Source organism: Salvia splendens, chromosome 13 (genome assembly GCF_004379255.2).
Source record: "Salvia splendens isolate huo1 chromosome 13, SspV2, whole genome shotgun sequence".
NCBI lineage: Eukaryota > Viridiplantae > Streptophyta > Magnoliopsida > Lamiales > Lamiaceae > Salvia > Salvia splendens.
Window position 1 is genome coordinate 13,284,604 of NC_056044.1, and position 72,089 is coordinate 13,356,692.

General features: G+C 38.1%; 3 long non-coding RNA genes across 4 annotated transcripts; all 3 read left to right on the forward strand.

The window, feature by feature from the left end:
* The first annotated feature begins 30,397 nt into the window (after nt 1-30,397).
* LOC121761687 lies at nt 30,398-32,441 on the forward strand. Of its 2 annotated transcripts, XR_006042071.1 has the most exons (4): nt 30,398-30,496; nt 30,680-30,821; nt 31,030-31,082; nt 32,093-32,441. It is a non-coding gene; the product is annotated as an uncharacterized LOC121761687 (long non-coding RNA). The 2 variants fall into 2 exon arrangements; XR_006042070.1 differs by having other exon boundaries at nt 30,404-30,821.
* An 11,060-nt stretch (nt 32,442-43,501) lies between these two features.
* Nucleotides 43,502-45,518, forward strand: LOC121761027. Its single transcript, XR_006041898.1, has 2 exons — nt 43,502-45,131; nt 45,219-45,518. It is a non-coding gene; the product is annotated as an uncharacterized LOC121761027 (long non-coding RNA).
* A 7,573-nt stretch (nt 45,519-53,091) lies between these two features.
* Nucleotides 53,092-54,725, forward strand: LOC121762707. Its single transcript, XR_006042275.1, has 2 exons — nt 53,092-54,332; nt 54,420-54,725. It is a non-coding gene; the product is annotated as an uncharacterized LOC121762707 (long non-coding RNA).
* The last annotated feature ends 17,364 nt before the right edge of the window (nt 54,726-72,089 follow it).

The window sequence follows — 72,089 nt, forward strand, 5'->3', positions numbered from 1 at the left end:
AGGGAAATGACCGGTGTCCTTAGGATGTCACTTGATCAGACCGACGATTTAGATTTATGTTGCTTGATCAAGCAGACTACCCAAGAATACGCAGTCGCTCCCTATACCTTCTTACTGGATAAGATTGGGCAGGGTTAGTGGAATCTCTTCCACTATTCCCGCTTTGGTCTTGTCTCTATAGGGATCAACCCTATTACCCTTCACCGTGAAAGAGAACGAATTGCGGGGGTCTCCTTTGTGCATGTTTGACTCCTGTGTGTGTGTTGCCATGGTGGTATGAGGGTCAGCCCATTCCGAATTCTGCTTCCTTGATATCAGTTTGATTTGACACTGGGATGGTGGCTCTTTTTGTTCTCCGAAGGGCTCTTCCTTTCTCGAGGAGGGAAAGGTCACTGTTTTTCCTCCGAGGATGGATACCTTGTAGGTGCGGGATTCTCCTTCGACTCTCTTCTTAACTGGCCAGCTTGGTCAGGTGGTTTTTCGACTCCTTGAGTGATCTCTTCTGTCTTGGCTGGTCTTGTTGGCTTACAGAAGTCCATAATTGCTCTTTCAATGGCCTGATCATCCAAGTTCCCAGTTATTGTTGCTTCGAACCAGTCAGTTGCTTCCTTTTTAAATTTTTCGTCATCAGTGAAATCGGAGGACTTATTGAAGAGTTCCTTTTACAGACACTTTCACTCCAAAGATCTGACAGTATCCACCGATTGTATGCTTTCGCCATCCTGCGGCTTCCTTGCAGCTTCATTAATATCGACTGTAAGTCATTCTCCATTACACTCCAGATTTATCGTCCCATGGCGGACATCGATGAATGTGCTGGCGGTGGATAGGAAAGGTCTTCCCAAGAGGATTTCAATGGACTCCTCCGCTCCTGGCTCGGTCATTTTTATGACAAAGAAGTCGGCGAGGTACATAAATTTGTTCACCTTGACGATTTCATTTTCCAGAATTCCTTCGGGGTAAATGCAGGACCCATTTGCCAGTTGTATCACCATATCGGTTTCAAAAAGTTTTGTCTTCCCCAGCTTTTCATACATAGAATAGGGCATAACATTGATGGAAGCCCCTAGGTCGCTTATTGTTTGCTTCATTAGAACGTCACTGATGGAAATTGGGAGCGTAAATACCCCTGGGTCTGTCTTTTTGGGCGGAAGGTGACTAGGTTGGACCAAACCGGTCACACTTTCTGCTTCGACCATACTCCCCTTCTCAGTGTCTTGTTCACGGATGCTAGACTCTCCTTCTTTTATGACTTGATCAAGGGTGCTGGACTCAAAGCTTCCGTTATGACTGAGTCTCGGTGCTGGAAAACTCGCAGATGAGCTTTGATAAGCTGTTTAAGATTTCAGAGAGACTGTATTGACATTCTCTCGCCCCGCAGGTGGCTGCACTGTGGCCAGAAGTTTTCCTTCATTCCCTCTCAGCTCGCCCAGTGACATGGCGACCTGAGATAATTGCTTCGCAAGCATATCTAGTGTAGCGCCCTTTGTTCCTTCTGAGCTTCTTGTATTTCTCGCATTGCATCTTAGAGATGATGCGGGATCATCACATCTCCTGGACTTTCATTTTGTTGCTTGTTATATCTTTGATTAAAACGACCTCCTCCATGGCCTTGCTGGTAGTAGCCGGAAGGGCCTTACTGCTCTGGTTGGAAGTGATTCTGCTGGTTTCCTCTTTAGTACAGTGGGACATAGTTCACCATTTGATTATTTGGTTGTCTTCCCTGGTTGCTAAACTGAGGGACTTGGTGCTGGTACCCCCACTCTCCTTCCTGTTGTCGGCTTGACCAAATAGGCTGTCCTCCACTTGACTAGTTCCCTTGAGGTCCACTTGACCATCTTGCCTGACCTCCATGCATTTTGCAGTGTTTGGCCTCTCCTGGATCCGAGCAGGCCAGTTGGGCTGCCCTTCGGTGAGTTGTAAGGACTGCGTCGAGGGTGGTTGGCTTTGATTTTGATTAGTCCACCTAAACGTCACCACGGTTCGGGAACCGGCGGTTCACGATTCGGAACCGCCGGTTCCGGTTCGAAAAAAAATGGAACCGGAACCGAACCGGCCAAGGATCGGTGGTTCCGGTTCCGGAACCGTGAACCGCGGAACCGCCTAGGTTTGCCCGGTTCCGAGCCGGTTCATCCGGTTCGGTGGTTTTTTTTTTTTTTTGCATTTTAAATTTGTAATTCAAGTAAAATATGTAGATATATTTGCATAAATAAAATTAGAATAAAGCGATGTTCAAATGCAATTTTATTGATACAAATTACAACTTTAAAATTACAAATTACAACTTTAAAATTACAAATTACAACTTAAAATTTACAAATTACAACTTTAAATTACAAATTACAACTTTAAAATTGCAAACTACAAACAACTTTAAAATTACAAATTATAACTTAAAATTTACAAATTACAACTTAAAATTAAAAATTACAACTTATTACTTAACATTACAAATTACAACTTTAAAATTACAAATTACACCAATTACAAATCGAAAAATTTAAATACAAGTTACTTACAACAATTACAAATTGAAAATACAAGTTACAACAATTACAAATTGAAAAAATTAAATACAAGTTACAACAATTACAAGTTACAACAATTACAAATTTACAACTTGCAAGTGTTGACAAAAAAGACTTAGAAGATCATTAAAAGATATTCCTCATTTGATAAGTATCTTATTGGTGAAAAAGTGGGTATCTTTGGGGCAGATGGTACGGGAACACAAATTTATTTATGGAATCTGGATGAATGAGGATCAGATTATAGTTTAAAATGGGAAGCTGGGTTCACTGGCGGGAGTTCGTTTCATCGTCGGACTCAGATGAATATACCACCCTGATGGCCTGATGAAACGAACTCCCGCCAGTGAACCCAGCTTCCCATTTTAAACTATAATCTGATCCCCATTCATCCAGATTCCATATATAAATTTGTGTTCTAGTACCATCTGCCCCAAAGATACCCACTTTTTTCACCAATAAGATACTTATCAAATGGAGAATAGAGAAATTGAGATTGAGAGAGAAATTCTTATTAACACAGTTACACAAGAATGGGGTGAGTAGAAATGAAGAGGATTGGGGGGTATTTATAGGGGAAAATTGTGATTTAAAATTTTTTTTTTGAAAAACACGGCGGAAACCGTTGGTTTAGGCGTCCGTTTGAATTTTCAAATTTTGGAAAAAACGGCGGGAACCGCCGGTTTGCCGCCGGAACCGCCGATTTTGCCGCCGGAACCAGCGGTTTTGCCGGTGGAAACCGGCGGTTTCCGCCCATGGTTTCGGTCAAATCCGGCGGCCGCGGGCCCGGTTTCGGAAAAGGCTAGGAGTAGGCCTGAAATTGTGCTGGGAACCGCCGAACCGGCGGTTCCGGCAAAACCGGCGGTTCCGAACCGCCGGTTACGGTTAGCGAAAAATTGGAACCGGAACCGGCCCGGCCGAACCGGCGGTTCCGGTGCCGGTTCGAACCGCCGCCGACGGTTCTGGTTCCGGTTCGGAACCGCCGGTGACGGTTCCGGGCCGGTTCGTCCGCTTCGGTTCGGATTGGGGACCTCTAAGTCCACCTAAGGTTTGGATGGTCCCTCCGTGGAGCATCTCTCTGTTTCCCCTGGATTCAGTTGCCATTTGCGTTCCAATGGCCTACGACATTCACTTGGGCTTGCGGATCTACCTCAGGGGGAATTCACAGTAATAATAATGATGTTCTTCTGGTGGGGACGGTTGCGGCACATACTGTGTCTCCTTTGGTGCAGGTGGTGGTGGCGGTCTTGCATTCTCTACTGCCTCCAGCAGCTTCTTCTCCATTTGCTCAAATCGAGCCTCCAACTTTTCATCATTGTGTGTCTTTGCTGCGTGCACTACCCCTCTTCTATATTGGCCTCGAGATGTCACATACGACCGCTTAGCCTCGATCAGCCTCTCCAGTATATTTTTGGCTTGGCTAAATGGGGGTTTCGAGAAATCCCCTTGAGCTGCGAGGTTGAGGTCGTTCTTGCTGTCCACTGTAAGTCCGCCATAGAAGATCGAGTAGATCTCCCGCTCCCCCACCGTAAGCAGCCCTTGGAATCTGTCCCAGTATTGACCGAGGGGCTCATCGTACTCCTATCTGGCTTCGGTAATCTCCCGTTTGAGGGCACTCGTCTTTGATGCTGGAAAGAAGCGGTCTAGGAATATCATGCGGAACTCGGCCCACGTCCTGATGGATCCTTCTGGCAGTCTTGACAGCCAAACACCCGCATCACCCTTCAAAACGAAGGGAATAGCTTTGAGCCTGTAATCTTCAGATGTGGATCCAGTCGGCACGGGCTGAATGTCACAGTATCGGCAGAACTCCTCTAGGAAGGCGTATGGACATTCCTTTGAAAGACCGTAGAAGTGGGACAAAACGGCCACTACTCCTGATTTGATCGCGATGGTCTGCATCCCAGGAGTAGCGGCAATGGCATGTGTGGGCTCCTTCTCATCATGAGCGTGCAGAGAGCCGATTCCAGAGTCGTCAGCGACAAGGGCCATCTCTGCTTCTATTCGTTCTGGTGGTGGTGGTAGTGTGTTCTGTTCAGCGGTTGCTACTGCTTCTAATGCAGCTCTGAAATGGGTGGTGACAACGCCGGCTTCCTAGAGAACTGAACTAAGCTAAACTAGACGAAAAGTAAAGGATCTGATCCCTTCTTGTGATGACACATCCTCTATTTATAAGCTCTAGTCGCCCTCCAGCTGGATAACGATCTTGACAGGGAATATTCACTCACGCTGAGGATGAGCGACTCATTGATTGCTATGTGCTTTTTCTTCTAGAATGTCGACGCTTTTGAGTTACAGATTCATGACTCAGCTCCGTCCTTGCGTCTCATATGCCAGCACGTGTCCCCTTCTAGAACGTTGTCCTTGATAACAGAATGGTGCGCCACATGCAGCTCATTTCCTCAGGTGCCCTTCTTCTGGAAGCCAATGGTCCCTGTCTAACTGGTTGATTACTCCCCTTGATCAACTCCCCTGATTTATTGGCCTTTTCTACCGATTGTACTTGCTTGATCAGTTTGGCTTCGTCGCCTTGGTCAAGCGGCATTTCTGCATAATTAACACTTGTTTTGCGTGATAAACCAATCAAGTAGTACACATTTTACCCATAAACCGATGCATGAAATAGGTCTTATCAGTCATAAATGTAAGTATCATAATAATGAAATTTTATTGCATGAGTCCAAGAAATCGGAATATAGATCTTATATATAGCGATACTTGATAAACCAAAGCCGAGTCACCACTTTCGTGTGAAAAAGAAAAATGAAAGTGGCTTATTACTTGCAAAACGTGAGTCAATCAATGGTCTTAATAAACGACAGGATACTATTGTTGAGGAGGTTCGATAAATGTACGAGGAATGGGATTATCCTGAAGGTCATAAATACAAGCAACTTTAGAATTTGAAGGTTTATGACCAGAGCTTTCAAGGTCAAAACATTACTCTTTATGAATGATGAGTTAGAGGACTGCAGGTAATAAACTGCAAGTGAGTTGTAACTTGCATAGAAAAGGAAATACTGACGTGCTGCTTGCAAAATTGCGAGTCAATCTGAAGTCTGAACAAACGAGGGGTACTGCCATTTAGGAGAATTCTTAAAAGGAAATTTATGGGAATCCAAGTAAGTACTGTTGATCATGATCATCAGTTCTAGTTATGTGACACTCCCTTGTTTGTTCTTGTGGAGCTTGGACATGATAAATGCGTTCTAGGAAACCATATATTCCAAGATGGGATTCCTCATGCTGTTGAAACTAATAACTGCAGTTGAAGGTCATACTTTCATATTGTTCTCGATAATTTAGAATGTTGATTCTCGTAAAATGTTGCATTCTCCATCATGCTTCACAGCGTGCTATAAGGATTGCTTCTGGGTAGCGTATCCACTTTTGACATGTTACGCAAGATTAGATCACTTAATTAGATCGTGGGTACGATCTCTTTTTGTGAAGGGATACATCTCCCTAATAGGATTGAGGGTACACTCATTCGGTCATGACCTAGTTTTCATCAAGACATTGGGAACTTAATTATTTAAACGCTCAAGAGACACCCATGTGTCGTAGGTAGTTTTCTTGACCCTCGTGTGATCGTCATCATTTAAGATTAGATGAGTTCATTCATAAGGCTCAGTCTTGTACATTTGTTATTGTTCCAAAAATATCATAAATCGTGTTATCGTCAAGACATAAGGTAGAAGAAAAGATGTGGGGTCCACTTTCACACTCATTTATCTGTATTCTCCATTTTAAAAAAAAAGTAGCGGTGTCACAACCACAACTCCCTAGTACTAGTGAGCGTAGCTATTTCGCAACTAAATTAAACTCATCAATCATAAACTCACCACAAAGGAATAATTATATATTTAGTCACATATAGTCAGGGGATCTAAGGAAGAATTTGGATATGGCCTCCCCCAATTAGTTTTTTACTAATTAAATTGAACCCACAATTTATTATAAGCTTATATTGGAATATTACAAGCAGACACTACAGAAGTAATATTGCACTTCCCATCCAAATCCGAAATTACAAGTATTCCGGGTTTCCATTTATTGCCATTAACTTCTCGTGCTTAAGATAGAAACGTCCATTAATTAATTAATGTCTGCTATGGACTTAATTAATTAACATATTGCTAACTCCAAGAGTGGATTTAGCAAGAAACACTTATTTATTATTCATATAGTAATCAAACTTCAACTATCTAGGTTCCGAATAATAAAACCTTGCTTCGAGCTCCTCTTGTGAACGTTATTAAACGAGACTCCCCTCGCGCACGATTCAATGTAATAGCAATCCTAGCACCGCAAGATATAAATCACCACCACCCAATATACCAGGATTCTTGGGTTACGAAAAACCCGCACCTTTTGGTAAGTCAAAATAGTGCATAATCAATATCGTATGCTCAATGCTAACGTACATTGATTAAGAAATTAATTATCAAGACCTCGTCTTTCAGTAGATAGCATAAAGACTCATCTTTCCGTTAGATCCAATTCAGTGTTATACCACACCAATGTCATCTTATTTCAGTAAGGCTTAGAAATATGAGGACTGGCATTGCAACCTTTCACGATAGGTAGTCTAAGCCTATCTAGGTTGTGAAATTCTTTTTTTTCTTTATTCAGAACTGACCGTGTTACCTTATAGTGGACAATGCCCACAACCGGTCTACTAAAACAAAGACTTTGACTTTGTTATGTTGCTTATACATTTAAATATGCAAAAACATCCATTAAATGTAAAACATAACAACATTATGACAAAAATAATCTGTTTTATTCCATTGGAAAATAAAATATATAGTTTTACAGTATTCAATCACTCGAAAGGTGATTTCTAGTATTCAAACTCTAATAGCTCTCTTGTCTCACGTAGTCGACACCTTCGCCAACCTCATGTGGCCTGATCAAGGCAATCCCACTTTCAGGTTTAGTCCTTTTTGGTTTAATTTATTAATATTACCATCTTGATGACCATTTTTAGTACATGTGGATCTTTTTAAAAGGTTTATGCTGCTAACTTTTGATGAATTGACTATTGAGATTCATATGATAGTTTCTCTTATGATACTTATGTACTAGAGTTCCTTTTTACACTAATTTTTTATGAATATTGTTTGTGTTTATTTGCAAACATCAATTGGGGTGCATCTTATTTTAAGTTTTCATCTAACATTAAATGTTGACTAAAAGAATTGTGCATTAAGACACATTATTTCCTTCTTGATTGTACTATTGTAACATCAAAGATATACAATTATACTATGACAAACTGTTTGAATTGGACAAGATTGTGATGCGGATGGTGGTGGAGAGTCTTGGACTAGAAAAATACATAGATGAACACATCAACTCCAGGGGATACTTCTGTCCTTTCCAAAAGTAAGAGGTGCCTCGAACGCCTTACGCAACGCTTGGATTATTTTCCCATACAGATAAGAACATCTTGTCCACATTGCATTAGCTCAATCATGTTAACGGTTTGCAGATTCTTACCAAAGATGGCAAAAATTGGATCCCTGCAGATCCAACATCACTCGATTCATTCGTTGTCATGGTCGCGAGCTCTTTCCATGTATATTATTACCATCCTCATTTACAAAAAAATAATCTTATTTTTCCATTTTTTTACAACGTACTCAATATATGTATTTCCTTCACTTCACTAATTTCTCATTAAAATACGTGTCATCTACTGCTAAGACTATTTTTTCATGAATGGAGATCATTATTTTTAATAATTTTTTGGCCTTTTCATTTGTCATCTACTGCAATACGTATTTTACTTCGCTGATACACGGCATTTACAGGCATGGACAAACGGACGAGTGCATGCTCCAATCTGCAGGGTGGTGGTGAGTGGAGATGCTTGATACACTATTGGATTGTTTTCGGTTTCGAAAGAAGGGTGCGTGATTAAGACTCCGGAAGAGTTGGTGAATGAAGGTCACCCTTTCCTCTACAAGCCTTTAGATTACTATAAGTTCTTTGATTTTACCACCACAGATGCTGGTAGAGCTTCCCCGGATCCTCTCATCGAATATTGTGGAGCCTAAATACCATGATTGTCAACTTATATGTCTGCTTTTTTGGGTGTTTAATTTCTTGTTAATTACTGCTATAATTATAGAAGCTTCTGATGCTTCAAATAAATGTGATAGATAAGCTCATTTCTAGGTTTTGTTTGTTGGTTCGTAATCGTGAAAGAAGAGTCGAACAACATATTAGATAGATAGTACTCCATCCGTTCCTTGTTCATAGAGGCATATATTTTTGGCATGGAGTTTAAGAATAGTGTGTTAAATGGATGGTGAAAAAAGTAAGAGAAAGTAAAGTAAGAGAGATGAAGAGAGAATAAAGTAAAAAGGAGAATTATTTTTTTGCCAAAAATAGAAATGACTGAATTAACATGGAACTTCCCAAAATATAAAAATGACTGTATTAACATGGAACGGATGGAGTATATATTTGGACTTTGTATTCATTCATAATGTTGAAATACATCCTCTTACTCTCCAACTCTCTATCCTCTAAAAATTTAATTTTAACATTATTTAGTTTTTTAATATTTTGTAAATATAAATATGAAAAGGTTCTTTGCTTCAAAAAAGAAGTAGCTTGTTACAACAGAAAGAGTAATATACTTCATATTTTAATATTTTATTTAGTTTTAGAAGAATCACAATTAATTTGAAAAACCTCCGCCTGTGTGTATAACTCTATTTGTACATTTAAACTAGTATCACACCCATATATGGATACATGGATTAAGATATTTTTTAACATTGATATATATGACACAATAAATTAATTAAATGAAATTAGAAACATAATAGAAATGAAATAATTAATCATGATACAATTTAATCACAAATTATAATGTTCCAATATTGATGCCACAATCAGTGGAATCACAACACCGCCATTTAAACTGCAAAATTCTACATTGGACCACATGAGATAAAAATTACACGGGCACAAGCAAGTTGAACCCAAGATCTATACAATATATTTATTTAATTGGAAAATCAGCTGATTAGTTATCCACCCTCTAATATAGCAAGCAATGACACCACCGTTCAAATTATAGATGTTTCTATAGCTTGATATAGAAATGATAAAGAAGAAAATAATATAATTAATAAACCAATGGAATTCTGTCTAGTAGTATTGATTGCTGCAATACTCCAATTAGATCCTTATATTTGGTCACAGATCGAGAAATGTTTTCTGGAGGGGCGGAATTTCTTTACCTTATGTGCGTCTGTTGATATCTTCTCTAACTCTACCTGCTACCTTCAAATCTGAATACGACCCAAACCCTTTAATGATACGATGTAATATGGATTGACACGACACGAGAATGACCTGAACCCAATATTACACAATTAAACCTAATTTTAAACTTGATTTACATGATAAAAATCTATTTTCCAAGATTTAATTCTGACCAAGTTTATTATTGAATCTGCATACCCAAACTTAATAAAAACTTCAGCCCAACTCATAACCTGTATAGTCCAGCCCAAATACCTGCTAAATATAAATGCCCCAAGACTTAGTTGAAACTATTAGAAGTAAGTAAAAATCCAATCCAATGAATTCAAATGAAGCATGTATTAAATTATTTCAAAACCTACTGGAAGTAAGAAAAACATATTGTTGTTTCAAGGTACTACGTACTAGAATGATGTAATAAACCTACTACATTGAAGTAAAATGTGTTTGTAATGAAGAGCGAAATAATTTACATATTAGCAAATCTCATAAAAAAAACTACTCAATTAGGTACATCTAATGGCCCTAATTTGGTCTATAAGTCGGTCTTTAAAATTAGTTCGTCATTGATATCAATTCAACAGTACTGTATTAGAGCCAAACCCATATTTATGTGTATAATTAATTACATAGAAAAAATTCATCTGGAGTTACTTTATGCCCACTAAATTATAACCAAAAGTCCAAAACCATTAACAACATGTAAACATTTTTGGGTTGGTGTTTGTTTTTTATACCTAGAGGCTAGAGCCCTGGTATAGACGTTTTTACTTTTTAGCTTCTCATTACATTGGGTGTTAGTTTGTGTGTGTTTTTTCTTGTGGTTTGAGGGTTGTTTCCCTTCGCTTGCCTGACTTGAGCATTTTTCTTTTTATCAAAAATAAAATACACTTAAAAACAACTATTGAAATTTGACCAATATCTTATTTTAATGCAAATAAAATGCCAACCATCACATTACATCCTTTTAGGAGTTGTCAATTTGCGGTGCATGCCCAGACCATTCTAGACCCAGGCCCTTGACTACAGTTGACTAGATTGGGGTGCATTATCTTTCCATAAATTTAGACTCAATTTAGCAAGCTAGGTTGGATAGTCATAAATTAAATTATTATTTTATCAATTTTTTTAAATGTTTTTTTGAATGTTTTTTTTTGTTAAATTGTAGTACTCCAAATTAAAAATTATTTTATTTGAGAATTAAATTATATATGTTCCTATAATTTTATAATCTTAATTGTATTTCATATATATTTATTAGATGATTTTTGAATCACGTTAAATATTACTCCCTTCCTCCCATAAGAATAGACACTTTTGGGATGACATGGGTTGATGCGAAATTGGTAAAATATGAGAGAAATTGAGAGAGAAAGTGATTGGAGTATTAGTGGAGAATGAACTCCACTTCATTAGAGAAAGAAGTCACAAACTATAGAAATTGACTATTTATATGAGACAGATGAAACATTAAATATGTAGATTCAAATTTAACTTTCTATAATTATTTAAATAATAAAATCAATTGCAAAGAGATTTTGAAAAATATATAAATAATTTGAGTGAATTTAGCCGAAAAAAGATTAAAATTAAAGTACAAATAATTAAAATAGTGGTAGTAGTATAGAGTTAGTTGTTGTGGGTCATAATTGAGCCTGTATTGGATTAGATTAGGTTAGTTCGGTCTTTACTATGTTAACAAGTATTCATACTTACCCATCCCTACTAGATGAGCTTTTTAATGAATAATTAAACCGCCAATTGTTTGGTTTCCAAGATTATATAATACCAAGTTATAACCTAGGATTGAGTTGTGAGATTATTTTGGTCGTAGGGGTTAGCTACGACTAATTATCTCTTGATCCATCTAGGATTGAGTTGTGGGATAGAATCTCATGAACAAATTTAATCTTGGATACAATCTTGCAAACCGAAAAGGGCATAACTGAAGGGGTTGGCAGCAGAAGCGTGCGAAAAATTACCGATCACATGAATTTGATCTATTTAGCAGATTATTCAGACAAATTCTATTCGTGCAATTATCACATGTATCATGCTCATAACTTGAATTAAAATCATGCTTTAGAATATAAAATCCCTAAAACATGCATACTGCGGAGTTAGCCAAATTACTTCGTTGATTCGACCAAGAATCGAAGATGGCTTGCATCTTCTCCACGTGAAGATCTCGTGTACTCAACCTCGGATCTTCTGACTGGTGTCCCGGACTATACGCTGATATTTGTGTGGGCAAATCTCACCAACGTATTAGGACTCGAATAATGGAAGACAGAAACTACTCACGGAGGGAGCACAAATTCCAAACTCTCTATCTCTAGAGGGGGACGAAAATTTTGATAGAATAAAAGTGTGTTTTCTGTCTCCTTTATTCTCCTATTTATATAAGTCACATATTGGTCCCAGTCAAGGATCTAAGGAAGAATTTGGATCAGGCCTCACCCAATTAGCTTTTTACTAATTAAATTAAACCCATAATTTAATATAAGCTTATATTGGAATATTACAAGCAACCACTACAGAAGTAATATTGCACTGCCTTTCCAAATCCGAAATTACAAGTATCCGGGTTTCCTTTATTTGCGTTCAATTTATTTCTCGTGCTTAAGATAGAAACATCCATTAATTAATTATTGTGTGCTATGGACTTAATTAATTAACATATTTTATTCTCCAATAGTGGACTTAGCAATAAACTCTAGTTTATTATTCATAGAGTAATTAAACTCCAACTATCTAGGTTCCGAATAATAAAATCTTGTTTCGAGCTCCTCTTGTGGATGTTATCAACCGAGACTCTCCTCGCGCACGTTTCAACATAATAGCAATCCTAGTACCTCTAGATAATGATCACCACTACCCAATATACCTGGATCGTTGGGTTACGAAAAACCCGCACATTTGGTAAGTCAAAGTAGTGGATACTCAATATCGTATGCTCAATGCTAACGTGCATTGATTAAGAAATTAATTATCAAGACCTCGTCTTTTAGTAGATAGCATAAAGACTCGTCTTGCTGTTAGACCCATTCAGTGCTATACCACACCAACGTAATCTTATTTCAATAAGGCTTAGAAATAATCGGACTGACATTGCAACCTTTAGCGATAGATAGTCTGGGCCTATCTAGGTTGTGAAATTCTTATTTTTCTTTGTTTAGAACTGACCGTGTTACTTTAAATTGGATGACGCCCACAACCGGTCTACTAAAACAAAGACTTAGACTTTGTTACGTTTGCTTATACATTTAAATATGCAATAAACAGCCATTAAATGTAAAACATAACAACGTTATGACAAAAATAATCTGTTGCATTTATTGGAAAATAACCATTAGAGTTTTACAGTATGCAATCACTCGAAAGGTGATTTCTAGTATACAAAACCCTGACAATCTTCCACTTATACTCAAAACAGCTTTCGAGTATACAAAATTGTAGTGTACACGTCTAAATTTCTCCCACTTATACTGAAAGCGAGTTGAGGTCTTAAATGAGTCGAACTCCCATCCCTTCAACATTGCACTCGAACGGTTTCACCGCCAAAGCCTTTGTAAAAGGATCTGCCAGGTTGTTCTCTGACGCAATCTTGACCACTTGTATGTCTCCTCTCTGCACTATATCTCTAATGATATGATACTTCCGCTCTATGTGTTTTCTCGCTTTGTGAGCTCTTGGTTCTTTCGAGTTTGCCACAACACCAGAATTGTCACAATAAATGGTGATGCTCTTGGGCAGATTCGAAACCACACCTAAATCCATAAGGAAGTTCTTGAATCATGCTGCCTCTTTTGCAGCCTCCGAAGCGGCCACATACTCGGCTTCCATAGTTGAGTCTGTGATGCATTTCTGCTTCACACTCTTCCAAATTACGGCTCCACCTCCTAAGGTGAACACATATCCTGAAGTAGATTTTCTCGAGTCCTGATCAGCTTGAAAGTCTGAGTCAGTATATCCAAAAGGACAGAGCTCGGCTGCATTGTAAACTAGAGCATAGTCCTTAGTCCGTTTAAGGTACTTGAGTATGTTCTTTACAGCAGTCCAATGTCCTTGGCCCGGATTCGACTGATATCTTGCTACCATGCCAACAGCAAAGCAAATATCAGGTCTAGTACAAAGCATAGCATACATAAGACTTTCAACTGCCGAAGCATATGGAATCCTTCTCATTGCTTGTATCTCAGACGGCGTTTTAGGGCACATCTCTTAAGATAAATGGATGCCATGTCTAAAAGGTAAGAAATCATTCTTGGCGTCATGCATGCTAAAACGACTAAGTACTGTGTCGATGTAAGGTTCTTGAGATAAGCATAACATCTTCTTTTCTCGATTCCTAAGAACCTTGATCCCGAGGATGTGTCCCGCGTCTCCTATATCCTTCATCTCGAACTGGTTCGACAACCAAGTTCGTACTGATGACAACATCTTTTTATTGTTTCCAATTAGAAGAATGTCATCTACATGTAAAACTAAGAACACCACATTCCCTTTATCAACTTTCGTATACACGCAGCTTTCACTTGGGCACTTTTCGAATCCAAACTTGCGAACAGTTTGATCGAAACACTGGTTCCATGACCTAGATGCTTGCTTAAGGCCATAAATGGCCTTCTTAAGATTCCGAACCATGTGTTCCTTGCCCTTTATGGCATAACCTTCGGGTTGTTCCATGTAGATGGTCTCCTCAAGACCGCCATTTAGAAACGCAGTCTTAACGTCCATCTACCATACATCCCAATCCATATAAGCTGCAATAGAAAATAGTGTCCGGATTGATTTGAGCATGGCCACTGGGGAGAAGGTCTCGTCATAATCGACACCTTCCTTTTGGGTATACCCCTTGGCCACTAGTCTTGCCTTCAAGACTTTAACTCGTCCATCGGGTCCACGTTTACCTTTATATATCCACTTCTCCCAATGGCAGTACAACCTTCGGGTAGGACGGAAAAATCGTAGACGTCTTTATCTATCATTGATTGTAGTTCCGAATCCATTGCTTGTACCCATTCGCAATGATCGACATCTTCCTGCGCTTGCGCAAAGTTCAGGGATCTAACACATCGCTGTCTGAGGAGTGATTCATAGATTCTCCCAAACCAATGTATCTTTCGGGCTTATGTGAGACCCTCCCACTATGGTGCGGCACTATAATAGTTTGAGTAGAAATTGAAGTTTCAGGAATTGTTTATACACTTGGTACTTGTTCTTGGTTAATGGAAATTGTGACAGAAGTTAGCTCATCAAGAGCCACTTCACTGCTGGGTTTATGATTCATTACATAGTCTTCCTCTAAGAATGTCGCGTGAGTACTCACAATGACTTTCTTGTCTCGGAGACTAAAGAATTCATATGCTCCCGTTCCTCTAGGGTACCCTATAAACAAACATACCTCCGTCCTTCATCCTAGCTTAGTTGGATCCTTTTCCAATACATGAGCCAGGCAACCCCAAATCTTGAGATGTGCTAGATTGGGCTTACGCCCAGTCGACAACTCATAAGGAGTAGTAGGTACGAATTTTGATGGTAAATTGTCTAAAATGTGACTTGCAGAAAGCAAGGCATGTCCCCAAAACGAAATAGGCAGACGTGCATAACTCATCATCGATTGAACCATGTTTAACAAGGTCCTGTTCCTTATTTCAGTCACGCCGTTCTGCTGGGGCGTGCCCGACGCAGTCAGTTGGGACTCAATTCCCGACTCCGATAGGTAGTCCAAAAATTCGGCACTGAGGTATTCGCCTCCACGATCAGATCGTAGGCATTTGATATTCTTTCCATGATACTTCTCCACAAGAGTCTTAAAGTTTTTAAACTTGTCAAAAGACTCTGACTTGTGACGCATCAAATAGACATATCCAATTTTCGATAAGTCATCAATAAATGTGATGAAGTATCGAAAACCACCTCTTGCCTCAGTAGACATTGGTCCACATACATCAGAATGAACGAGCTCAAGTACTTCCTTAGCCCTATTGCCCTTAGCCTTAAAAGGCCTCTTGGTCATCTTGCCTTCTAAGCATGACTCACACTTATGAAAATGTTCCTCCTCTAGATCTTTGATAAGATCTTGTTGAACAAGAGAATGGATCTTCCTTTCATTGGCATGACCAAGTCTAAGGTGCCATAAGTACGTTTCGTTCATTGAACTTGAAGGTTCCTTTCGTTTCTTTGAAATTTTCGATGTTGTAATGAGTTCTGATTTGCGATTATTAAAGTGTGTAGAAGTGATTGTGTACAGATTGTTTTCCATGATACTGTTAGGGTTTGTATACTAGAAATCACCTTTCGAGTGATTGAATACTGTAAAACTCTAATTGTTATTTTCCAATAAATGCAAACAGATTATTTTTGTCATAATGTTGTTATGTTTTACATTTAATGGATGTTTATTGCATATTTGAATGTATAAGCGAACATAACAAAAGTCTAAGTCTTTGTTCTAGTAGACCAGTTGTGGACTGCGCCCAATTTAAGGTACGCGGTCAGTTCTGAACAAAGAAAAATATGAATTTCACAACCTAGATAGGCCTAGACTACCTATCGTGAAAGGTTGCAATGTCAGTCCGATTATTTCTAAGCCTTATTGAAATATGATGACGTTGGTGTGGTATAGCACTGAATGGATCTAACAGCAAGACGAGTCTTTATGCTATCTACTGAAAGACGAGGTCTTAATAATTAATTTCTTAATCAATGTACGTTAGCATTGAGCATACGATATTGAGTATCTACTACTTTGACTTACCAAAGGTGCGGGTTTTTCGTCACCCAACGATCCAGGTATATTGGGTAGTGGTAATCACTATCTAACGGTGCTAGGATTGCTATTATGTTGAATCGTGCGCGAGGAGAGTCTCGTTTGATAACATCCACAAGAGGAGCTCGAAACAAGGTTTTATTATTCGGAACCTAGCTAGTTGGAGTTTGATTACTCTATGAATAATAAATAAGAGTTTCTTGCTAAGTCCACTCTTTGAGAATAAAATATGTTAATTAATTAAGTCCATAGTAGACATTAATTAATTAATGGATGTTTCTATCTTAAGCACGGGAAATAAATCAATAAAATAAAAGGAAACCTGGAATACTTGTAATTTCGGATTTGGAAAGGCAGTGCAATATTACTTCTGTAGTGGCTGCTTGTAATATTCCAATATAAGCTTATATTAAATTGCGGGTTCAATTTAATTAGTAAAAAGCTAATTGGGTGAGGCCAAGTCCAAATTCTTCCTTAGATCCCTGACTGGGCCCAATATGTGACTTATTATAAATAGGAGAATAAAGGAGACAGAAAATACACTTTTTTTTCTCACAAAATTTTCAGCCCCTCCTCAAGAGAGAGAATTTTCAAAAATTGCCTTCTTCCGTGAGCTAAGTTCTGTCTTCATTATTCGAGTCCTAGTACGTTGGTGAGATTTGCCCATACAAATATCAGCGTATAGTCCGGGACACCAGTTAGAAGATCCGAGGTCTTGTATTGAAGATCTTCACGTGGAGACGGAGCAAGCCATCTTCGATTCTTGATTGAATCAACGAGGTAAACTGGCTAATTCCGTAGTAAGCATGCTTTAGGATTTAAATTGTTCTAAAACATGTTTTAATTCAAGTTATGTGCATGATACATGTGATAATTTACGCGAATAGATTTTGTCTAAATAATCTGCTAAATAGATCAAATCATGTGATCCGTTAGAAATCGCACGCTTCCGCTTCCAACCCCTTCAGATACCACGACAGATATAAGAACCATCTTTCTTAATAACGCAGTTGTCATTAAAAGAAATCGAATATCCATCAAAAACCAATTTAGAAACTGAAATTAAATTTCTTCTAAAAGAAGGTATCAACAAAACATTCTTCAAAATCAAAATTCTATCACTACTAAAACGCAAATAAATGTCTCCCACTGCAACGGCTGCCACTTTGGTAGCGTCGCCCAGCTGGACTTCGATCTCACGATCATGTAGCCGTCTTGTCACCTGCATTAAGTCAGGATCAAAACAAATATGATCAGTGGCTCCTGTGTCAATAACCCAAGTGCAAATTGATGTCGAAGTCAAACAAGACTCGACTACTAGAGCTTGGTGCATACTTGTAGCCTTGCCCCGTTTAGGACAGTCTGGCTTCCAATGCCCCTTTTCTCCACAATTGAAACACTTCCCCGTAGGCTTCTTGTTAGCCATGTTCTTCTTCTTTCCCTTAGCTATCTTGGCTGGTCCTGAGTATGGTGCCTGCCTTTTTCCTTTGCTAGGCTTTAAACCAGAGGAACGAGGCGCCGAAATCATCATGGCCGCCTTAGCCTGGACCATAAGGTCCTCTGCCGACTAAAGTTCAGTCAACAGTTCTGCCAAGGTGTAATTCCTTTTGTTCATCTCGAAGTTGAGCTTGAACTGTTGGAAGCTAGGGGGAAGACTTTGAAGGATGATAGTCACCTGGGACTCGGGATCGATTGTCCCTCCCAAGACCTCAATTTGGTTGAGGTGGCCCATCATCTCGAGGACGTGGTCCCTCACAGATGAGCCTTCCTTCATTGTCTTCGACATGATACTCCGAAAGGCTTGAGACTTAGCCGTTCGATTCTGAGTACCAAAAATATTTTTGAGATTCTGCATAATCTCGGAGGTTGTTTCCATGGTTGAATGCTGATGCTTGAGTACTGAAGACATAGAAGCCAACATTTAGCACTTAGCTATCTCATTCGCCTTATGCCACTGTCTGTGTGCATCTCTGACTCATACCACAACGTTAGCCGGTGGCACTGGAGGTCGTGGGGTGGTGAGCACAAAGATGTACTCATCTGCTGTGAGAACTATGTCCAAATTTTGTTTCCATTCTATGTAATTTTGGCCCTCGAGTTTGTTTTCTTTGAGAATTGCAGAAAGAGGATTGAACGACATATTGACGATTTGATTTGCACTGCAAAACAGAGTATTTTACTATTGTCATAAACTTATGTAAGAAGTTTGATTAGATTAACCATAAAACTTTTCAAAATCTTACAACTGTAAAATTAAAATTTTGTACCCTCCAGAGGAAGTCAATACGCATTAAAATCTTACATTTTTACTGGTCACAACACCGACGAATAGTCCAAAGACCACAGAGTGGCATGGCCGCCTAATGTTGCCTAAGCAAGACCATCTCTTTAGCATTACAGAGTCTCATTTCTACAAAACACTCTCATAACAATGCTCATGTGCTGCTAACAAGATCAAGCTACCTCATAAATCATGTGTAAGCTTCTGAATCTCGTAGTTTCTTAGGATTATTGTCCCCACAGAGCAGGTGGCGATAATATTGGAAACTATATTCTAGTTCATACTATTTATATTTGAGAAGTCCGCCCTCATGAACTTGCTATTTTCTTAGGATTATTGTCCCCACAGAGCAGGTGGCAATAATATTAGAAAAAGGCTTCATAAATTGCAGACCAATTGATGAAGACCATATACAAACGTTTGAGTTCGTAATTATAGCTTAGATATTTGGGTTATGGTTTTTCTTTAATTATCCTTAGCCTTAGGGAAGAGAAAGGCTTGATTAAATTCAGTTGGTATTTAATTTGCTGGATAATTAAATCTTTAGTTTAATTTTGTTATTTTCCTTTAGGAAACTGTTATTCTAGAATTTAATTCTTATTCATGTCTACTATAAGGTATATCTAAAATTAAAAAATTATTTAATCCTTAATAAGACATGAAAAATAAATTCAAATTATTTACTTGTTCAAGATTAGGAAGAGATATTTTTATTATTTGATGTATTCATACATATCTATCCTTATTAGGATCTTAGATATATAAATATTAGGAAACTATTAAATTATTCTTATCCATATCATCTAGGAATCAAAATAATATTATTTATTTCCATAGATATAGAAACTAATAAAAATACTCCTCAAATCTAGATAAATATTAGGAAACTATTAAATTATTCACATCCATATCATCTAGGAATCAAAATAATATTATTTATTTCCATAGATATAGAAAATAATAAAAAAGTTCCTAAAATCTAGGCAAATCTTCCAAAAAGATTTTATTTCCATTAAATAATAATATTTCAATGATATCTTTTAATAAAATAAATAAATAATCATTAAAATAATCTTTCATCGTTATCGCATCGTATGAGGTTCGCACGAACGATGAACGACGAAAATCCGACGAGTTCGTCGTCGGACCACGACGCATGAAGCGTCTCGGACGTCGGCGCACATTCGAACCAGCACCTGGACGCGTCATCTCGGCCAGCAGCTCGCGTCGTCGCGCGCTGCTCTCGGCACTACGTCGCGCCACTACTGCTCGTCTGGTGCCACAATCCTCGGCCAGCCGTCTCGATGGGTGGCGTGAGCTCTCGGCCAGCGACGTGCTCGGTGGCGCGTTCGCTCTCGGCCAGCTCGGACCATCCGTCTCGGCCGTCTCGCCCCCAGCGTCTCCCACTGCCCGAGCCAGCGGCACGCATACAGGCGCGACACTCTCGGCCAGGCATCTCGTCGGGTTGCGCTAGACCTTCTGCCTAGGGTTCGGTCTGGTGTCTCGGCGCCTCGGCACATTCTCGGTCGAACTGCCGCGCCATGCCTTCCACCGTGTCGACCTTGACTCGGTTGCGTCTGGGTCATGCGGTCTCGGCCTGCTGCGCGCACGAGCCCTATCTCGCCTGCGCGTCGCCCCCGTGATCGCGAGTCCCCGGCTCCCACTGTCTCAACATCCCTACCTCGATCTCACGTGGTACTTTCGAGCAATTCAAGTTCTTTGATTCGATAGTCCTTGAGTTGAACATGCATAAAAAAATAAACAAAACACAAGAACATTCTTCACAATCAAATTGGACATGCATACATGAATTTCGCGAAATTTAAATCTAAATAATCAGAGCCAAAGACTGACTCTGATACCAATTGAAGGGGTTGGCAGCGGAAGCGTGCGTAAAATTACCGATCACATGAATTTGATCTATTTAGTAGATTATTTTGACAAATTCTCTTCGCTCAATTATCACATGTATCATGCTCATAACTAGAATTAAAATCATGCTTTAGAATATAAAATCTCTAAAACATGCATACTGCGGAGTTAGCCAAATTACCTCGTTGATTCGACCAAGAATCGAAGATGTCTTGCGTCTTCTCCACGTGAAGATCTCGTGTACTCAACCTCGGATCTTCTGACTGGTGTCCCGGACTATACGCTGATATTTGTGTGGGCAAATCTCACCAACGTACTAGGACTCGAATAATGGAAGACAGAAACTGCTCACCGAGGGAGCACAAATTTCGAACTCTCTCTCTCTAGAGGGGGACGAAAATTTTGATAGAATAAAAGTGTGTTTTCTGTCTCCTTTATTCTCCTATTTATATAAGTCACATATTGGGCCCAGTCAGGGATCTAAGGAAGAATTTGGATCTGGCCTCACCCAATTAGCTTTTTACTAATTAAATTGAACCCATAATTTAATATAAGCTTATATTGGAATATTACAAGCAGCCACTACAGAAGTAATATTGCACTGCCTTTCCAAATCCGAAATTTTAAGTATTCCGGGTTTCCTTTATTTGCGTTTAATTTATTTCCCGTGCTTAAGATAGAAACATACATTAATTAATTATTGTCTGCTATGGACTTAATTAATTAACATATTTTATTCTCTAAGAGTGGACTTAGCAAGAAACTCTTATTTATTATTCATAGAGTAGTTAAACTCCAACTAGCTAGGTTCCGAATAATAAAACCTTGTTTCGAGCTCCTCTTGTGGATGTTATCAAACGAGACTCTCATCGCGCACGTTTCAACATAATAGCAATCCTAGCACCTCTAGATAATGATCACCACTACCCAATATACCTGGATCGTTGGGTTACGAAAAACCCACACCTTTAGTAAGTCAAAGTAGTGGATACTCAATATCGTATGCTCAATGCTAACGTACATTGATTAAGAAATTAATTATCAAGACCTCGTCTTTCAGTAGATAGCATAAAGACTCGTCTTGCTGTTAGATCCATTCAGTGCTATACTACACCAACGTCATCTTATTTCAATAAGGCTTAGAAATAATCGGACTGACATTGCAACCTTTAGCGATAGATAGTCTAGGCCTATCTAGGTTGTGAAATTCTTATTTTTCTTTGTTTAGAACTGACCGTGTTACCTTAAATTGGACGACGCCCACAACCGGTCTACTAAAACAAAGACTTAGACTTTGTTACGTTTGCTTATACATTTAAATATGCAATAAACAACCATTAAATGTAAAACATAACAACATTATGACAAAAATAATCTGTTGCATTTATTGGAAATAACCATTAGAGTTTTACAGTATGCAATCACTCGAAAGGTGATTTCTAGTATACAAAACCCTAACAATAACCACAACCAAGATATATAAATAGCCCTATAAAATGGAAATTATACCATAACCACAACCTAGATCATTTGAGTTTTCCTACAAGAAGAGAGCTACCTAGGTTTTTATTCATAAAAATGAGTAGTGTAAGCATGAAGCTCTCTTTGATTGACTTGAGCAACCTAGGAGAAAATGATTTTCCAAGGTGGGAATCAACCAAAATCCAAATTCGAGAAGCCCTTCAAGAATATGGGTGTTTTGAAGCTACATTCAATAACATTATTCCTCTTGAGTTGAGGAAATCAGTTGGTGATGATATTCGACAATTTTTCAATCTCCCTTTAGCCGTCAAACTACTTAACAAACATCACAAAGCTTACCATAGCTATGTTGGCCAAAACAATTTTGCTACACCTGCGGAAAGGTCGGGCTTCGTAGGCGCCTTCTCGTCTCATATAGTCGACACCTTCGCCAACCTCATGTGGCCTGATCAAGGCAATACCACTTTCAGGTTTAATCCCCTTTTTGTACTAGTTTAATCTCTTTCAAGTTTAATTTATTAATACTACCATCTTGATGACCATTTTTAATACATGTGGATCTACTAAAAAGATTAATGTTGCTAACTTTTGATTAATTGACCATTGAGATTTATATAATAGTTTCTCTTACGATATTTATGTACTAGTGTTCTACATAGTTTCTTTTTTACATTAATTTTTGTTGAATATTATTTGTGTTTATTTGCAAACATCAATTGGGGTGCATTGTATTTCAAGCTTTCATCTAACATTACTATAAAAATTGTGTATTAAGACAAATTATTTCCTTTTTGTTTGTACTATTGTAATAGTAAAGATATACAGTTATACTGTGAGAAACTGTCTGAACTGGACAAGATGGTGAGGAGGATGGTGGTGGAGAATCTTGGACTGGAAAAATACATAGACGAACACTTCAACTCCTTGGATTACGTCTGTTGTTTCCAGAAGTACGAGGCGCCTCGAACGCCTCACTCAACGCTTGAATTAATTTCCCATAAAGACAAGAACATCTTGTCCACATTGCATTAGCTCAATCATGTTAACGGTTTGAAGATTCTTACCAAAGATGGCAAAAGTTAGATCCCTGCAGATCCAACATCACTCAATTCATTCGTTGTCATAGTCGGGAACTGTCTCCATGTATGTTACTACTATCCTTGTTCACAAAATATGACGTACTCAAAACATGTAATTCATTCATTTCACTAATTTCTCATTAAAATGCGCGTCATCTACTGTTGAGACTATTTTTTCATGAATGGAGATCATAATTTTATTTTATAATTTTTTGGCCTTTTCATTTGTAATGAATCTCGTATTTTACTTCACCGATACGCACCATTTACAGGCATGAACAAACGGGCGACTGCATGCTGCAAGCCACAGGGTGGTGGTGAGCGGGGATGAAGCTCGATACTCTATCCGATTGTTTTCAGCTCCGAAGGAAGGGGGCGTGATTAAGACTCAGGAAGAGTTGGTGGATGAAGGTCACCCTTTGCTCTACAAGCCTTTTGATTACTATAAGTTTGTTGATTTTACTAGCACAGATGCTGGTAGGGCTTCACCGGATCCTCTCAAGGAATATTGTGGAGCCTAAATTCCATGATTATCAACTTATATATCTGCTTGTTTGGGTGTTTAATTTCTTGTTAATTTACTGCTATAATAATAGAAGCTTCTGATGCTTCAAATAAATGTGATAGATAACCTCATTTTCGGGTTTTCATTGTTGGTTCTTTCCCGGATCGAGAAATAAGAGTCGAACCGCATATTAGATAGATAGTATATATTTTAAGTTTGTATTCAATTATAATGTTGAAATACATCCTCTTACTCTCCAACTCTCTGTCCTCTAAAAAATTATTTTTAACATTATTTAGTTTTTGATATTTTGTAAAAATAAATATGAAAAGGTTATTTGCTTCAAAATAAACAAAATAGCTTGACACAACAGAGTAATATACTTCATATTTAATATTTCATTTATTTTTAAAAGAATCACAATTAATTTGTAAAACCTCCTATATAAAACTCTATTTTTACTTTTAAACTAGTTTCACACCCACATATATGGATACATGGACTAAGATAATTTTTAACATTGATATATATGCCACAATAAATTAATTAAATGAAATTAGAAACATAATAAACATGAAACAATTAATCATGAAACAGTTTTATCACAAATTATAATGTTCCAATATTGATGCCACAATCAGTGTAATCAAAATACTACCATTTAAGCTGCAAAATTCTACATTGGACCACATGAAAATAATATATTTTTATTTAATTGAAAAATTAGTTGATTAGTTATACACCCACTAATATAGCAAGCAATAACACCACCGTTTCTATGATAAAGAAGGAAATTTTAAAATTAATAAACCATTGGAATTAAGTTTATAGTTATATTTCTGTCTAGTAGTAATGGTTGCTGCAATACTCCAATTAGATCCTTAAATTTGGTCACGGATCGAGAAATGTTTTCTGGAGGGGCGGAATTTCTTTACCTTATGTACGTCTGTTGATATTTTCTCTAACTCGACCTGCTACCTTCAAATCTGAATACGACCCAAACACGTTAACGATACGATATAATATGGGTTGACACGACATGCGAACGACCTGAATCCAATATTACACGATTAAACTTAATTTTAAACTTGATTTACATGATAAAAATCAGTTTTATAAGATTTAATCCCGACCAAGTTTATTATTCAATTTGCAGGCTCAAACATAATCAAAACTTCAGCCCAATTCATAACTAGTATAGTCCAACCCGAATACCTTGTCACGACCACAACACCCTAGTTAAAGAAAGTATAGCTATTTCGGGACTAACTTACTTAATGATCTCAAACTTATCATAGAAAAAATGCTTAATTTCAAGGAAATATTGTCTTGATGTGATGAAAGATATAACTAAACTGAATTAGAGTTTCTAGGACATAGTCTCTACTAAAACAAATTCTAGGTTCACGCAACGGAAGAGTACCAAGACGATGTAGTATGTAAGAAGACATACTACACCAGCTATCTCCTTTCATGTCCTACTTAATTTACTTTCTTTCCCAACACCTCCTCCGCTGCGAGAATGATCAACCTGCACATTAAGGAAAACAATAAGCAGGGTTGAGTACTTGGTATACTAAGTGGGCTTGTGCCGAAAAACTATCTCTTTTAGTTGTCAGCCAAACTTGAGTGAACGCGGGGTTTTTCTGAAAACAATTCCCGGTCACTAAAAACTGTCATATCTTTCTGAAAATAGACTGCAGTCATATAATTTCTCATGAAATACCATATCTGATCTGTGTGAACTGGGAATGTGGCCACATTCCACGACGGTCACTGGACTGGCCAACGCTAGCGCTAGTACATGGTCCCTATGTGTACACTAGTCCGAATAGGGTTTGCAGCCCTACTGGGACCCGAATTCGATTAAACTGGTTTGGCATAGCCAAACAGATGGGCAATCATAAATAAAAAACTGGGCATGACAACTCAATCAAAATATTCACATTTTCACATATATCACATTTGTGAAAGAAAAGATGCCCACCTCATTTGCTTAACTCTTTCAAACGGGCACTTCCTGACTTGAGATTACTCGTCGTGCGACGACGTTCCTTTACAAAAATAATGTACTTAAATTAGGCTTTAAGTAACTATTTATCTTGCATGTATGCATGCCTAAGCGTGTGCTTATTATTTTATTTCCTTCTTTCTAATTTAGAAATCTTAATTCCTTAATTAAATCGGCGATTTACTTTATTCGGAAACTGGCCGAACTGTTCGGGTATCATAAATTCCCATATTTTCTTAAGTATTTTAAAAATACTTTCTGTGACTAATGGAAATTCTTATCTATTTATTTATTGGGTACGATTTCAACACGGCTTGCTAATTTCTTTTATTCCGTGGCTTAAGAAATTAATTCCATTATACTTTTGAATTTATCCAAGATAATGGCTTCAACCAAATTAATGGTCCTAATAAAGAAATTCTCAGGCCCAGTTGGGAATTTATTTAATCTGGCCCAGAATACTCTCATTTATAAAATATTCTCTCAGGCCCAATAAAACAATTAAATGGGCAAGGCCCAATATGTTCTCCATCTCCACAGACTCCCTCACATTCCCATTCTCCATTTCAATCCTAGCAAACCCTAACCCCCTCCACCTTTCTTTTCGGCAAAGGCCGACTCGAATCCGCCTTGCACCACTCCTTTCAGCAACGTTTCTCTCTCTCTCTGCTTCACTCTTCTTGACCAACCATCCCAATTGATGATTTCCGCAACCTAGGCTGCTATGAACTCGATCCTTTTCCCTCTCGACTACGCGTCGGAAACTGGAGAACAGCGACGGCGACCGCGAGTCCACAGCTACCTTCTCCCCCTCCGACGTGTCCGTGCTTCAATGAAAAATCCGATCGGGGAAGAGGGTGTCGCCTCTCCCGTCGTTGTTCCTAGGGAGTCACTCTCCGTCGCCACTGTCACGGCTTGCGGCTGCCTGCATCCTGACACTATCTGTCAGTCTTGGCGTCGAGACCTCATTTCGTGTAGCACCACAAAAATTCTCGACTTTTGTTTTCTTTAATGTGGTTGTCGATTTGGAATTTCATTCATGGAATTTAATTTCTATGTGTTTGAGTTAACGATGTGAGTTTTAATTGTTGTGAGTTATGTGGAATTATGTACTATATTTTCCAATGTGGGAAATTAATTAAATGGGATCATGCATTTTGTTCTAGCCATTTTATTTGGAATTTTCGGTCCCTTCAAATTATTGGAATTAACATTTTCTTTCTTGGATTTAATTAATTATTTTGGGATATTTATCCAAATTAAATACAAACCAAATTATCCATAAATTAATCTACATGGTTTCCGACCCTTAGCCTATTCCTTGGAGATTTTCGAAAATCCCCTCTTAATTAAGAGGATGAATTATTTTTGTAGGTTTAATTGGTACCTTGTTTAATTTTCTTCTTGAATTTTAAATCTAATTAAATCTAACCATATTTTGTCAAATCTCTCCATACACTATTTTAATTAGGATTTGACTATTTCCTTCTTTAAGGCCTATAATTTTCGTCCCATATTCCTATAAATCTCCTTGGGGAATTTATTTATTTGTTACCTATTTTGTGAGAGTCTTTTCCTGCAAAAATTACCAAATTTAAATCCTATAATATTTTTGTTGGAGGATTTAAATAGTTTCCTTGCTACTCCCTAAAGTACACGCCCCCCCTTGTTCCATACTTGGGGATTTTTAAATTATCTTGTTACCTTATTTATGAAATACCCAATATCTTTTTACCTAATTTGTGAATATATTTCTCTCCAAGTAATACATAATTTTCAAAAAATCCTCCCCCCCCCCCCACACTACACGCCTAATTCTTTTAATTGTTGAGCTTATTCATTGACCTCTTTTTTATTCTTCCACAATTTTAATAGTTTTAATTAAGTGTGGGAATAATTATTGGATATTAATTAAGAAAACCCTAACCCTAGCTCACTATCACACGCTTCCCTCCCTTCTCTCTCTCTCTCCTACACGTTTTCTCCCCTCTCTCTCAATTGCTCCAAATCAATCCTTCATTGTTGCTTCATTTTGGAGTTGGAGACTCAAGATTCATCAAAGAATCGCATCATTCGTCATTCCTACCTATTGTTTTTGCAAAAGAAAGATATACTTAAATCATCTTTCTCATTCTTACCATTGAATCCATGTTTCTTGATCCCCTCATGCATATAGTGAGTGTAGAAATCGTAGATCTAAAAATTAATCGGTTGGGAATGATGTTTGCATGAGAACGTATGTGTATGTGCATGTGTGAGTTTGTGGATGATTCATTGATGAATGCTATGTGTAAATATGGGATCATGGTTGTGAGGTCGTTTTGAAGCATGAATATGTGTTGAAGGTATGAATAGGTATGAGTGGATGAATGATAGACAATTGGTAAATGTTGGGCATGAAAATAGTGGTGTTCGGAAAGTAGGTTCCGACGAGTGTTTGACCGACCAAACGATATTATTTTGACACTAATTTGTAACTGCGTGAAATTGTAGGTGTTTTCTGTGTTGTGTCAAAATTTCAGCCTCTTTTGACAAAAGATGAATTTTTAACAAATTTTTCAATTGAACTGCGCAGTCCTGCCAGAATTTGTATTCTCATCCAATGAGTTTCATTTTTTATTTGATCTACATGTGATTTTTGTGTGATATTTGAACTAGATGAACCTTGATGTGTCTTCTGTGTGGTGACCAAATTTCAGCTTCAAATGATATCGGATGGATTTTTAATGAGTTTTACAAAACGACTGCGTTGTTCTCCCAGATTCTGTCTTGTTGAAATGATCCTTGTTGTCAAGTTTTGAATGAATTACTTGGTACATGTGTGATTAAGGAACGAATCCTATGATGTGGTTATGTGTTATACGTCGATGTATGCTAAGGCGTTCGTTTCGTTTGTGATGGTGAACGTTTGGGATGGGCAGTATAAGAGAACAATGAAATGAATGATAGGGCATGCATGATAAATGTATTGATGGGAAAACTGATTGTGTTATGGTGTTGACAAGGATTGTTGTGCGTATGTGGGTTGCATTAAAGTTGTGAATTGTGTTGTATTAAAGTTGTGAATTGTGTTGTATAAGCAAGCGAGGTGGGCTTCTTTATCAAAACTCTTATAAGGGTGGTTTGAAGTGTTATGTCATGCCATGCTTGTTTTGATGTTGAGATTGTTTCCTGATGCCTAGTTCGTTTGAGCTTGCTCCGTTAGGCTATAAGGTTATGTGTGAAATGAATTCAGGTCTGAGTAGGGCGGCAAACCCTATTAGGCTGTGTACACTGGTGGGATCGGAAGCTGTCTATACTAGTCGGCCGGTCTCATGGGCGAATAGTGTGGCCACACTTTCGTCGCACTGTGGAAAGATGATGTGATTGTTGGATTGTTGAGAAAGTGGGGGAGATTGCTTGTCTGGCTAGACTATGAAACTGTTTTTGTGATACTCGATGATATTTCTTATTTAAACGTAAAACTCGAGTTCACTATGGTATGGATGACATAACTTCTATCAAATGTTTTCGGCATGAGCCCACTGAGTATATTAAGTACTCAGCCAAGCATTACTTTTTAAAAATGTGCATGTTGAGCGGTGATGTTGCGGCAGATGTTGAGTCGAGCTTTAGGAATCCCCGGATGCATCGTATCTTCATTCAAGGGCGTCATCCTATGACTCTCCTTTGATACTTGTTTTCCGCTGCCTTGTTTGAAACTATTTTCTAATGGTCTTCCGCACTACTCTATATATTTTATGTCATTAAGTACTTTGAGACTTTCATTCGCCACTTAACCATTTTTGTAGACTAAAATACTTTCATTGAAGTTAATTGAGTTTTCATATTAAATGTCATTCCTTATTGTTGTCCTTTACTGTTTCCCCATAGTCACAATTTCCCCGTCTTTACTATCCTTAGTAAGGGCGGTCATGACAGAGTGGTATCAGAGCTTCGTTCTTTCGCTCTGGTCTGAAAGTCTTCTTTCAGTCTAAGTCTAGATTAGTACCCCTAGACTAAAAGTGTCACGAAGGCTCAACATCCGAAGCATCGCGCTCAACCAAAAGAAAGTGATGTATGTTTGAAGTTGTTGAAGTGTTTTGAAAATCTTGGTGAGATGACTGGGATGTTTTGGCAAGAGTATGCATGTGTATGGAAGTTATGTGTGAATGTGATAATGTGATGGTATGATTATTATGTTGGAACGTGAGCACGAATTGCGTGATGTCATAAATATGTGTTATGCGTGACGCATGAAAGTACTACGACATAAGGATGTGAACACAGGAAGCCTTAAGATGATATCAAACTTGATGATACGTGACAAGCTTTAGATCTATCACAAGCAACGAGATAATAGATATTTTGATGAAGTTGGTATAGAAAAGGAAGAATTATTTAGTTGTGTGAAGAAAAGAACAAGTTATGAGTTTTGAAAGATTTTGAGGTTGATGTTTTGTAATGGTATTGTGTTGGTGGAGTTGATTGAGGAAAAATATTTATGCTGTGGAAAGTTGTTGAACAATTTTAAAATATATATATATATATATATATATATATATATATATATATGGGAGCATTATTCTCCTATTCATCCCTAAGATCATTTGTTCTACTTAATATGGATCGTTAGATCGTATGCACCAACGGCCCAGATTGAGGCTAGGAATTTTTATCCGCGTTGCATTATAGAGGTACTATTTATGCATTATAAGGGTATAATTAACCATATATGAAAATTGAACCGCCAGATTTTGGGATGTCTGAAATTTAAGCGATTTGGTGATTTCAAAGCTTCAGTCGGTTCTTTCTCTCTCATTCACCACTCTCTAATTCCTCTCTACTCTCTCCACTCTCTCCACTCTCTAAAACCCTAGTTTCTTGCGCCGTCGTGCTTCGTCGATAGACTGCGAGAAAATTGTCATCACTCGTCCAACATCCCGGCACCCACCCTCCACCGGTGATAACAACGAACCCAAACGGCGACACATGTCCTGTTCTATTCAACCATTCGCCTAGGTATGTTGTGGAAAGGGATTTCCGGATTTCGTATTCATGATTTTGTAGTTACGAAAAGTTAAAATTGGAACTTCAAATATGTTGCAACTTTATGAAATTCAGAAATAACTAGGGGTTTGTTCTGGGTTTTCTCTGTATCCGAAGGTAGTCATTGTTTGTGGGTTTAAAATCATCGATTCGAGTATCTTATATGTTCTTGTTTTGATAGATCTAAAATGCCTAAACGGGGACGTCCGCGCTCACAGCCATCACAAGCTGCAGGTATATTTGTCGTCGCTACTTGTGCAATTCAAAATCATATCTGTTGATTGTGTGGAAGGGTAATTGCATGTTTGTTTAGTGTGCATTAGGCAATCTAAAAATCATAGTGTTGATGAACTTGGATGCATTATTGGTTTCAAGATTTGAATAATGTACCAGGTTCTTTATGTGTTGTGTGGTAAAGTGGTTCTTGAAAGATTTGTATGTGCATAATTTGTTTATTTAGTGCATTATGCAGATGTTTATTGTCATAATCTGCAGTATATCATGCAGTTTGAGGGGTATAGTGTGTATTATTTGCGTTGAGTAGTGCATTATGTTTATATATAATTTCTCATTATATGCAGTATATTAGGTAGAGTATTGTGTGTTTTAGTTGATAAACTCTGGGAAGATTACGTATGTGCATTATTTAGTTCAGATTGTGCATTATATACCATGACATTTGCATTATGTTGAGTATATTATGCATTATTATGGGTATTGTCTGTGTTGATTAACCAACCCAGTGAATATTAACTACGTTTATTATTTGTTGTGGGCAGTGCAATATGAATATGTAATTATTCATTTGTTGGAGTATGTTGTGCACATTGAGTGGTATTCTTTATATGGTTTAATAAACTAAGTGTATAATACATGTGCATTTTTTGGTTTAGACAATGCATTATGTCCCATGATATTTACATTATGTGAAGTATATTGTGCATTATCAAAGGTCAGTTGTATGTGTAATTACATTGTGAAGCATGTTTAGGTCAATATTAGGAGTATATTAAGCACATCAGAGGTAGTGTTTGTATTTGTTAATAGCCTCGGCTTAGAATTCAAATGTCCATTTGTTGATTAAATTGATAATTATTTCATGTGATGTTAATATGTGCATTATTTGTTATGACATAAGCATTATTTGTTTTGATATATGCATTAATCCTTATAAAGCTCATATCATGTTGTCTTTTGATGTGGTGATAATTTTCCGATGTGTTATGTTGTTTGGACCATATCAGAGAAGCAGCTTAGAGTCGACATAGACGATGCGCCACATGGAAACGTACTTCGGGGAGAAAGAGAAGGATTGGGATTGTGGGCTGAGCGCAAAGGAACAAAAAGCTTAGAGATGTTTAGAATCAAGTTTGCAAGGACGCTCCTTACCTGTGAGCACAACACCCGAGGTGCCGCAAACCAGTCCAAAGCAATGAAGTATTGGAGGGAGAGACCTGCCAAGTTCAACTTCGAACAGTGGGTCAAGAATTATGGTCTTTAGTGAGTGATGGTTTCGGCTATAGGTTGATGGAGGTTAATGGGTTGCTTGATTGCTTGGTTGAATTGCCAATCTTAAACAAAACGTTTTTTTTTTCTTTTTAGGTGCGTGTTGATATTGGACAATGATTTTGGAAATATGCATTATAAAAGGAGTATTTGGCATTATTCAGCTTTATAGTTTGTGCATTACGTTTATTTAGATGCGCATTATTTGAAAGGGGATTGTCATTATTCTGCAATACAGTGTGCATTATGATAATTATTGTGTATATGCAAGGTCTATATAGGTTTACACTCAACTCAGTGATGCTTTTTTAGGATGTGCACTACACATTTTTAGGCTTTGCACATGTATGAGTGTTTTTGTTCTTTTGGTAATTATGTATTTGGGAGATTAACCCATATTCAAATTACCTATCATAATGCTTAATATACTCCACATAATGTAAATAACAGTTTACATAATGCACTGACTAAACCAAATAATGCACTTATATATTGTACGCTACGTAGATTAGGCCATATACGGAATACCACCCAAAATGCCTAATATAGTACAAATATTGGGACTATATATTAAGCATTATCAGAGGTAGACTATTTATGTTCTTTGATACATTGTTTGTAAATAGTGGATATAGGTAAGGGCTATGGATGTGTGCATTATTTTAGTAAAATCTTTCTTAATGCATCGAGATTTTGTAACTATTCAACAACATAGTATGTGGCGTACGTTTTTTTAGGTTGTGTATTATATGTACAAAAATTGTCATTATTTGCAATATAGTATGCATTATGAGAATTATTGTGTGTGTATATGGGTGAAATGGTTTTGTAGTCATGACCAGGCGGTTCTTACGTACTTTTGTATTTGGGTGATTAAATTAGTTAACTATCACTGTCAGCATCAGTCAAATTAAATTGTAAATTACTTATGTTATGTGTTGCATTGTTTTTGAAATGTGGATATAGATATGGGATATAGTTGTGTGCATTATTTGATTAAAACATTGCATTATGCATCGAGCAATTGTCATTATTTTTAATGTGTGGGGAATACAACGTACCAATGGCCGCATGGGTACTTCATTGAGTTAAACTCACTGTTATATAGAGTAATTGACTGATATAGAATCCACTAATGAACAAAAACACTGATCTAATGCAAGAAACAAGCAGTTTAAACTTGGAATACTATGACAACCATTCGAATAACAAGACGACTAGGACCCAAAAAAACAGTGATGTTCCGTTTACAGAACCTGAGTAAAGCTGGCCTTTTACCCTTCCGCGCATTTTTCTCCATCGACAAGAGGCTTCAACTCCGGAGAACATTCAGGTACAACAACCACTGTACAGAAAAGAAAAAAATGGGATAAAAAATGTACATTGCAACAATGTAATGTTCTGACAATTAAAACACCTAAGAATAACTTTATTAGGTATAATAGGTACACTACATAATACATGATTTATGTATAAGTCAAACACACACAATTTTAAATGTTGTTATTAATGTTTACGTACTATACCCAAGCCCCTAGGCTTATTAAACCCTTAGGGGAAACAAGAAACGTGCGCCAAAGATCGAAACACGACACATCCTAGATTAAAGGGATAAGTAACATTATTCATTACATATTACAAATAATGCATTAGATAAACTAAGCTACTGGCGCAGGAATCGTATACATTGCAATTCTTATATTATGCATCATGTAGTAAATAAAATCCATTATACATTATCATTTGGTGCATTACTTGTCTCGGTTTATACTACTACCCTAGCCACGCCGATATCTAAACCCTAAAGGAATGATTCATAATCACGGTCCTTCATTAATTCCTCTATCCTATACATTGCAGTTCACGTATTATGCATTATATAGTCAATCAAATTCATTATCCATTATCATTTGGTGCATTATTTGTATACTACATCCCTAGCCCCCAGAATTATACATAATCGCAGTCCTTCATAGAGGTTGTGTTTCTCACCCTATACTACACCCCTAGCCCCCATAATTGGGCAACCCTAGACCCTAAACGCCAAAGAATCAAAACTGGCCAACATGTTTTAACACAACAATACAATACACGAATTAATTTCTCTACAACTAGCGAATGCTCAGACTGCTCTGATTTGGTATTAACACCTACGATACATAAACAAGGAAGGCAAACGTTTAATTACCTTCTTCCATTACTGAGTGAAAAACGATTGCTACAACGCCGGCAATACACGATTGTAAAACTGCGGATGCGTCAACGGAGATGCGAGAGTTGAAACGGGTGAAATAGCGACAGAAAGATTACAGAGATGGATTAGGGAGAGAATCGTGTGAAAATTAAAAAAAAACGCAAGATCTTCAATGGAGGAAATCAAGGAAGTTTCCATAACCACCAAATATTGTTTACCTATTCTGACCTTTTCGTTTTTTAGTTTAATTAAATTTAATGGTTACAAGCAATAATTTAGGCCATATGATGGAGGAAATCAACGGCTGATATCAAGAAGGAAATAGGAGAAAATTTGGAAAAAGGAAATGAATACATCCATATATATATATATATATGATTGTATTCAAATCCTTTTTTCATATTTTCTCCAATTTCCTTCTTGATCTCAGCCCCACGATTTTGTCATCCGACGGTTAGATTGATGCCACATGTCATTTAATAATGCAGATTTTTAGTTAAATAATGCACACCGACTAATAATGCACCGTTATAGTGTAATAATGCAGATTTTCAGTTGAATAATGCACACCGACTAATAATGCACCATTATAGTGTAATAATGCAGATCATCTGGACCATTGATGAATGAGATCTAACGGTCCATATTAAGAAGGAACTTAAATCTAAGGGGAGAAAAGGAGTTTAACACTACCCTATATATATATATATACATATATACATATATATATATAGGGTCATGTTAAAGTCCTTTTCTATGCTTAGATTTAAGTTCCAATTTGATTTTGATCGTTGGATATGCTAGATGAACGAAGCGGATTTAAGTAGTATATAAGCATTCCGTAGTTCATTATTTCGTTAATTTGATTCATTATGGGGGTGAAACAGTAAATTTATGTTATCAAATCTGAAGAAAACGAGGAGCCGCGATTTTAGCGTGATACACCCACTACTTTCCATCTACCGCCTCATTCATCATAAACCGTATTTACTCCCGCTTCTCTCTCCAAAATCGTCTTCACAAATCGTCTCTCAACGCAGTCTCTCTATACATTCCTCACTAAAAAGCCGCCACAATTTCTTCTCCACTCAATCTCCCAACGCAATCGCTCAACGCAATTCTCGCTTTAAAAACCCTAGCCGTTGATCGTCGCCAGGTTCCCGGTCCAAAAGTCGGCGTAGAGGTAGGTTTGAATAAGTTTAATTTCTGGGTTCCATCAACTCGATTTTCGCCATTTTCGCCGATTGTCGCCGCTTTATCCTCGTTTTTCGCAGCCTACCAAAACACCAACTCGGGGATTCACAACTTTTAACCCACAAAAACGGGATCTTTTCAAAATCTTATTCGACACGATTGCCATTTAAATAATTATTTCGTATTCATTGTGGTTAGGGGTGGCTCTTTAATTGATATGGTAATTATTGGGTGGGTTACAAGTGTTTTGTGACCCAATTTGTATACGAAATCTGCTAGGGTTCAGATTTTTTGGTACTTTTCCCAGATTAATATTGACGAAAAGAGGACGTCCTTCAACCTCTCAGCAATCTCAATCTGAAGGTGGGCATTCTATCTCATTTGCATGTCGATTTAATGGAATAGTTGCCTGATTCTGTACATGAATTACTTGGTGAATGTAGTATTTGTATGTTCATTATATGATTGAATTTTTTCATTGTGTTACTTTTTCTATGCATTATGTATCCTGTTTTATGCATCATGTAACTGCAGTTGTACTGTGGTCAAATAGTGAATGTATTATTTGTATGTTCATTACATGATTAAATCTTTACATTATGTAACTCATTCAATGCATTATATATCCTTATTTAATGCAGCATGTTACTGCTTTTGTATATGGTCAAAGAGTGAATGGAAAATTTGTTATGTTCATTACTTGATTTAATATGTGCATTATTTGGCTATTTGAATGCATTATGTACCATGTTTTATTCATCATGAGACTGCTGTTGGACATGGGTCAAAGAGTGAATGTACTAATTGTATGATCATTACTTGATGTAATCTGTGCATTATTTTGATATTTTAATGCACTATGTACCGTGTTTCATGCATCATGTGACTGCTGGTTGACATGGGTCAAAGAGTGAATGCAATAATTGTATGTTCATTTTTTGACCGGATCTGTACATTATTTGGTGATTTTAATGAATTATATACCATGTTCCATGCATCATGTGGTTGCTGGTTGACATGGTGCATTATTTAATGAAAATGTGACACAATATTGATAGCTTCCCATTTAAATAATGTTATGATGTTGTATGTAGGACAGCAGCGAAGTAGCTGAGATTCAGGAACAATGAAGTGAAAAAAATCGCAGATAAATACTGTGAAGGCAGATGGATGAAGACGAATCTGTACATTATTAAACTAGTAGTATACATTATGTATCAAATATTATGCATTATTTGACCGCTGTGTACATAGGTGAATAGGTGAAAGTCATATTTCCTTGTGCATTATTTCATTACTTCTGTACACTATTTATCAAGTATTATACATTATTTACCAAGTATTATGCATTAGTTGACTGCTTGTGTACATGAGTACAATCACCACTGTACAAAATCACCAAAAAAACATCTCATCCAACATTTACGTTATATATCATAAATGGTCCATTACAGAAATTAAAATAACCATTATAGAGTAATATATGTACATTATGTGTGTCACTAAAAACTACTTCCCTACCCGATATAATATCATGTTCTATGCATTATGTATCCTTTTGTTATGCATCATGTAACTGCAGTTGTACTTTGGTCAAATAGTGAATGTATTATTTGTATGTTCATTACATGATTAAATCTTTACATTATGTAACTCATTCAATGCATTATATATCCTTATTTAATGCAACATGTTACTGCTTTTGTATATGGTCAAAGAGTGAATGGAATATGTGTTATGTTCATTATTTGATTTAATATGTGCATTATTTGGTGATTTTAATGAATTATATACCATGTTCCATGCATCATGTGGCTGCTGGTTGACATGGTGCATTATTTAATGAAAATGTGACACAATATTGATAGCTTCCCATTTAAATAATGTTATGATGTTGTATGTAGGACAGCTCATGTCTCGACCATTACTGAACCTAAAATAACCATTATTTAGTATAATATGTACATTATGTAAATCAGTCAAAACTACTCCCTAGCCGCGATGATATCTAAACCCTCGTTTTATAACTGAAACTCGTGGACTTTGGTAATGATTTTGTCAATTAGTACATACTACACCCTAGCCCCAAGGATTGCTAAACCCTTTGGGAAAACAAGAAACGTGCGCCGAACAAGCAAACACGACAAAACTTAAATTAAAGTGGTCATGAAAAATGTACATTATAGATCACAAATGATGCATTACAGAACCTAAAACAACCATTATATTACAAAATATGTACATTATGTGTATCCGTTACAAAATACTACCTAGCCGCTATGCTTTCTAAACCCTAGATGAATGACTGCAGCTCGTGTACTTTGACGATGTTTTTAAGGCTTAGAACATACTACACCCTAGCCCCAAGGACTACTAAACCCTTTCGGAAAATAAGAAACGTGCGCCGAACAATCAAACACGGACAAACTTTAATTAAATTTGTCAGTAAAAGTGTACATTATAGATCACAAATCGTGCATTACAGAACCTAAAATGACCATTATATACTATAATATGTACATTATGTGTATCAGTTAAAAACTACTACCTAGCGGATATGATTTATAAACCCTAAATGAATGACTGAATCTCGTGTACTTTGGCGACGGTTTGCTTAACTTAGTATATACTACACCCTACCCCCAAGGAATCTTAAACCCTCGGGGAAAAGACGAAACGTGCGTCTATCTATCATACACGACCAATTGTAAATAAAACTGGTCAGAAGAAATTTACATTACATATAACAAATCATGCATTATATATCCTAAAAAAACCATTATATAATATAATACGTACATTACGTGTGTCATACTCGCGGTCCTACGTACAAGTTGTGTTTCACCCAATATACTACTACCCTAGCCACCGGAATTGGGCAACCCTAGGGGAATGAAGAAAACCTAAACCCCACCTTATCAAAACCTGGAATCATGTTTCCATATAAATATATTGAGACATGACTACCGGCTCATTAAACCTAATCATTGTCGTATACATATCATGCATTATATAGGCAATATCATCCATTGCATATTCACATTTGGTGCATTATTTGAAGCCGTTTAAACTACTAACCTAGCCACGGCGAAAACTAAGACCTAAAGGAATGCATCATACTCGCGGTCCTACGTAGAGTTTGTGTTTCACACAATATACTACAACCCTAGCCCCCAGAATTGTTAAACACCTTGGGAATAAATGAAACGTGGGAAAAATAATCATAGACTTCAAAACGTGGGAAAACCTTTTGCAATGAACGAAACCTACAACCAAACGGTTTTCAAGTTCTCTAATCCATTTAATCTCAGCATAAATTCTACTTAGATTACATTCTTCCATTGTTGAAGAAAACGAAAACAATAATATGCCGAAAACGATGCGGGTGTGCTCCAAGAAAATAGAATTTGAACGCGAAATAAAAACCAATGCAAATTTCGCCAAAAAATTTAGAACACCAATTGTCTTCAATGGAGAATGATGGGAGAATAACCGGTGACTGAGAAGAAATGATTCTGGAATCGATGAATAAAACCGCTGCAATCTTTAGATGGAGATAATCAAGCACTTTCCATAACCGACGTTAATATGTATACCATAAAAGCCCTTTTCTATTTTTTCAATGAATAAAAAAGAAATAATCAGGCTCTATTTTCGGCCTTAGGATCTTGAAAATGGATGACCGAGATTGAGAAGGAGATTGGATTAATTAGGGGAAAAGGATTTGAATACAATCCTATATATATATACATATATATATATATATATATATATATATATATATATATATATATATATATCTTTGAACTTTAAATGAAAGCATGTTAGTTCTTTTCTTTTGGGAAATTGAGATCTTGAATTGAACGAGAAGTATGATGTGGTTATGTATAGCGATATACATTTATGCATGTTTAATTATGTAGTATGTGAATAATGATTTGAGTGATGGTTTGTAAATGTTGAAGTGTGAGGTATTTTATGAAAGTGCTGATAGAAGAAATTATGATGCTATGAACTTTGTATGCAAACATAGATGTTTGTTAGATCGAACGATATCGAACTTAGTTGTTACAACTGCTATATCACTTTTCCGAGTGATAAGACAAATAGAAATATGTGGTGCGAATTCAAACTTCATTAAAAAATTGCAAATTCACTATTGTCTTCCTGGACGATAAGAATAAGGAGAATGCGAAGAGACATTACCTACGATAATGAGCTCAAGAGGAGAAGGTGTGCAAATTGAAGAGAATTTCCGAATGAGAAAAAGTACGAGACAAGAGGAGATGCCAAATGATGTAATCCTACAACTGGGAGAGAGATCAGACCTACGATCGGATAAGCTAAACCTATTCTTACGTGGCGATACGAAGCAAACGACTATTATTGCGCGTAGAGAGCGCGAGTATAATTACAATGTTTTTAAGAGAATGATTGTTATGGCATGCACGGAATATTATGAAGATATGGATTCTGACTATCATTATTAGTGGCAATGACACGATGAATCTCAGTGTGGAATCCACAGTTTCTTAGAGCGATGTTACCAGTTTTGGCTTGCGATAGATGAACGAGGGAGTGCAACTTTAATAGCTAGAACAAACTATTTTAATCAACAGTTCTTACTTGGATTCTAAGGAGTTATTTTTCAGGACCCTTCAAATAACCATGACCCCTTGTCTATTTAATAGCTTGTTTCACTCACTCTTTGCATGTAATGCATATTATTTCTTTTCCTCCATTGGGTCATAACTAACTTTCATTTCATGGAAAGTGGTGTTGCCTTCATAACTTTGGACACTTGGAATGAATGTAGTCTTCTTTGACTTATTATTTATACGAACAATATTTTAACCTTGTGAGCCTTTGCTATTGAACTTCATTCCTTAGGCTGCTTGCAGTTATGTCCTTCAATATAATCACGTTTCGCAGACATGTTTTCTATGGGATATTCTTCTTCGAACTTTCGTTCAACTTTTCATTTTGTAACCATGTTCGTGTCAAGTTCTTTCTTACAGAATGAAATTCTTTTTGGTTCAGTTCCACTATATGTGTCATTTCCATATTAGAACTTTTCTTTCTACGAGACGAAGTTAAGGCCTCCTTGCCTTAACAAATTTAATCCACTTGATTTTTTTTCAAAAGTTCCTTTGACCTTGGCTGCCTTTCACAAACTTATGAACCCATTGATGTGATTTTATTGTTCCACATTATGATTTTCGTTGAACCATGATCAGTGCTGCTTTGTGACAACTGCCTACATTTCTAAATCCTCATGCAATTGATCATTTTTGGCCGTGACATGTTTAAGTCCTTATCCAATGATGTGTGGACCTTTTCAAATTTGGTCTAACAACTGAATTATATCGTTTGGTAGCCTACCATGAGAATCGAGATTTAATTCAATTTCATCTTATGTTCATGACCTATCTTATGTTCTTTCAAACTCCGTGGGGATGACCCTAACCAAGTGTTGCAAGTTAGTGAGATTCAAAGCAAAAGTCGAGCTGAAATGGTAATTCTAGTTTCCTTGAGAGAATTTGGAACTCTTTAAATTTAAAACATTTTTTTCCAGTGTTTGCATAATTCGAAATCGGTTCATATCCAAGTTAAGATTGTTTAATTAAATTTTGAGTTATTGATTCATATTCTGAGTTCTTGATGCAACACTTTAAGGAGAGACAAATTTCTTTTCAAGCCCCTGGCGAAGAGCCGACTGTCTTGCACGGAATTTCCATGAACCGACAAACCTCCATAATCTTCGCATTGCAAGCAACCATGATGATCAGAAAAGGGCGTCCGACATATCCTGTGTACTTAAATAGAGAGGAGAAGAAGGACATGAAGGTAGAAGACGTTGCTGTAGTACGAGACTTTCCTGGCGTGTTCCCTGAAACTTTGCCTGGACCGCCGGACAAGTGGAGTTTACCATCGACTTAGAACCCGGATCCGCGCCAGTATCGAAAGCACCATACCGAATGACCCCTAAGGAGTTGACGGAATTGAAGATTCAGTTGCAAGAACTGCTAGATTTGGGATTCATTCGACCTAGTGTGTCACCGTGGGGAGCGCCTGTGTTATTTGTTAAGAAGAAGGATGGACCTTGAAGATGTGCATCGACTACCGTGAGCTCAACAAGTTGACCTTGAAGAATAAGTACCCACTGCCAAGGATCGATGACTTATTTAATCAACTTCGAGGAGCTGGCGTATTTTCAAAGATGGACTTGAGGTCGGGATATCATCAACTAAAGGTCCGAAGAGAGGGTGTACCTAAGACTACTTTTTGCACTCGTTATAGCCATTATGAATTCGTTGTGATGCCATTTGGACTGACTAACGCCCCGACAATTTTCATGGACTTGATGAACCGAGTTTTCCACGAGTACCTCGATAAGTTTGTGTTAGTCTTCATCGACGATGTGTTGGTATACTCGAAGAACGAGGAGGAGCATGAATGACACCTGCGAACGGTGTTGGAAACGTTGCGGAAGGAAAAGTTATATGCCAAGTTTAGTAAGTGTGAGTTTTGGTTGAACAAAGTAAACTTTCTCGGTCATATAATGACGACCGATGGAATTCAAGTGGACCCAGCGAAGGTCGAGGCTGTGCAAAATTAGAAGTCACCGAAAATGCCGAGTGAAATCCGTAGTTTCTTGGGATGGGCGGGATACTACCGAAGTTTCATCGAGGGATTCTCTAAAATTGCGAGACCGATGACGCAACTGTTGAAGAAGGGAATCAAAGTGGTTTGGACGCCGGAATGCGAGGTGAGTTTTCAAATGTAGAAAGAGAAGTTGACTACAGCATTTGCCCTAGCGGTACCGGAAACTGACAAGGACTTCGCTGTCTATACCTGTCACGGTCACATCTCCCTAATCAAAGAAAGTGTAGTTATTTCGCGACTAAACATACTGAACTGTCTCAACTCATCATGAATATTACTTAATTCAAGGAAACATTTCCTGAAAGTGATTAAGATAACATTGTACTAAATCAGAGTGATTTCTAGGACATTGTCTTTACTAAAACAAGTCTACGTTTACGCAACGGAAGAGTACCAAGACAGATGTAATATGTATGAAGACATACTACACCAGCTATCATTCTACTTATTTAGTTTTCTGTCCCAACACCTCCTCTGCCTTGACCGATCAACCTGCACATTAAGAAAAACAATATGCAGGGCTGAGTACTTGATATGCTCAGTGGGCTTATGCCGAAAACTGTTTTCTGTTAGTTGTCAGCTAAGCTGAGTGAACGTGGGGTTTTTTTCTAAAAACAAGTCCCGGTCACTAAAATATGTTATTTCTTTCTGAAATAGACTGTAGTCTTTTAAACTTCTGATGATATGCCATATTATACTGCGTGAATCGGGAATGTGGCCACATTCCACAATCACTGGGCCGGCCAACCTGGCGCTAGCTCACAACCCCTGGACCGGCCAACCTGGCGCTAGCTCATGGTCCTTATGTGTACACTAGTCCGAGTAAGATTTACTGACTTACTGGGACCCAAATTCGATTTAACAGATAGGCAATCACAAAACAAAACATGGCATGACAACTCATTCAAATAATCATGTTTTCACATAAACACGCTTTAAAGAAAGAAGAGAAAGAAAGCCCACCTCAATTGCTAAAACTCTTGCAAAACGGGCGCTTTCCTGTCTTAGATTACGCGTCGAGCGACGACGTTCCTTTATAAAATTTAATATACTTAAATTAGTCTTTAAAATAATTGCTTATCTTGCATGAATGCATGCCTGAGCGTTTGCTCTTTTATTTTATCTCATTCTTTCTAAATCTTAGAGATCTAAATTCTTTAATTAAATCGGCGATTTAATCTATTCGGAAACTAGCCGAACTGTGCGTGTATACTAAATTTCCCGAATTATCTTAAGTATTTTTAAAATACTTACCTTGTCTAGTTAAAAGTCCGCTTTAATTATTTTTCTAAAACTTTTTCACACGGATTAATATTTCTTTTCTCCCGTGACTTAGGAAATTAATCCCACTATACCTTGGAATTTATCCAAAAATAGGAATTTAATTATTCCGGCCTAGAATGTACACTTTTTTTCTTTTTAGCAAAAGGCCCAACTTTTCTTCTTCTCTCCTTTTTTCTTATATGGCCCAATTTCAAATTAAATGGGCAAACCCAAATCTTCACTCTCACCCGTCGCCTATCCTCTCTCTCTCTCCTTCACCCCCTTCTTCTTTTCCCCCAATTTCGATTCCAAACCCTAACTGAAAGAGAAAGGGGTCTGGATCGGAGGAACGAGCGGCGACGTTTGCCGGGGTTGCCACTGTCGCGCTCGTCCCGTCGCGTCGGCATCGTTCTTGCAGAGGAAGGAGCGTCGTTCATTCGGTTGAACCGCCGTCACCGTTAGCCGCCTCCCGTTCCTCACGACGGAGAGTCATCGCCGGTTGCTCCCCGGCGTTCAGCAGCGCCGTGCGACCGTCGCGGTTCAGCCCGCCCCTTGGGGTTCTCAGCCTCTCGGCGAGCCCTCCGTCGACGTCGCGCCACTGACTGACAACCTCTCCCTAAGCTAAGTTTTCTGCCTCCTATTACTTAGCTCGTTTCGTGGGTTTTTAAAAGGCAAAGTTATGACAAATCTATTCATGACTTTTGGTGATGTTCAAGCTTTGATTTTGTGAGAGTTCGATTACTGTGTCTATTAAATTGGTTCGTAGTAGAAGCTTTATGTTGTGATCCTTGGCAGAAATTTAGCTCACTGGAATGAATCTTTACACAAAAGCTTTATTCGCTATTTCTATGGCTTCTTAAGTGATCATGCTTCTATGATTCTAAGTTCTTGGAAATTTATGGGGTATTCTCTAAATGATGCAAGAGTGTATTGTGGGGTTACTTACTGAGAAACGGGCCGTGAGGTTGTGGGATCTCCGGCCGAGCTTAGAATGAACTCTCTCTGTTTTGTTCTGCTGCTGGAACGTTGTGTGGAGTTACCGGTTATGGTGGTGAACAGGCTGCCCTGGCTCCAACTCCTTAAGCCACCCGACTCTCTACTCTCACTCTTGCTATTTTGCTGGAAGTTTGTTATGGTGTGTAGGAGGAGAATTTGATGCATATGGTGGAATTTTTTATAGGCTGAAATCACTTGTCTTTATGCATTGTACGCCCCTTGTCCTTGGCCCCTCAGTGCAGCTTTCTTTAACCGATTTTGGTGGTATATTGCAGGTGCACCAGGTTGGGTCAAAGGTTGTTAGAGCACCAGGTTTTCCTCCCTTTCTCTGGCTCATTGCAGATTCGGTTATTGGGTGCAGAGATTGGCTGTTATCTGCAGCCTTCCGGCGCTGCAGTTGGAGGGGGAAGTTGGCTGGCTGATCTTTCCCTTCTCGGCCCAGCCTTCTCTCACTTTTTCGAAAGGTATTGATTTACTTTCCCTTGCTAAAGCATGGTGTTAGTTGCATTTTATTTCATGCATTCTAATCCCCTTTCGTGTTTCTTGGCAAGGCTAAGGTTGTGGTGCCGAGGCTGTCTCTCCTTATGGCCTCACCCTCTCGGCTCGTCTGGAATTTTGGGGCCAAGATGGCTCACGTTGAAGGCCGAGGAAGTCCTCTAGGACTCTTGATTGTAATAGAGTAGCTCGATTTGAGTTTCCCTCTTTTTCTTTACATGTATGTAGAGTCTATTGAAAATAATGTGTTTCTGTTTTCTTTGTTCTCTTGACCTTTTGTAAGCTTAGACTTTAGCTCGAAATAATGACATGTTGTGTTGCTCAAGAAATAAATAAATATTCTTTCTTTCTCTTTATTTAAATTACTAGTATTTGTTTCAAAAATCTCGAGAATCTAGGTCTCGGCTATTATAGTCTACCCCCTTAACAAAAATTTCATCTTGAAATTTTGTCTCGGTTAGGTAAAAAGCTGTGGGTACTTCTCTTTCATCTGGTCCTCGTGCTCCCACGTCGCCTCCTCGCGGCCGTGATGTTTCCATAGGACTTTAACTATCACAATAGTTTTATTTCTCAATTCTTAAACTTTTCTTACCAGAATTGTTTCTGACTTTTCTTCATAGCTTAAATCTGGTTCTAACCCCATTTCTTCTTGGTGTACTATGTGTTCGAGGTCAACCACATACTTTCTCAACTGTGATACATGAAACACATTGTGAACATTCCTGAAGCTTGGCGGGAGCGCTAATCTGTACGCCACAGGGCCAACTATTTCTAGAATCTAGTTATCCCTTTCAATGGGGATACTTTCAGAAAGACCTTGTCTCCTGCTTTGAACTGTAAATCCGTTCTGCCAGCATCTGCATAGGATTTCTGTTATCTTGAGCTTCTTTGATTCTCCCTAGGATCTATTGGACAATTTCTATCATTTCCTCTACCAAGTCTGGTCTGAGAATCCTTCTCTGACCAATTTCATCCCAGTAAAGCGGTGATCTACACTTTTTCCCATAGAGTGCCTCATATGGGGCCATATTGATGGTTGCCTGGTAACTGTTATTGTAGGCAAACTCTATAAGTGGAAGTACTAGCTCCTAGCTTACTCCACGGTCGAGCACTAAGGCTCTTAACATATCTTCTAATGTCTGAATCATCCTTTCGGACAGTCCGTCCGTCTGTGGATGGAATGCTGTGCTGAAATTCAGCTGAGTGCCTAACTCTCGCAGTAGGCTTATCCAATATCCAGAAGTAAATTTTGAATCTCGATCTGAGATGATCGTTACTGGTACACCATGCAGGCGCACGATCTCTTGCACATAAATCTGTGCCAACTTGTCTGATCCGTATGTGATACGAATTGGTATGAAGTGAGCACTTTTGGTGAGGCGATCTATAATCACCCAGATGGCAGTGTTTCCTCGTTGTGATTATGGCAATCCTGTCAAAAAATCCATTGCTATGTGCTCCCATTTCCATTCTGGAATCTCGAGAGGCTGCAACTTCTCATAGGGTCGTTGATGTAAAGCCTTCACTTGGTGGCTAGCCAGGCATCTTTCTACAAACGATGCTATGATTCTCTTCATGTCATCCCACCAAAATTGCTTCTTCAAGTCCTGATACATCTTCGTACTTCCAGGATGGGCAGTGTAGGGTGTCTCATGAGCTTCACTCATGATCTCGTTCCTAAGTGCCTCCTCGTTGGGTACGCATAATCTCCCTTTGAATGTGAGAGCATTATCCACCTCTTCGCAGTAACTATCCCCTTTTCCGGTCCTCGCTCTGAGTCGAACCTTTTCTAGGGCTTCATCGTATCTCTGGGCGTCAATGATTCTGGCTCTTAAATCTGGACCAAGGTGGAAATTCTGCTGTCCACTATCTCCGGGGCTTTTACTATCTCCAGTCGCATCTTGGCGAATTCCAGGATAAGCTCTTCCTCTTGTGTGAGGAAAATAGCCACTTGAGGCGCAGTCTTTCTGCTCAAGGCATCTGCTACCACATTGGCTTTGCCTGGGTGGTAATTTATACCACAGTCGTAGTCCTTGACTAGTTCTAGCCATCTACGATGTCTCATATTCAAATCCTTCTACTCAAAGAAGTATTTGAGGCTTTAATGATCTGTGAAGATCTCACATCGAACTCCATAGAGATGATGTCTCTAAATCTTCAAAGCGAGTACCACTGCTGCAAATTCTAAATCGTGCGTCGGGTAGTTCAACTCGTGCGGCCTTAACTGGCGTGATGCATATGCAATCACCTTACCCTTCTGCATTAGCTTGCACCCGAGTCCGACTCTCGATGTATCTGTGTACACCAAGTAGTCGACTCTCATCCCTGGCACGGCTAGAACTGGTGTTGTGGTCAACTTTTCCTTTAGCTGTTGGAAGCTTGCTTCACGTCCTGGGGTCCAATCGACTTTAACCCCTTTCTTGAGCTGTTGAGTCATTTGCCTCGCTATCTTGGAAAATCCTTCAATGAATCGTCGGTAGTATCCCTCCAATCCTAGGAAACTCCAAATTTCATTGGGCGTCCTTGGTGACTGCCAACATTGCACGACCTCCACTTTAGCAAGGTCCACTCGGATCCCTTCTGCTGTCACTATGTGTCCAAGAAAGTTCACTTTGTTAAGCCAGAACTCACACTTGCTAAACTTAGCATAGAGCTTCTCGGCTCTTAACATCTCTAACGTAGTTCTCAAGCGCTCCTCGTGCTTCTTCTCGTTCTTTGAGTACATGAGCACGTCGTCTATAAAAGCTAGGACGAACTTGTCCAAATATGGGCGGAACACGCGGTTCATTAGGTTCATGAACACGGTTGGGGCGTTTGTAAGCCCAAAAAGGCATTACAGTAAAATCGAAATGGTCATATCTGGTGCGCAGTGCAGTCTTAGGTATACCGTCTGGTCGAACTCTCAAGCCCATCTTTGAGAATACGCTAGCTCCTCGCAGCTGGTCGAAGAGGTCGTTGATTCTCGGTAGAGGTACTTGTTCTTGAGGGTTAACTTATTTAGCTCTCGATAGTCGATACACATTCGCAAAGTCCCATCCTTCTTCTTCATGACGAGTACTGATGCGCCCAAATGCGATACACTGGGTTCGATGAAACCCAGGTCTACTTATTCTTGTAACTGGATCTTAAGTTCTTCTTATTTCTTAAGCGCCATTCTATATGGTGACTGGGATAATATGACTGATTCAAGTCATTCCTTTAGTAATTTATTCTTCTGGCTGATGAAGCCATTTCTAATCTTAGATTTCACCGTCAGATATTGAGTTCTTTAACGCTTGCATCGATCGTAATCGTTGTCATTGAGCTGCCATAATGATCTCGTAACCTCTCGCTTAGTTGAGTTAGTCTACTTTCACCGCTTTCAAGGTGCTTTTGTGCTTACTGCGACTCTTTCGTCATGATTTACTACAGACTTGTTCTACTCGCGTCAATCCTTGAATACTAGTTTAGTGCATGTGGAGGTGTTGGCTTCTTTCTCCAACGCTACTGTCTCCATGCCCTTTTTGGTTCGACTGAGCGATTTGTGGTGAAATGATCTAGCATGACTTCCCAAAGTGATCCAGATCTCGTGTCTAGAAAATCACAAAACTCTATCGACAGCTCCTTTCTGAGCTCTTAATTGAGGTGTGGCATATCTTAGAATACTTCTTCGCGTTTTACTGCTAACGTTGGCCCTCGCTCTATATTATAGGGCTCTAAATCAGTTCTCTTGCGATAACTCTTTAAAGAAGAATTCGATTCTTCCTTTCATAGTAGGGATGGTGAGGGTAGCGATGCTATCACGCGTTCCTCTTTCCCAAATGTCTCTCCAGCTTTAGTTTTTCCTGGCCACCTCTCGGACGAATCCCTCTTGCTGCTGGGATTTGCTTCATCAAACATAAGCTACGAAAGTACTTGCATTTTCTCCATGGCTTTCATTACATAACCATGATTGAGTCTTTGTTCTTGTGGCTTACTTATCCTACTGGAAATAAGCATTTCAATTGATCAAGCAGTTATATAGGTCTTTTACGTCATCAGATGTCATTTAATTCAAATATATTCCTTGATATTTCTCTACTCAAGGCTAGTTGCTTCTCTATACAACAAAATATTCGATTTTTCTACTAGCTCGTTACAAGCGGTACGTAAACGTGAAATATTTAACGCTTTGTGCCGTCGGTTATGCGACGCTTCTAGCTGGTGCTTCATCTTCGGCACGTGTCTCAATAGAGACATATTTGTCATGCGTATCTGAAAGAAACTAAGACCATGCCCTTTTCTGATAGTCTCGTATCAATAACTCGATGATTAATCTATTAGTCTTAACTTGGATAGGAATTAACTTCATACAAAAGAGTATGACTGAAAATTTGAAGGGCTCCTGAATACCCAACTGGACAAGAATAACATCTCTTGTTCAACTCATATGAATTTTCGTCGATAATCGACCTTGAAGGCAAGTACTGAGCTCATTCAAAGAACTACGCAGCTCAACTGGATAAACCCATAGAAGTTGAGGCTCACCCCTGGTGGGAGCTAGAAAGAATCATGAGATAGGTCATGAAAACTGGATGGAAATGAATTAATTATAAATTTCCATAGTGAGCTGCCAAATAGGACAATACAGTTGTCCAATCAAATTGAAAGGATCTGAGCATCAAGGATAATGGTTCGAACATGTCACCGCCTAAGATGATCAACCGCGAAAATTTAGAAATGTAGGCGATTGCAATGAAGGAACATTGATCATGCTTCAAAGGCATCTTGATGTGGAGTAACAAAATCACATCAATGATTTCATAGGTTCATTAAGGCAATACACTGAAATGAACTATTCAGAAAAATTAGCTAGACCAAGCTTGTTAGGGAAAAGTGCAATATGCTTGCCTTAACTTCAAGCTGCATAAAAATTCCGAGACTAAGAATAATACATGTACTAGAAGCGAGATGGAATAATTTCACCTCTGTAGGGAAAATATTACTACAACATGGTTTCAAATTAGTGAGGTGAACAAAAGTTCCAACACAACATGAGATTCGCTGAGGAAATATTTAAATGGCGCGACCATTCTGGAGGTCATAACTGTAAGCATCACAAGAATGAAATTTCATTGACTGGGTCTAAGAAATCTGGATATAGATCCCCTATATTGTGGCTCAAAGGTGACAACCAAAAATAACGATGCTTGAAACATAAGAGTATCCCAAATTTGGGAACTGAAACTGAGTCACCGCCTTCGTGAAAAGAATGAAAGTGGCGTACTACATGCAAATGTGAGTCAATCAGAAGTCTTAATAGACGACAGGACATCGTTGTCAGGGAGGTTCAAAGAATGTCTAAATAATAAGCCTATTCCGAAGGTCGTAGATATGAACAACGGTAGAATTTAAGGTTTATGACTGGAGCTTACACAGTCAAAACTTTACTCTTTATGATCGATGAGTCAAAGGACTGCAACCCATAAAATGGAAGTGAGTCAAATCTCGCATAGAAAAAGGAATACTGACATGTTACTTGCGAGTCAAACTAAAGTCTGAATAGACCAGTGGGAGGACTCTTAGAAGGAATTTCATTGGGAATCCAAGTAAGTACTATTGATTATAATCATCGATTCTACTTATGTGATACTTCTTTGTTTGTTCTGGTGGAGCTCTGGCATGAAAACTGTGTTCTAGGAAACCATACATTCCAAGATGGGGTTTGTCGTGCTGTTAAACTGATAACTGCAGCTTGAGGTCATACTTTCATATCGTTCCCGATAACTCAGAACGCTGATTCTTGTAAAACATCGCATTCTCCATCGTGCTTCACAGCATGCTATAAGTATCGTTTCTGGGTCACGTAGCCACTTGGGCATGTTACGCCAGATCAGATCACTTTGCTAGATCGGGGGTACGATCTCTTTCCGTGTAGGGATGCATCTCCCGAACAGGCTTGAAAGTACACTACTTTCGTTATGATTTGGTCTTTATAAAGACATTAGGAACTTCTTGGTTCATCGTCTACATATATATATGTATACTATCTGTGTGCTTAAAGGAATGGACTTCCTTTAATTGTTGTCTATAGGTAGTACAATAGTACTTTCTCGTTCGTCGTTTCTTTCTCATAATTCCTTGGAAATAGAAGCTTACCCAAACTGATGGGTGTTAATTGGTCTCATCGCCCTGGAAGGCGGTAACATTTCTCGTTCTACTAGCACTTGGTCACATATGTCTCACCTAAGGTACTTTTCTAAAGCACTCTAGGTCCGCATACTTAGTCCACATGATAGCTATACATTTCTGTCAAGCTCTTTGAACATAAAACACAGATACAATAAGCATATCTCATACAAAGTATCAGCTATCACGTTGCATCTTGCAAACATTTCAAAGAAACATTTTCGTTCCCATTTAGGGCTGTGAAATTTTTTTTTTTCTGAAAATCTAGAATATTTTCGTTTTTCTTCTCAAAACGGAAATTTTTTTTTCTTTCTTTAAAATTCTCTTTTCTGGACAAGCGGGCGTCGACCCCTGTTTCTGGTGCAGTTGATCGTGTCGAGCTGAGGTGTTGGGATCTTGTGCTTATCATTCTGTTCACTTCCTAGCCTAGTACTACTGTTCAGGACTGAGGCTTAGAAGGAAGATTCTTGGGTCAGAGCGAAAGAAAGGTGCTCTGATACCACTCTGTCACGACCACATCTTCCTAATCAAAGAAAGTGTAGCTATTTCGCGACTAAACATACTGAATTGTCTCAACTCATCATGAATATTACTTAATTCAAGGAAACATTTTCTGAAAGTGATTAAGATAACATTGTACTGAATCAGAGTGATTTCTAGGACATTGTCATTACTAAAACAAGTCTACGTTTACGCAACGGAAGAGTACCAAGACAGATGTAATATGTATGAAGAAATACTACACCAGCTATCCTTCTACTTATTTAGTCTTCTGTCCCAACACCTTCTATGCCTCGACCGATCAACCTGCACATTAAGGAAAACAATATGCAGGGCTGAGTACTTGATATACTCAGTGGGCTTATGCCGAAAACTGTTTTCTGTTAGTTGTCAGCCAAGCTGAGTGAACGCGGGGTTTTTTTTCTAAAAACAAGTCCCGGTCACTAAAATCTGTTATTTCTTTCTGAAATAGACTGTAGTCTTTTAAACTTCTGATGATATGCCATATCATACTGCGTGAATCAGGAATGTGGCCACATTCCACGATCACTGGGCTGGCCAACCTGGCGCTAACTCACAACCCCTGGACCGGCCAACCTGGCGCTAGCTCACGGTCCTTATGTGTACACTAGTCCGAGTAGGATTTACTGACCTACTTGGACCCGAATTCGATTTAACAGATAGACAATCACAAAACAAAACATGGCATGACAACTCATTCAAATAATCATGTTTTCTCATAAACTCGCTTTAAAGAAAGAAGAGAAAGAAAGTCCACCTCAATTGCTTAAACTCTTGCAAAACGGGGTCTTTCCTGTCTGAGATTACGCGTCGAGCGACGACGTTCCTTTACAAAATTTAATATACTTAAATTAGGCTTTAAAATAATTGTTTATCTTGCATGAATGGATGCCTAAGTGTGTGCTCTTTTATTTTATCTCTTTCTTTCTAAATCTTAGAGATCTAAATTCTTTAATTAAATCGGCGATTTAATCTATTCGGAAACTGGCCGAACTGTGGGGGTATACTAAATTTCCCGAATTATCTTAAGTATTTTTAAAATACTTACCTTGTCTAATTAAAAGTCCGCTTTAATTATTTTTCTAAAACTTTTTCACACGGATTAATATTTCTTTTCTCCCGTGGCTTAGGAAATTAATCCCACTATACCTTGGAATTTATCCAAGATAATGGATTCAACCAACTTAATGGTCATAATAAATAAATTCTCAGGCCCAAAAATAGGAATTTAATTATTCCGGCCCAGAATGTACCCTTTTTTTCTTTTTAGCAAAAGGCCCAACTTTTCTTCTTCTCTCTTTTTTTCTTATATGGCCCAAGTGATTTACTTGATGGCCCAATTTGAAATTAAATGGGCAAACCCAAATCTTCACTCCCACCCGTCGCCTATCCTCTCTCTCTCCTTCACCCCTTTCTTCTTTTCCCCCAATTTCGATTCCAAACCCTAACTGAAAGAGAAAGGGGTCCGGATCGGAGGAACGAGCGGTTACATTTGCCGGGGTTGCCACTGTAGCGCTCGTCCCGTCGCGTCGGCATCGTCCTTGCAGAGGAAGGAGCGTCGTTCATTCGGTGGAACCGCCGTCACCGTTAGCCGCCTCCCGTTCCTCACGGACAACCTCTCCCTAAGCTAAGTTTTCTACCTTCTATTACTTAGCTCGTTTCGTGGGTTTTTAAAAGGCAAAGTTATGACAAATCTATTCATAGCTATTGGTGATGTTCAAGCTTTGATTTTGTGAGAGCTCGATTACTGTGTCTATTAAATTAGTTCGTAGTAGAAGCTTTATGTTGTGATCCTTGGCAGAAATTTAGCTCACTGGAATGAATCTTTACACAAAAGCTTTATTCGCTATTTCTATGGCTTCTTAAGTGATCATGCTTTGTATGATTCTAAGTTCTTGGAAATTTATGGGGTGTTCTCTAAATGATGCAAGAGTGTATTGTGGGGTTACTTACTGAGAAACGGGCCGTGAGGTTGTGGGATCTCCGGCCGAGCTTAGAATGAACTCTCTCTGTTTTGTTCTGCTGTTGGAACGTTGTGTGGAGTTACCGGTTATGGTGGTGAACAGGCTGCCCTGGCTCCAACTCCTTAAGCCACCCGACTCTCTACTCTCACTCTTGCTATTTTGCTGGAAGTTTGTTATGGTGTGTAGGAGGAGAATTTGATGCATATGGGGGAATTTTTTATAGGCTGAAATCACTTGTCTTTATGCATTGTACGCCCCTTGTCCTTGGCCCCTCATTGCAGCTTTCTTTAACCGATTTTGGTGGTATATTGCAGGTGCACCAGGTTGGGTCAAAGGTTGTTAGAGCAGGGGTGTTGGGGTACTGGAGTGTTGCAGCTGTACTGCAGTTTTCCTCCCTTTCTCTGGCCCATTGCAGATTCGGTTATGGGGTGCAGAGATTGGTTGTTATCTGCAGCCTTGCAGTGCTGCAGTTGGAGGGGGAAGTTAGCTTGCTGATCTTGCCCTTCTCGGCCCAGCCTTCTCTCACTTTTTCGAAAGGTATTGATTTCCTTTCCCTTGCTAAAGCATGGTGTTAGTTGCATTTTATTTCATGCATTCTAATCCCCTTTCGTGGTTCTTGGCAAGGCTAAGGTTGTGGTGCCGAGGCTGTCTCTCCTCGTGGCCTCACCCTCTCGTCTCGTCTGGAATTTTGGGGCCAAGATGGCTCACGTTGAAGGCCGAGGAAGTCCTCTAGGACTCTTGATTGTAATAGAGTAGCTCGATTTGAGTTTCCCTCTTTTTCTTTACTCTAACATGTATGTAGAGTCTATTGAAAATAATGTGTTTCTGTTTTCTTTGTTCTCTTGACTATTTGTAAGCTTAGACTTTCGCTCGAAATAATGACATATTGTGTTGCTCAAGAAATAAATAAATATTCTTTCTTTCTCTTTATTTAAATTTCTTGTATTTGTTTCAAAAATATCGAGAATCTAGGTCTCGGCTATTACAATACTGACACGTCGAAAGTAGGACTTGGATGCATGTTAATGCAAGATGGGAAGGTGATAGCATATGCTTCCCGACAATTGATACCGACTGAGCTTAACTTCCTGACTCATGACTTGGAACTAGCAGCAGTAGTGCACGCGCTAAAGATTTGGAGACACCATCTCTATGGAGTGAGATGCGAGATTTATACGGACCACAAGAGTCTCAAGTACTTCTTCGAGCAGAAGGAGCTAAACATGCGACAACGACGTTGGCCAGAGATCGTGAAGAATTATGATTGCGGTATTCACTATCATCCGGGCAAGACGAACGTAGTGACCGATGCTTTGAGTAGGAAGAACCAACCTCAACTGGCTTCTTTCCTAACTCAAGAGGAAGCGTTGATTCGCGATTTCGATAGGATGCATTTGGAGATAGTGAAAGCGCCCGAGACAGTAGGAGAAAGAATAGCGACGTTAGTAATCGACCAGACTTGCGGACCAAGATCATAGAAGCCCAACGACGTGATGAGAAGTTGGAAGAGACACGTGCGAATGTGAGAACTGAGAAACATGACCATTTTCGTGAGGAGGCGGACAATGCTTTGACATTCGATGGACGATTGTGTGTGCCGAATGATGAGGCGCTCAAATATGAGATTTTGAGTGAAGCACACGACACGCCTTACACTGCTCACCCTGGAAGCACGATGATGTATCGAGACTTGAAGCAACGTTTTTGGTGGAATGGAATGAATGGGGATGTAGCATCGTATGTGGAGCTATGTCTAGCTTCTCAACAAGTGAAGGCCTTACACCAACGGCCATATGGGAAATTGCAACCGCTCGAGATTCCCGAATGGAAGTGGGAGCATATAGCCATGGACTTCGTGACGAGTTTACCAAAGTCACAAAAGGGGAATATTGCGATTTGGGTGATCATCAACCGACTCACTAAAAGCACTCACTTCTTACCGATTAAGATTACCAACGGATCAGACAAGTTAGCTAAGCTCTACGTGAGTGAGATTGTACGTTTGCATGGAGTACCAAACACCATTGTATCTGAGCGCGATATGAAATTGAACTTTAGCTATGCTTATCACCCGCAATCGGACGGGCAATCGGAGAGAACGATCCAAACACTTGAAGATATGCTGCGAGTCGTTGTCCTAGACAACGGAGAAAGCTGGGAAACTGTTCTGCCATTGGGTGAATTCGCCTACAACAATAGCTATCAAGCTACGATCGATATGGCGCCGTATGAAGCCTTGTATGGCAGGAAGTGTCGATCCACACTCTACGGGGATGGGATTTTTTTTTTCAAACACCTTCACGGTGAGGGGTTAGGCAGACCCCCAACCTGTCTATATCAAAACCAACCAAATGTCATACATTGACCAGGCCCAAAAGTGACTTTGCCCACAATATAATGCATATCAAAAACTCTAACTAAACTACTTGGATATCCCCACAAGCCGAGTACTATCCATCTAGCAAGAGAACAAACAACAAACAAAACAACGTGGGTGATGACCAAGTGATGGCCAAGCCCAAAGGAATTACAAAGAAGGTAAATCTAAAACCAAAACCAAGAATAAAATAGTCATCCATCTCGATATCTGAATCTGGAGTTCGGATAGCCCAACTGGTCCATCCTCACAAGTGACTTCAAGTACCGAGGCGCTGTATCTGCATCATAGAAAGTGATGGCAGGGGTCTGAACCCCCTACCTGCGAGAAAATCGGCTACCTGGTTTCCCTCACGGTGGATGTGAGAGAACCGAACCTGCATCTGTGAGAGCAAGATGCGGATGCGAGCCATGTGATGTCTCACTTCCGCCGCTCCCCCGCGTCCTGAAGTGAACACTGCGACCACTGTTGCTGCGTCCATCTCGACCCAAACCTGTGATGAGAGCTCCAACGCCATCGTCAACCCATGAAGAAGAGCTAAAAGCTCCGCCTCGAAGGCCGACGCGGCCACAAGGGGCCTACAAAAGGCACTCAACAGAGAACCGTCTGGACCACGAACCACTCCCCCACCACCAGCCTGTCCCGTCGAGGTAGAGAAGGCCCCATCTGTGTTCAGCTTCACCCAAGGATCGTCGGATGGATGCCAAAGCACGCTCAAGGACCTCAGAACTCACCGGCGATGAAGAAATGAAGGCATGAATGCTGGGGTTTGAAGCCCCTTGCACAACGGAAGACATGCATTCACAAATAAATCATACATATGGATCTATTTGACCGATTATGAGATTAATTGATTCACATGTTAAACATTGACTTGCATTCAAGAACACATAAATATCATGCTTAAGGAATTAAAATCCTAATTCATGATATTCTACGGTTTAGGATTACCGATCTGATTCTCCAAAGAATCGACGATTGCTTGCGCCTTCTCCACGTGATGTTCTTCGTACTCAACCACGAATATTCTAATCTGTATCCCGAACTCAGAATCTGACCTTTGGGTGGGCAAAGCTTGTCAGAATCGAAAGGACTTAACTAGGCAGAAGACTGAACTTCAGTTCCGTGAAACTGAAAATTTCGTCCACTCCCTGGAGAGAGGGAGCACGAATTTTATGAGTGAAAATCATAAATTTTGTCTTCTATTTAGTCTCCTTTATATAGAGTTATGATGAGCCAGATTAGGGATCCATGGAGGTTGGACTTGGGCCAAACCTGTTGGACTTTTACTAATTAAATTGAGCCCAATTTAATACAAGTCCAATAGAATATTATTATCATCCACTATAGTATAATAATATTGACTGCCCGTCCAATCCCAAATTACGAGTAATCTGGATTTTACCTCTTTAATTTATTATTTCCCGTGTTTAAGATATAAATATCCATTAATTAATTTAAGTCTGCTATTTGACTTTAATTAATTAATATCTTTTTCCAAGAGTTGTCTAGTTCAAAATCTTTATTTATTATTCTGGACTAAATTCCAACCGGCCGGGTTTCTGAATAATAAAACCTTTTTCGAACACCTCTTGAGGATATTATCAAACTGAACTCACCCAGCACACGATTCATTGCAATAACAATACTAGCACCTCTAGACATAGATCACCACTACCCAAGATATCAGGATTCTTGGATTGCGAAAAATCCGCACCATTTGATAAATCAAAGTAGTGCATAATCAATATCGTATACTCAATGTTATGTCAACAATGATTAAGAAATAACAATCACCGAGACCTCGTCTTTCAGTAAATAGCAAGAAAGACTTATCTCAACTGTTAGATCCTTCGGTGCTATACCACACCAGTGTCATTTATTTCCTAAGGTAAGGAAACATGCGGACCGACACTGCAACCTTTCACGATAGTTAGCCAAAGCCTATCTAGGTTGTGAAATTCTATTTCTCTTCTACAAAGGACCGACTGCGTCACCTTCTGTGAACGTCGTTCATGACCAGTCTACTCTGTAGAAGAATTAGACTTATTTGCTTCTTATACATTTAAATGTTTGAGAAACATCTTATAAATGCACAAGCAAGCATCAATACAAAATTACTTCTTCTCGCATTGGGATAAAAGTGGTTTGTAGAGTTTATTGTATACAAGCAATTCTATCCGTGCAACATGCTCGAAATATGCTTTTCAGTATACCAATCCTAACAATCTCCCACTTATACTCAAAATCATGCTTTCGAGTATACCCACTGCCAAAACTCTCCCACTTATACTCTAAGCAGGTCTCGGGCCATGATACATCGAACTACCGTACTTTTCACCTCATGTGTAAAACATGTTGCCATATAGGCATTTTGTGAAAAGTTTTGCCAGGTTGTTCTGTGATGATATCTTGGAAATCATAACGTCTTGCTGCACACTTAATCCTTAATTAATTTCATACTTCATCTCTATGTGATTGCTTAGCTTTATCAGATCGTGTTTGCCTCGAGTTAGACATATGACTAGAGTAATTATAACAAAATATAATACTCATACACATACTCGGAATCACGATCAAAGCTATTAGGAAGTTACTAAGATTAACAACTACCTTAGTAGTTTGTGATGAAACCACACTTGTAATTTTCATGATGGAGTCTATGATTTGATCAACACTCCTTCATGTCTCAGTATTCAACTCCTAAAGTGAACACATAGTCAGAGGACGACTCGATAATCGATCAATTATAAAATCGAGTCGATGTAACCTAAAGGACATAACATGGATGTCTGGTAAACTAGAGCATACCGTTTAGTCTTTTTCAAGTACTATAGTATATTTTTTACGAATCCAATGTCCTTGGCTATGGTTAATATGATATCAAGCTTCTATGCCAAAGGCAAAGCTAATATCTAACTTAATACACATCATAGCATAATTGGGACTTCCAATTACGGAACTTGTCTCATTCTTCTTGATCTCATTCAGTGTCGTAAAACACTTACTAGAGACAAAATAATTCCATCTAGAAAAAGAAAAACCTTTTCTTGGAATTTTCAGTGCTAAAGTGTCTAAGTATTGTGTAGATGTAGGATTCTTTAAGAAACATAACATTCTTTTTCTAGCAATCTAATGACATAGATGCTTAGAATGTAACTAGATTATCTTAAATCCATCATCCTTAAACTGGGTAGACGGCCAGTTTGCTACACTAGATAACCCTCTTAGTTGTTTATCAACTTTTATAGATGTCATCATCGTAGAGTACCAAGAATACCAAATATAGTGCACTTTCAACTTTCTTGCCTTGTATTACATAACCATTAAGATGTTCCATGCAGATGATCTCCTCAAGACTTCTACTTAAAAAAATCGTCTTGACAATCATAGTACATACATCCTAATTTATATAGGCTACAATAGACAATATACAGATCGACTTAGGCAAAAATGGCAGGCAAGAATATAATTCTCTCTGGGTATAAACCCTTTGCCATTATTCTAGCCTTTTGAGATCCATGCTTACACTTGCAGGTCCACTACATCCCACCGACTAAAATAGTCTATGGGTAGTATCGCAAGTCTTGCAAACATTCTTGTCTATTTAAGATTGTTATTCAGAATCTATCATCTTATCAAGAATGATTATCTGAATAAGTCATTGCTTCCTTGTAGTTACAGGGATTAGGTTCAAGTCAATCTAAGACTGAGTCTTAAGACTCTCTTAGACCCATGAACTTATTATGTTCCCAAGGAAAGCTCCCACTACAACACTGTCTCTTACAATCTTAGGTACAAACGTTGATTTTCTTAGTGCATAAGTCTCTAATGGAATGACTTCTTGGTTAAGATGGAAAATAGATATTCTCATTATCTTGAGAATTATCATGTTTGTTAGGTTTATAGTTCTCCTCATAATCTTCATCAAAGAATCTAGTATTCGTGTAAACAAACACATATCTTGTCGTGAAGATAATAGAACCTGTACCTTTTCTATCATTTGGAACAATCTTAAAACATATCTCAGTACACAACTTCAATTACTTGGATACCATTTTCCAAAACATGTCTTGGAATAACTCCACACCTTGAGATGTGCTGGACTAAACTTACCTCTAGTCCACAACTCATGTGTTGTAGAAGGTATTGATGTTATGGTTGTTAGAGTTTAGTATACTGAAAGCATCTTTCGAATGCTTGTATATGTAATAACTCTTTTATCCATTTGTTACCATTTTATGAGAAATAATATTTTGTTACAATGTATTTTGCTTATGTATTGCTTATGTATTTATGAGATGTTGAAATTCGTTTTCCATTTAAATACATAGTTTAAGCAAAATGAGTCTAAGTCTTCTGCATAGTAGACGAGTTGTGAGCGGCGTTCACAGTAGGTAACTTGTCAGTTCATGCAGAAGAAAAATTGTTTCACAACCTAGATAGGCTTTGACTACCTATCGTGAAAGGTTGCGACGTCAGTTTGAAAGTTTCCTTACCTAAGGAAATGAACGACGTCGGTGTGGTATAACACTGAAAGGATCAAACAGTGAGATAAGTCTTTCTTGGCTATGTACTGAAAGACGAGGTCTCGGTGATTGTCGTTTCTTAATCATTGTTGACATAACATTGAGCATACGATATTAATTGAAAACTACTTTGACTTATCAAATGGTGAGGGAATTTTATTGCCCAAGAATCTGATAGATTGGGTAATGATCATTAATATCTAAGTGGTGCTAGTATTGTTATTGCAATGAATCGTGTGCTGGGAGAGGCCAGTATGATAATATCCTCAAGAGGTGTTTAGAAAAAGGTTTTATTATTCAGAAAACTGGCCAGTTGGAATTTATTCCATGAATAATAAATAATGTTTCTAAACTAGACCACTCTTGGAAAAAGAAATTAATTAATAATAGTCAGATAGCAGACTTGATATTAATTAATGGATATTTATATCTTTAACACGAGAAATGATTTAATTAAAGAGGAAGTCCAGGAATACTCGTAATTTCGGTTTGGACGGGCAGTCAATATTATATCTATAGTGGATGATAATAATATTTAAGTTTTGGCTTGAATTAAATTGCTTTTAATTTAATTAGTGAAAGCCTGAACTGTGGCCCAATCCAGTCCTCCACAGATCCTTGGTCTGGCCCAACATAATTAACTTATTATAAAAGGGAGAAGAGGAGAAGAAAGTTGAATCATTATTCACGTTAAAAAAAAACGTTCTCTGCGACTTCTTCCGTAGAGATTTCTGTCTTCAAATTCTTCTCCAGCTTTTGAGGGTTTGACAAGCTTTGCCCACACAAAGGTCAATTCCGAGTTAAAGGGAACATATCAGAAGATCCGTGGTAGAGACGATTGAAGAAGGAGTTCGAATTCAATTACTTGAATTCATACGGTAAATTGTTGTATTTAATTGCATATACTTTCAATATGATCTGTGATTATATGCTTGTTTGAACATGTCTCTAGTTTACAATCGAATGAAAGCATGTTTAGATGTAAATCATTCAATCAAACTATATTGATTTCCGCTGCAAAACCAACAATGGTAGTTTCTTTAAGGTATAACTCGTTGTTTCCAACGTATATCCCATCAATGATAAGGTGTTATTGAGTAAAACTGTTCACTTATCGAACTTGTCTTCGAGAGACTTCGATATCTTCTTATATGACTATCCCATTCTTTAGAAGAATGCTTGGAGTAGTCAACTAGGGTTTAACTCCCACTACTGATCTTAACTCATTTGCTCGTCTCCCATGGTGTAAACCATTGAGATTTACTAGTCTTTCTACGTTGCATCTCTATAAGTATTCCGAATCCCTTGAACCACCAAAGGATTCTAACTTTTAGTGCATCAACCAGATTTTCTTGACCTTCAAGCTATTTAACAAGCAAGTTGTTAAAATCTCGATAGTCACTTGAGTTAGACAAAATCAGTTTGAACAATTACTAAGTACTTTCTTGGCCTTAAGTCTAAGTGGCATAAATACTTTATTGTTCATTGTATAAGAAGTTGAACTGTTGTGTCAAACTCAATCTTGTTGCAATTATATTGTTTAGATACTATGATTTATAATTTGTTTTTCTATGGTACCATGATTGATATTCAATCCACATTTCTCAATAATGCAGGCATTATAAAATGAAATTGAACATCGTAGAATCATAAACAAGTTTAGAAACTGAAACTGAATTCTTTCCAAACTAAACTGTACCAACAAAACAAAGTCTTATACATCATAACAAAACAATAAAGTGAGCATAAAAAAATAGCTCCCACTGCAACAACTGCCCAACTAGATCTAGATCTCTCTTTTAAAAGTTGCATTGTTATCTAAGCCATTGTCCTTCTATAGAAGAGGTCAATCCGACTTACAATGCATCTTCTTTTTGCCTTTTCACCTAATTTATCTTGTCTTTCTTGCTTTCAGCAGACATTGATGACAATTCAGCTCTTCCCTCTTTCCATTGCTAGTCTTCTGTTCGATTGAACTGAGACATAAGAAAGATGCAGCCTTAATGAATTCGTCAACTATCATGTTATCTTCCTCCAATAAAATGCATTCTCAAACTCTCTTTGTGGAATTTTGTCGAGGAAATGGAGGACATGAATTAGTGAGTACAAACTTTAAGTTTTCAGCAATGAGAATCTTATCCATTTAATATTTCCAGTCTACATAATTTTGGCCTTCAAGTTTGATTTCTTTAAGGTTCGCAGACATTATTAAGAATTTGGCTGAGAAGAAATAAAACTATTTATCACATACTATGCTTAATACATAATCGCAAACAACCACTAAACAATTTATGTATCTCGCAACCGTGAAAACCAAAATAAGTACGCCTCTAGGGAGGTCATACAAATTCGGATTCCAACAATTTCCTGGTCACAATACCGACGGATAGTCCAGAGACCACTAAGGTGGAATGGCCGCCAAATATTGCCTAAGCTTTTACCCTAAATATTAGCATCTAGGAATTTCATTTCTGTTTTGATACTCCTTCTAGGGAAGGTCGTACGCCACTAACAAAATTCCATAGCTATCTTATAAATATGTTTAAACATATGAACTTGCAATTTCACAGGATTATGGCTCCCACTAGGGTGGGTCGCGATAATATTAAAAACTCGCTTCTAGTTTAAACAATTTACTATTAAGAAGTCTAATCTTATGAACTTGCTATTTCGTAGGATTATTGCTCCCACTAAGGTAGGTCGCGATAATATTAGAAACTGCTTCATATATAGACCAATTTATGGAGACCATATACAACACACTGTTGTAATTATCGCTTAGTCATTTTAAACATGGTTTTTGCATAATTATCACATAAGCAGAAAATGCAGATAATCCACTTAAACCAGATTAATACCAAATAAACAGATAAATCTATTTACTTCATGGTAATTAATCACACTGGATAATTATTGAAATTATTTAATAAATCTAGGGAGATTTAATTAATTCTTTATCATATCCAAATAGGAAATTCGGATTTGATAAAATTTATCTTGGATAATGGTTATCCAAATTAATTTAGGATTTATCTAGATAGAGTTGGTTCTATCTAAATCCTCTTAGGATCATTCTAGATTTTACATGGATAAAATAAAATCTTAGATAATACTGACCAAGGATATTTCAGGATAGAAATAAATCTCTCCAAATCCATAAGATAAAGATAAAATCCAATCATTCTAAGATTTAAGCAAATCTTAGATTATTTAGAATTAGAAACTAGAACATATCATATCGATTAGGATTTATTCTAGATAAAATTAATTTTATCAAAATCCAATTAGATAAAGATTATCTTGTATTATCTTTATCCAAATTTATCTAGGATATTTTCTAAATAGAAATAAATCTATTTATAGCCAAAAAATAAGGATAAACTTGAATTAATATTAATTAATTCAACTAGGATTTAACTAGATAGAACTAAATCTATCTTAAATCTAAAAAGATAATTACAATACTGGATTAATAATTAACTAAATCTACTAAGATATATTCTAGATAGATATAAATCTATCAATATCTATAAGATATAGAAAAATTTAATTATCTAAATCTATTAGGATATTTTCTAAATAGAATTAATTCTATAAATATCCACAAAATAAAGATAAACATGGATTTTAATTATTCAAATCTACTAAGATATATTCTAGATAGATATAAACCTATCAATATCTACAAGATATGGATAAACTTAATTAATGTTTATCTTAGTCTATCTACAAGATAAGAATTAAATCTATATAAATCCATAAGACAATAAAATTAATTGTTATCCAAATTTATCTAGAATTTCTCTAGATATAATTAAATATATCTAAATCCATAAAATAAGGACAAAATCCAAATTTAATTAATTATTTATCTAGTCTATCTAGGATTCATTTTCATAGAATTAATCTATATAAATCCATAAGACAAAAGAAAATAAATTAATTATTATTATCCAAATTTATCTAGGATTTATCTAAATAGAATTAAATCTATCCAAAAATCCATAAAATAAGGATAAATTCAACTAATCCATTATTTAACTAAAAATTAAATTTTAGATAATCCGATATATTAAAATCTTAATCTAAAACATATCTTGAGTTATTTTCCAAATTGAATCGTAGGATTTAGAAACCCTAATCAAATTTGGAAAGTGAAGTCACGGAACGAGACTATGCGACGTCGCGCGGGTTCCACCCGCACGAGCGTCGCGCATAGGGTAAACCCTAATCTTGCGTCGTCGAACTCGAGTCCGGGAAACTGCCCGCGAAGGGCTCCCACTCGAATCACAAGCTTGCGGGGACTGACGTCTCCGACGCTATTGCATCGGCGTGGCTCCAGCCACTGCTGCCCGGAACTCCGCTGCCATCGCGCTTGCAGATCGCCACTGCAATCGTGCAGCTGCGTCACTGCTCTCGCTGCAGCGTTCGGGCTGTCGTGACTGCACCTCACGTGCCGCGTCGCGCAAACTGCCTAGCTCGTAGGCTTGGGCTGCCAACGAAGCCTGCCCCTTGAAGCCCTGCGGAGAACTCCGACGCTTCTGCTGTTGATGTCGCTACGCCGGTGCTAAGCTGCGGTTGCTGCAGCTTCGCTGCGGCGATGTCGCCGCATCTCCGCCGCTGATCTGCCCACGTTGGCCATGGGAGACTAGCTCCCACTCAATTTTGCGATTTGTGGAGTATTGATTCAAAAAGAATCACGTATATCAAATAGTCAATACATGTAATGATTACCAACATGGTTGGAATAAATTGATTTTGGAGAATTAATTCTCTCAACTTGGGCAGATCTTAATTTCACGGAGAAGACATATTCAAGCATTCATAACATGAAATTAATCCATATAATCAGAGCCAAAAATTGGCTCTGATACCAATTGCTGGGGTTTGAAGCCCCTTGCACAGCGGAAGACATGCATTCACAAATAAATCATACATATGGATCTGTTTGACCGATTATGAGATTAATTGATTCACATGTTAAACATTGACTTGCATTCAAGAACGCATAAAAATCATGCTTAAGGAATTAAAATCCTAATTCACGATATTCTATGGTTTAGGATTACCGATCTGATTCTCCAAAGAATCGACGATTGCTTGCGCCTTCTCCACGTGATGTTCTTCGTACTCAACCACGAATCTTCTAATCTGTATCCCGAACTCAGAATCTGACCTTTGGGTGGGCAAAGCTTGTCAGAACCGAAAGGACTTAACTAGGCAAAAGACTGAACTTCAGTTCCGTGAAACTGAAAATTTCGTCCACTCCCTGGAGAGAGGGAGCACGAATTTTATGAGTGAAAATCATCAATTTTGTCTTCTATTTAGTCTCCTTTATATAGAGTTATGATGGGCCAGATTAGGGATCCATGGAGGTTGGACTTGGGCCAAACCTGTTGGACTTTTACTAATTAAATTGAGCCCAATTTAATACAAGTGCAATAGAATATTATTATCATCCACTATAGTATAATAATATTGGTTGCCCGTCCAATCCCAAATTACGAGTAATCAGGGCTTTACCTCTTTAATTTATTATATCCCGTGTTTAAGATATAAATATCCATTAATTAATTTAAGTCTGCTATTTGACTTTAATTAATTAATATCTTTTTTCAAGAGTTGTCTAGTTCAAAATCTTTATTTATTATTCTGGAATAAATTCCAACCGACCGGGTTTCTGAATAATAAAACCTTTTTCGAACACCTCTTGAGGATATTATCAAACTGGACTCACCCAGCACATGATTCATTGCAATAACAATACTAGCACCTCTAGACATAGATCAGCACTACCCAAGATATCAGGATTCTTGGATTGCGAAAAATCCGCACCATTTGATAAATCAAAGTAGTGCATAATCAATATCGTATGTTCAATGTTATAACAACAATGATTAAGAAATAACAATCACCGAGACCTCGTCTTTCAGTAAATAGCAAGAAAGACTTATCTCAACTGTTAGATCCTTCAGTGCTATACCACACCAGTGTCGTTTATTTCCTAAGGTAATGAAACATGCGGACTGACACTGCAACCTTTCACAATAGGTAGCCAAAGCCTATCTAGGTTGTGAAATTCTATTTCTCTTCTACAAAGGACCGACTGCGTCACCTTCTGTGAACGTCGTTCACGACCAGTCTACTATGTAGAAGAATTAGACGTATTTGCTTCTTATACATTTAAATATTTGAGAAACATCTTATAAATGCACAAGCAAGCATCAATGCGATTTCTCGCAATGGGATAAAAGTGGATTGTAGAGTTTATTGTATACAAGCAATTCTATCCGTGCAACATGCTCGAAATATGCTTTTCAGTATACCAATCCTAACAATGAAATCGACAGTCGGGGTGCAACCGCGCCAATGAAGGGGGACTAGCACACCCGCCGCCACCAAAATCCGCAAATGCTTAATCACCTGCCAAATAACATGGGAGGAACAGAAGGATTTACCGCTGTGCTTGAAGCTATTCCTCTCCATCCAAATGAACCAATAAACAAGGCAAGGAACGATAAAACTGATGTGCAAGGTAGGAGCCCTGTGAGAGGACTTCCACCAAAAACCTAAGTCTTCTTGAAAGTCTTCTTGAAAGTATCTCCGACGAGAGAAGTTGTGAGTTTTGGAGTGAAAGGCAAACTGAAACCGGGTTTTGTAGGGCCGTATGAGATTATTGATGAAGTAGGTCCTGTAGCGTATCGCCTGGCGTTACCTCCTAGTTTTGGGAATGTGCACAACGTGTTCCATGTGTCATAGTTGCGCAAGTACGTGTTCAATCCCAAGCATGTGATTCATCAAGAAGAAGTGGTCCTGACCCCCGACATGAGCTACGAGGAGAGACCCGAAGCAATCCTAGATCGAAAGGTGCAAGAGTTGCGAAACAAGTCAATAGCATCCGTGAAAGTGTTGTGAAAACACCATGGTCCCGAGGAAGCCACGTGGGAGTTAGAAGATAGAATGAAAAAAAAGTATCCCGAGTTGTTTTTGTAAGACGATCAAATTTCGAGACGAAATTTCAGTTAGGAGGGGAAGGATGTAGCACCCCGAAAATTCTCGACTTTTGTTTTCTTTAATGTGGTTGTCGATTTGGAATTTCATTCATGGAATTTAATTTCTATGTATTTGAGTTAACGATGTGAGTTTTAATTGTTGTGAGTTATGTGGAATAATGTACTATATTTTCCAATGTGGGAAATTAATTAAATGGGATCATGCATTTTGTTCTGGCCATTTTATTTGGAATTTTCGGCCCCTTCAAATTATTGGAATTAACATTTTCTTTCTTGGATTTAATTAATTGTTTTGGGATATTTATCCAAATTAAATCCAATCCAAATTATCCCTAAATTATTCTACATGATTTTCGACCCTTATCCTATTCCTTGGAGATTTTCGAAAATCCCCTATTAATTAGGAGGATGAATTATTTTTGTAGATTTAATTGGTACCTTGTTTAATTTCCTTCTTGTATTTAAAATCCAATTAAATCTAACCATATTTTCTCAAATCCCTCCATACCCTGTTTTAATTAAGATTTGACTCTTTCTTTCTTTAAGGCCTATAATTTTTGCCCCATATACCTATAAATCTTGTTGGGGAATCAATTTATTTGTTACCTATTTTGTGGGAGTCTTTTTTCTACAAAAATTACCAAATTTAAATCCTATTCCTATTTTATTGGAGGATTTAAATAATTTCCTTGCTACTCCCTAAAGTACATGCCCTCCCCTGTTCCATACTTGTAGATTTTAAATTATCTTGTTACCTTATTTATGAAATACCCAATATCTTTTTACCTAATTTGTGAATATATTTCTCTCCAAGTAATACATAATGTTCGAAAAATCCCCCCCACACTACACGTCTAATTCTTTTAATTGTGGAGCTTATTCATTGACCTCTATTTTATTCTTCCACAATTTTAATTGTTTCAATTAAGTGTGGGAATAATTATTGGATATAAATTAAGAAAACCCTAACCCTAGCTCACTATCACACGCCTCCCTCCCTTCTCTCTCTCTCCCACACATTTTCTCCCCTCTCTCTCAAGTGTTCCAAATCAATCCTTCATTGTTGCTTCATTTTGGAGTTGGAGACTCAAGATTCATCGAAGAATCGCATCATTCGTTATTCCTACCGATTGTTTTTGCAAGAGAAAGGTATACTTGAATCATCTTTCTCATTTTTACCATTGAATCCATGTTTCTCGATCCCCTCATGCATATAGTAAGTGTAGAAATCATTGATCTAAAAATTAATCGGTTGGGAAGGATGTTTGCATGAGAAGGTATGTGTATGTGCGTATATGTATATGCGTGTGTGAGTTTGTGGATGATTCATTGGAGAATGCTATGTGTAAATATGAGACCATGGTTGTGAGGTCGTTTTGAAGCATGAATATGTGTTGAAGGTATGAATAGGTATGTGTGGATGAATGATAGACGATTGGTAAATGTTGGGCATGAAAACAGTGGTGTTCAGACAGTAGGTTCTGATGGTTGTTTGACCAACAAACGATCTTATTTTGGCACGAAATTTTAACTTAGTGAAATTGTAGGTGTCTTCTGTGTTGTGTCAAAATTTCAGCCTCTTTTGACGAAATATGAAATTTTAACGAATTTTTCAATTGAACTGCGCAGTCCTGCCAGAATTTATATTCTCGTTCAGTGATTTTCGTTTTTGATTTGACCGACCTAAAGATGTGATTTTGGTGTGAAATTTTAACTGGATGAACCTTGATGTGTCTTCTGTGTGGTGACCAAATTTCAGCTTCAAAGGATATCGGATGGATTTTTAATGATTTATACAAAATGACTGCGTTGTTCTCCCAGATTCTGTTTTGTTGAAATGATCCTTGTTGTCAAGTTTTGAATGAATTACTTGGTACATGTGTGATTAAGGAACGTATCCTATGATGAGGTTATGTGTTATACGTCGATGTATGCTAAGGCGTTCATTTCGTTTATGTTGGTGAACGTTTGAGATGGGTTGTATAAGAGAACGATGAAAGGAACGATAGGGCATGCATGATAAATGTATTGATGGGAAAACTGATTGTGTTATGGTGTTGACAAGGATTGTTGTGCGTACGTGAGCACAAAGAACGAGGGTTGCATTAAAGTTGTGAATTGTGTTGTATAAGCAAGCGAGGTGGGCTTTCTTTACTAAAATTCTTTTACGCTTTCAAAAGTATGATACGGTGTTATAAAGGTGGTTTGAAGTGTTATGTCATGCCATGATTGTTTTGATGTTGAGATTGTTGCCTGATGCCTAGTTCGTTTGAGCTTGCTCCGTTAGGCTATTTGGCTATCTGTGAAATGAATTCGGGTCTGAGTAGGGCCGCAAACCCTATCAGGCTGTGTACACTGGTGGGATCGGGAGCCGTCCTTGCTAGTCGGCCGGACTCGTGGGCGAATAGTGTGGCCACACTTTCGTCGCACTGTGGAAAGATGATGTGATTGTTGGATTGTTGAGAAAGTGGGGGAGATTGTTTGTGTGGCCAGACTATGAAACTGTTTTTGTGATACTCGATGATATTTCTTATTTAAACGTAAAACTCGAGTTCACTGTGGTATGGATGACATAACTTTTATCAAATGGTTTCGGCATGAGCCCACTAAGTATATTAAGTACTCAGCCCTGCATTTCTTTTTAAAAATGTGCAGGTTGAACGGTGATGTTGCGGCGGATGTTGAGTCGAGCTTTAGGAATCCCTGGATGCGTCGTGTCTTCATACATGAGCATCATCATATGACTCTCCTTTGATACTTGTTTTCCGCTGCCTTGCTTGAAACTATTTTCTAATGGTCTTCCGCACTACTCTATACCTTTTATGCCATTAAGTACTTTGAGACTTTCGTTCGCCACTTAACCATTTTTGTAAACTAAAATACTTTCTTTGAAGTTAATTGAGTTTTCATATTAAATAGCTTGAAATTCTGCATATTGTATTATTCAAGAAATAAAAATACTCTTTCATTCTTCATAAATTTCTAGTATTTATTTCATATTTCTCGAGAAATTAGATCTCGGCTATTACATTCTACCCCCTTAACAAAAATTTCATCCCAACATTTTGTCTCGGTTAGGCAAAAAGCTCTAAGTATCCCACGTCGCCTCCTCGCGGCCGTGGTGCTTCCATAGGACTTTCACTGTTACAATAGTTTTATTTCTCAATTCTTTTACTTTTCTGTCCAGAATTGCTTCTGGCTTTTCTTCATAGCTCAAATATGGTTCTAACACCATTTCTTTTTGGTGTACTATGTGTTTGGGGTCGAACACATATTTCATCAACTGTGATACATGAAACACATTGTGCACAATCACGAAGCTTGGCGGGAGTGCTAATCTGTACGCCACAGGGCCGACTGTTTCTAGGATTTCATATGGTCCAATGAAACGCGGTTTTAGCTTGCCCTTGACGCCAAATCTGGTTATCCCTTTCGACGGGGACACTTTCAGAAAGACTTTGTCTCCCGCTTTGAACTGTAAATCGGTTCTGTGATCATCTGCGTAAAATTTCTGTTTATCTTGAGCTTCCTTGATTCTCTCTCGGATCTGTCGGACAATTTCTATCATTTCCTCTACAGAGTCTGGTCCGAGAATTCTTGTCTCACCAACTTCATCCCAGTAAAGCGTTGATCTACACTTCTTCCCATAAAGTGCTTCTTATGGGGCCATATTGATAGTTGCCTGGTAACTGTTGTTGTAGGCAAACTCCATAAGTGGAAGTACTGGCTCCCAATTTACTCCACGGTCGAGCACTACGGCCCTCAACATATCCTCTAGTGTTTGAATTGTCCTTTTGGACTGTCCGTCCGTCTGTGGATGGAATGTTGTGCTGAAATTCAGCTGAGTGCTTAGCTCTCGCTGTAGGCTTATCCAAAATCTAGAAGTGAACTTCGAATCTCGATCCGAAGTGATCGTCACTGGTACACCATGCAAGCGTATGATCTCTTGCACATATATCTGTGCCAACTTGTCTGATCCGTATGTGATACGAATTGGTATGAAGTGAGCACTTTTGGTGAGGTGATTTATAATCAACCAGGTGGCAGTATTTCCTTGTTGAGATTTTGGCAATCTTGTGACAAAATCCATTGCTATATGCTCCCATTTCCATTTTAGAATTGATAAGGCTAATTTCATGCATAAGTCTAGGGGATAAAATCATGGATTTACTGGGTCTAACACACGTTTTAAGCCAGGTGTGTAGAAGAATTTCGCCAGGTCCAGGAGAAGAAGGGGACAATCACATGTCCGAGGAAACTGGCGAAATAGTGAGCATTGTGGAGGAAAATTACAAGACGGAGGAAATCTCGGAGCTGAAGGGTAGAATAGAGATTTCTACGAAGGCTCTAGAAGATTATGTCCGTGCCTATATAA